This window comes from Arachis ipaensis, chromosome B9 (genome assembly GCF_059453495.1).
Source record: "Arachis ipaensis isolate K30076 ecotype BB chromosome B9, ASM5945349v1, whole genome shotgun sequence".
Taxonomy (NCBI): domain Eukaryota; kingdom Viridiplantae; phylum Streptophyta; class Magnoliopsida; order Fabales; family Fabaceae; genus Arachis; species Arachis ipaensis.
The window spans coordinates 26,541,761-26,613,849 of record NC_142444.1 but is presented as its reverse complement, the minus strand read 5'-3'; the positions used below and the strand labels follow the sequence as shown (position 1 = coordinate 26,613,849).

Genomic DNA, 72,089 nt, shown 5'->3' with positions numbered 1-72,089 from the left:
TAATATCTAATTTAGCTTATTATCATATATTATTCGTAGCTAGTGACCCGGTGAGATAAATAATAATAATAATAATAATAAGGGTTAAGTACTCTTTTCATACCTAACGTCTTCGGTCAAAATCAAAATCGTCCCCAATCTTTTTTTGTTATTAAAATTATCCTCAACGTTACAAAACGTTATAAAATCGTCCTTTTTTATTTCAATTTTATTGTTTTGACGAAATTACCCTTAACAATTAATAAAAATAATAAAAATAATTAAAAATAAAAAAAAACACCCCACCCCAACGGCCCAACCCCACATCCCACACCCCAGTATCCCACCCATCCCCAATCTCAAGTTCTGAGTTTTCTCCCCATCCCCTTCCTCCTAATCTACCCTCATCCCCAATCTCAATTTCTGAGTTCCCTCTCCATCCCCTTCCTCCTAATCTCTTCAAATCCAAGAACACTCGTTCTTCTCTCACACGGTGATGCTGCCTCTGATCCTCTCAAATCTCGATTTCGCGAGCTAGCAACGGCGGTGCCGTCGCTCTCCGACACTGCCACCACTGCTTCCACCGCCTGGACCGGTCCATCCACTATCTTCGCTCCCTCTGATTCCTCCCTCCACACATGCTTCTCTTGCTCCGTTCCCAGCCTACTCCGTGCGCTCCCACATCTCCACCACCGCGAGGTCTACGGGATCTTCACATGCAACCGCATCCTCTTCAACCATGCGCAAGATCACACAGCCCGTTGGGCGGATCAAGTTCGGGTCTACAGAGAAAGCTCTTCTTGTCAGCGTCGAGCTTCATCACCCATAGCTGCGACAGCACCAGCGCCAGCAGCAGTAGGAGAAATTTTTTTATTTTTGTCACTTCCTTCTTCTTTTCGTTCTTTCTTTTTTTATTTTTTTTATTTTTGAAGAACATAAAAAATTTCTATTATTACTGATTTTGATCTGAAGTTGCAGCTGATGATGATTGTTGAATTGTTAAATCTAAAGTTTCTATTTTTTTTTATTTTATGGTTGTTGTTGTTGAATTGGCTGAAAATGCAGAATTTGTTGTTGCTAAATCTAAAGTACTTAACTCTTGAAATTTATTTTTTTTGTTATTGTTGTTACTGAATTGGCTGAAGGGAAAAAGTTTTTTGTTTAAGCTGAAAAGAAGAATTAGGGTTTGGGGAAAGGGGAATCGAAGAGACTAGAAGAAACGGGATGGAGAGGGAACAGGGAAGAGATATCGGGGGCAGGGGCGGGGGTGGGGGGTTTGTTTTTGTTTTTGTGGTTGTTGTTGTTGTTGCTGAATTGGCTGAAGGGGGAGGGTGTTTTGTTTAAGTTTGAGAAGAAGAATTGGGATTTGGAAAAGGGGGAGTTCAAAGAGGAGTAGGAGGAAGGGATGGGGAGGGAACAGGGAATAGAGGGAGTTCAAAGAGGTAGGGGGTGGGGGTGGGGGTGGGGGTGTTTTTGTTTTTTGTTATTATTTTTTAATATTATCTTTATTATTTGTTAAGGGTAATTTGGTCAAAAAAATTGATGTAGAAAAGAACGATTTTATAACGTTTTGTAACGTTGAGGATGATTTTAATAAGGAAAAAAGATTAGAGACGATTTTGATTTTGACCCAAGACGTTGGAGATGAAAAGAGTACTTAACCCTAATAATAATAATAATAATAATAATAATAATAATAATAATAATAATAATAATAATAATAGTGGGAAGTGAGTAACTGAAGATTATACAAAAATAAACTATAGTTTCATAATATAGATTTTATTCTATATCATCATAAAATAAAAATAAAAAACAAAAAACGATGTTGTTTGGAGGTATGGTGTCACTTATGAAAAAGGAATATAGTAGTATCCCCTATTACGTTGTCCTTGGCGTATACGTTGGGTAGTGGAAAGCGACCACTGAGTCATAGGCCCCAAACTTAGAACAGGCCTGGAGCCATTTTACATTATACTAGTTTAATCTTTAATGAGATTAGAAACCTCAAAATAATTTCCTAAATTTAGAGGTATATATCAATATCAAATTTTTCTTTATTTGTTTTTTTACCTGAACTATAAAAAATAACACAGCTGAATGACTAACGCATTCGAATATATATAATTACAATCACAAAAATTATTAATTTAACATTAACTTTGACAACAAATTTATTTTTATCGGAAATACACACACCTATACTCAAAAGCAACGTACGTTTGATAAACGGAAAGGCAAGATTAAAATATTAATGGCTAAATAACTGAAACACAATATCACTAGGGGTGAATACTGATCGGGTTGATTCGAATTTAAGGTAAAATTAGATGGATGGTATTCAAGTACCTTTCACTCCACGTATTTTTCCCTACCCACACACTTGTTTGTTTTACACGCGCCTCATATAATGTATAAACGTAATTCTTATTTTGCGTGATCAACTTTTTTCAACGTAAACCTTTCTCAACGTAAACCTTTCCATATAACGTAAACCTTTTTTGCGTTCTTCTTCTTGTTCTTGTTCTTCTTCTTCTTCTTCCTGTTCTCCTTCTTCTTCTTCAACCTAATTAAATTCATTGTTCTCCTCTATCGCATTTTTCTTCTCTGCATTATGGATCTGGATTGACTTCAACGTAATTAACTTCGTCGTTCATCTTCTTCTTCGTTTTCTTCTTCAATCTGCACTTCTGAATTGAAACAATGAATAAATCAACTTTAAATCAGTTGAATGAGTGCGATTTGGATAATTCTTCCGAAACGCATCAATTTGATAAGGTTTAGATTATTGAATTTTGAATCGAATTCAATGTAATAAAATTGCTAATTTTATTTGAAGTGAATTGAATGGACTGAGGTGATCTATATTTGAGTTGAACTTAATTGAATTGATAATATGTAACTGTGAGTGTGAGTAAATGTGAGTAACTTTTCGGTTCGGTAATTACTAAAGAGTTGATTCACTATGTGCATGTGTTCGGTTCGATATGCAGAAAGGAGTCTAAAAATAATTAGACGAATATAGTGTTTAGAGTTTAGGATTCAAGGTTCAGGGTTCATGGTTTAGGGTTTAGAGTTTAGGATTTAGGAGTTCAGGGTTCAGGGTTTAGGGTTTATGGTTTGGGGGTTCAGGGTTTATGGTTTCATGGTTCAGTGTTCAGGGTTCTAGGTTTAGTGTTTAGGGTTTAGGGTTTAGTGGTTCAGGTTCAGGGTTTAGAGTTTAAGGTTTAGGGTTCAGTGTGTTTCCAACTTTCAGTTCACCCAGTGTATTAATTTTGATTCACCGTGTTTAGGGTTCAGGGTTTAGGGTTAGGGGTTTAGGGTTTAGGGGTTCAGGATTCAGGGTTTAGGGTTTAGGGTTCAGGGTTCAAGGTTTTAGGGGTTTAGGGGTTTATAGTTCAGGGTTTAGGATTTTAGGGTATAGGATTTTAGGGTTTTAGGGGTTTAAGGTTTATGGGTTCAGGGTTCAGTGTTCAGGGTTCTGGTTTAGTGTTTAGGGTTTATGGTTTAGGGTTTAGGAGTTCAGTGTGTTTCCAACTTTTGGTTCGCCCAGTGTATTAATTTCAGTTCATTGTGTTCTTTTGGAGTTCGTAATGTATTGGTAAATACAGTTATTGCAATCATTGAGAACCTGGAATAAAACAGCAACCAGACAGTTCCAACAGATATATAAATTAACATCTCAGATGAGTAATCCCTCTTGAGTCAAATATAAATATTAACATTAACATTTAGATTAATATTCACATATATACAATTGAAGTAAGAATTTTTTTATTTTTTAAACAAGTTAAACAAAATATTGTTAATTACAAACAGCCAATCATAGTATATGCTATTTACTATCTAAATCCTCATATGTGAATTTACAATAAGGGCTCGAGAGGGCAGTGAATTTACTATCATAGTATATTTTTCTTTGATGATTAAATGCTTATGATGTTTTATTCAGCACATGAATGATATTCGATTCAGTGGAGTTGGCCATTTCGGTTCATTTTTGTTCTGCACAATTTAAAACTCTTCCTCTTCACCTTCTACTGCTTCTTCACAAGGGAGAGAAAGAGGAAAAGATAAAAAAAAAATACAGCACCAATAACAACAAAAGAATGAAGCTAATGAGAAAACACGTGAAGAAGAAGAAACGCGAAAAAGAAGGATGAGAATGAGGAGGAGGAGGAAGGCGAATCTCTGTTGCTGTTTTCGTTCATTTCTGGTTGTTCCTTGCTAAATCTTCTTGCGATTCTTCTCCAGTAGTGATTTTCGCAGAGAACGTGACTGAAGTTTGAGTGATTTTGAGATAGATTCGAGGAGAAGGAGCGGTTTCATGTTTAGGAAGAAGTAACGTTTTTCATAATGAGCGCTAAGTAGCGAAGGGTTTTCGAGCGCGTGTTTTCACTCGTCATTAATGGGCGTGACTCTATTTGGACTTGGGCCAACTTGGTTACATGGTTACATGGATGTGTAGCGCGCCTCTTTAAATTTTTATTTTTTTTATTTAATTAATATATGGTTGGGTCTACGAGTTGGTTCGGGTTCCGTACTCCAGAACCGTTATCCAAACCAATTACTAGAGAGAGTCATTAATTTGGTTTGGGTTAGACCCGATTAACCATTAATTCAAGAACCAATCTAATTGATTCGATTCGAGTTCAGACGGATAATCGAATACCTGCAACCCGTACTCACCCCTAAATATCACCTAAAATATACAACAATTTAATATTGAAGTAGAGGAAACTAACATTATATCACGTTAAGTTTAATGAACACAATACAAAAACCTAGAAGTCGTATATAACGATAATAGTCAACAAACATTATAAAAATAAAAAAGCTAAATAAATAAAAAAAATTAAAAATACACTTGCAAAGAAACACTTTTTAATTTGAATTTAGAAGTAACAATGGGGTTGGACTAGGATATGGAGAACACAGGTATTTCACATCCGTGTGGTGTCAAAGTAATAGAACTCGGACCATGCGAGTCCTCTCCCCCCCCCCTTAAACGGACGGTCCGAGTTGCGATAAGCAAAACGCACGGTCCGAGTTGTGATGCTCCGGACACATGTCGCGCACCGGCTACTCCACGAACGGTGCCCTAAATCCCTACATAGACCCATGCAAGAGACCCACATCCACCATCTGAAAAATCACTTTCAACTTCATACCTCTCTTCTTCTTCTTCATTTCTCCATTGCTTCTTACTTCTTGCTGTGCATGCTAGAAGGAAAATTAAAATGCCAAAGAAACACAAAACTAGAGATGTTGATCACCCCGAACTTCATATTATACATTATCTCAGCCATCCTGATTATGTAAGTTCTTTTTTTAATTTTTTTAATATTTTATAATTATAATTATTATTGTTAGAAACTTGATTATTATTATTGTTGTTAGAAATTGAATTTAGGAATATAAACAGAATGATTATTATTATTTGTTCAACATTTGTAAGTTTTTTTTGAAATTTTTTTAATATTTTTTAATTATAATTATTATTATTATTATTATTATTATTATTATTATTATTATTATTAAGAAGTTAATTATTATTGTTGTTAGATAAACAAATACTAATTGAGTATATTTTTGTACTTCACTTAACTATTTGGTTCATCGATCAAGATAAATTATTACAAAATTCTAATCCTTTTTATAAATACGGGAAATTACGTACCTGCACTCATATATTCCGAAAACTCCGGAACATGCATGGCTTCCAAATCCAAAACTCGCATGAATGATGGCTCCTTAAACGACACTTCGTTTGCGAGTGCATTTGCCACGTCTGTCACATCTGGAGCTATAGTGTTGTCACCTTGATCTTCATCTTCGTCTGGACCAACAACATCGTAATTACTTTCGAACTCTTCTTCACTGTCACTATTGTAATCTTCTCATATAATATTCCGGTCGGCCTAAGATTATTCAAATTCAACGTACAACTCGATGAACAAGATTTGAGCCCAGTTTTCAATATACATTGAAAACATCTCTTGCATGCTCGCTTCGTCCGTTACATATTTGGTTTGAAATTGGACAAATCCACCAAACACCGGTATGGGATATCTGTATAAAATACATGATATTTTTCTTGACCTCTCAGAATCAATCTTCTCACAGATCACACCTTTGAGCTCTTCAAATGAGATTGTGAAAGGAATAACAACATCTAACGGATTTTCACAAACAAATTTTACCCCTTCAGATGTTTGTAACAAAATCTGACCAAAATAATACATTTTTAAAAGAACTTTGTCATCCATTTCTCTCAATTACTTAAACAAAAAACAGAAATTTGACTCACCAGATTTTTTGGTTTCATACCAAGCAAAAGAGAAACACAGAAAGAAGAAACCAGAAGAAGAAGTCGAACAAAAAGGAGAAGAAGACGCGAATTGATCTCTTCCACCAGTTACACACTTTTATATATCCGTCTACAAGCAAATCGTGGCTCTTTTTTTTTGTATATGGAAGTAAAAGTAGTGATATACCTTAACATTGTAATTTTTGGTGTTTTTCAAAAGTGTAGAAGATATACAAATCGGAGGGTCCGATTTCTATACTTCAAATTTTTTAATTTCTTTTAACAGAAATCCCTCAGTCCGATTTCACAAATTCCTCGGTCCGATTTTTGTACTCTCACAAATTCCTCGGTCCGATTTCTGTACTCTCACAAATCGGATGGTCTGATTTTTGTTTATCTAATTAAACGATCCCACATTTGAGAATAACACCCCATCAACCCACATTTTGAAAAAACACCGTTGCTATTCCAATATCAAAAACAAAATTCTCTCGATTAGTTTAACTTGATTCAAAAAAATTAAAATAATCAAATCGTACAGTGAGATTTCATTTTCCCATTCATATAAAAATTTCGATCTCAAAAAACACGGAGGGTTCGATTTCCTCCTTTCGAAATTCAAATTTGCCAAGTTTTAAATCGGACCATCCGATTTGCTTCAGCAAAATTTTTAAATCAAGCAACTCACAAGGTCCGTGTTTTACATTCTGACACTCACAAAAAGTTGTTCCATAAATTTGTCTTGTACCCCACCCATAAATTCATATCCGAACAGATCACACACAAGACTTCCATAACCATAAAATTGAGTCCGCAAAGAAATTGAATCAGAAATAATACATGAATTAGAGGCATAACCTTTTCAAAGAATCCATAAAGTCTTCTTTAAAACGGTAGAGTTGAAAATAAAAAAAAAAAAAAAAAACAGAAGAAAATAATGATCAACACCTTATTAATTTTTTCTAAAGAAGAAATAAAACACAAAACATACCAAAAATTAAATCGACGTTTTTAACATAGAACTTCCGCAACAGTCACTACGATTCATATTATAAACCCAAATCTCCACTGAAAAAAATCTAACCACTTTTAACAATAAATCTTAAACATTAGTCGTCAGATTATAAATGTAGAGAATTACCTCCGCAAATTATAAAACGAATACATAACTTAAAATAAATATAAAATATTATGTGAAAATGGAAGAATTAAATAGATGATTATATACGTAAAAATAAAGGCAAAAAACCATATTAGGCCACATGCAGAAATGTTTAACCAAAATATGCCAAATAGAAATTTGTTTCAGCAATAAGCCAAGAGGCATATTTATATAAATCGAACCACCAAGGTTCGAACTCTATTAGCAAGTAATTCGAACCATCTAAGTTCGAACTACTACTGGAAAAATGTAAATAATTCGAACCGGTTAGGTTCGAACCAGGTGACCATGTAATTCGAACTGGTTGAGTTCGAATTATGTGGAGATTAGTTTAGTGTAATAAATCGAACCAGGTTGGTTCGAATTATGGGGAGAGAGGTTGATTGTAGTAATTCGAACCAGGTTGGTTCGAATTACATGTATCATGGTTCGAAGCAGGTTAGTTCGAACCAGGTTGGTTCGAATTATGGGGAGAGAGGTTGATTGTAGTAATTCGAACCAGGCTGGTTCGAATTACATGTATCATGGTTCGAACCAGGTTAGTTCGAATTAGTAGGACTCAGAGCTCTATATAAACCCTGTAAACGTGATTTGCTCTCATTAGAGGACGTAAGATGGCTAGTGAGGAGGAGAGTTTTGCTGTTTTGGTACACCACAGAGGATCCATCAAGAGGAAAACTCGGTCCGGAGTGAAGTTCACAGATAAGAATCCTCTCTATATTGTGGTGAATCGAACGACAAGCTATGATGACCTGGTTAGATCTGTGCTGATGAAACTTGGCCTGGAAGGTGCGAAGCGGATTAAGAAGTTTTTCTATCGCATTCCAGTCACGATCCTGCACGATACGGTGAAGTATGATTGTCTCACGATTGGTAGTGATGAGGACCTCCAAGTCATGTTTCTTTGTCGGAGGCAGTTTTCGGAGGTCCGCACACCAGAGTTGCTGGCAAAGCTGGTTGATGTGGTATCCAGCTCAGGGGGTTCGAACCGGAATACCACCAATGTAGCCACGGCAGCTGGCTCCAGTTCCATGGCTGTTGTGGCTTCTTCCTCCGTCCCAGTTTACGAGCCAGCGGCCCAACTTGTCGCCTCTCCGTCATTTGCTGTTGATTTGAATGACAGCGTCCGCGACGAGGTAGGATCCTTTGATGTTCTGCCAAACGCTTTACACGGCGTTCCACCGATTGGTGTCGGAGACGGAGAATTGGGTGATCCTGATGAGGACGACGTTGAGCCCGAAACGATTGAGGATGATAGCGGGGACGAGGTTGTAGCGGCTGGGCCTGCATTGGCTGGCGGTGGTTCTAGCTCTGGCACACAGCAGTATCCACCATATTTTTCTTCGCTGGACCTGGACGCCATGACGCATGAGGGTGCGCTAGGGCACCCTGTTGGATTCGGAGCTAGAGATGCGGAAGGGAATGCTGGTCTCACAGAGTTCCAGGTTGGTCAGCAATTCCAGGATAAAGATGAGGCCCTGTTAAGTGTGAAGACTTACATCATCCGGCGAGGGGTACAGTACAAGGTGGTGGAGTCCGATCACCGCCGGTATGTGGGCAAGTGTTCCGAGTTCGGGAATGGGTGCACATGGTTGATTCGACTCAGTCTCCGGAAGCGCAAGGGCATTTGGGAGGTCAAACGGTACAATGGCCCTCACACTTGCCTGGCCACATCCATATCAAGTGATCACAGAAGTTTGGATCATTCTGTGATTTCGGCGTTCATTATGCCAATGGTTAGGGCTGACGCATCGGTTAGCATCAAGGTGCTCCTGAACGCCACGGCAGCGCATTTTGGTTTTAGGCCGACTTACAGGAGGGTATGGATGGCGAAGCAGAAGGCCGTTGGCCTCATCTACGGTGACTGGGATGAGTCATACAGCGAGATACCTAGGTGGGTGTTGGGTGTCCAGCTGACGATGCCTGGTACTGTTGCGGTCCTCAGGACGAGCCCGGTTCTAGTTGGAGGACAGGTGGACGAGTCTCAAGCTTATTTCCACAGACTTTTCTGGACTTTCCCTCCGTGCATCGAGGCATTCCGGCATTGCAAGCCGCTAGTCAGCATTGACGGCACACATTTATATGGTAAGTATGGGGGAACGTTGCTCATTGCGATTGCACAGGACGGGAACTCCAACATTCTACCTGTCGCATTCGCACTAGTAGAGGGTGAGAATGCGGAGTCCTAGACATTCTTTCTCTCGCACCTTCGGCAGCACGTGACCCCGCAGCCCGGGCTGCTGGTTATATCGGATAGGCACAACGGCATCAAGTCTGCGCTTGAGGCCCCGGACGGAGGTTGGTTACCGCCATCTGCGTACCGTGCATTCTGCATACGACACGTAGCGGCTAATTTCGCCCTTACCTTCAAGGGCAAAGACGCTAGGAGGCTTCTCGTGAATGCAGCGTACGCGAAGACTGAGGTTGAGTTTGATTACTGGTTTGATATACTGCGGTCTGAAGACCCGGCGATGTGTGAGTGGGCGAACTGTATTGATTACTCCTTGTGGACGCAGCATCGCGATGAGGGGAGGAGATTCGGTCACATGACGACGAATATCTCCGAGTGTGTGAACTCAATCCTCAAGGGTGTAAGAAATCTTCCTGTAGCATCCCTGGTGAAGGCAACATATGGTAGGCTGGCCGAACTCTTTGTTCGCAAGGGGCGAGAGGCTGAGGCCCAGATGGGCACCGGACAGCAGTTCAGTCAGCATTTGGTGAAGTGTATTGAGGCCAACTTGAAGACGGCCAAGTGCTTCACGGTGACGTTGTATGACCGTGATAACTCCGAGTTCACCGTAGTGGAGACCACTCCGACTGGTACTTTCTCATTGGGTACTTACCGAGTATCGCTTGCCTCCCGGACATGTGACTGTGGGTACTTTCAGGCGCTTCATTTCCCGTGTCAGCACGCACTTGCATGCTGTGCCTACGCACGTGTGAGCTGGAGCTCCTATGTTCATAGCGTCTATCAGATTAGCTCGGTGTTCAATGTCTATCGGATGGGATTCACACCTCCAATCCCGGAGGGCTTCTGGCCACCCTACGATGGGCCCACCGTGATTCCGGACCCAAACAGAAGGCGTGCGAGAGAGGGGAGGCCTAGATCCACAAGGATACGGACAAATATGGATGAGGCAGATCCAAACAGGCCAAAACGGTGTGGCCTTTGTCGCCAACCCGGACACACTAGACGTAGATGCCCACAGGTAGTAGGATCGTCTCAGACAGGGCGAAATTAGCTTCCATGATGTTATTCTTAGTGTTATTTACATTTAAGTTGTCTTGTTAGATGCATTGCTTGACCACGTATGTAACTTGTTGAGATTAATGCATTGTACTTTGGTATTTGCGAGTAGTAATGAATATGTTGTCTTTCATTACAAGTAATGCTACAGGACTCGTTGATCCTCATTTTAATAACTAAACGAAATCATTATACCTTGTCATGTATCATTTAATACAAATAGTCAACGTCCCCGAACACAAGTTACGAACAACATACATAAACAGAGCACTACATAACAAGAAAAGTACACCTAACTATCATACATGACTGAAATAGAGGAAACAAAATACATGAAATGTGACTCATCTAAACAGATGCGAACCAGTACCACAGCGACGTGCTACCCGTGCCCTCTGACCTCGACGGACAAGCGGCTCCTCATCCTCTATCTCATCCTCCTCCTCCTGCGGAGCAGGCTGTACTGGTGGCGCAACACGCAACGGGGCTGCCGACGATCCTGTGATAGACTCTGATGCAGCGGTGAAGGCGGATGTAGGGGTACCTCCAAGACGAAACTGCTGACCAGCGGATGAGGATGGAGGCTCGTTCAGATCAACATCTAAGGGGGCCTGGATCCCTGAGGTCTAGCCAGTTCTGCGGGGGGTCACGTCACCCTGCATGATGGCGGTGATCTCATCTAGGAAGCGTGGACTCCCGAAGTCCCCAACAAGCGAGTCTGACCCAACAAAGTCTGCCCACTGTGATCCTGATATGCGCCAAGGTGTACCACCCTGCTCAGCCTGATCATCCGCTGGCACACCAACGAAGTAATCTCCGAGAGGGCCCGATCCAGGTCCAGCGTCACCAGTGTCAGCCCCGTCACCGAGCCCTGTGCCATACCACTCACCTCCATGACCGCCATCGTGTGTACTAGTACCTCCATCGTGTGTGCCTCCTCCAACGTGGCCAGGCTGGTCGTCATCGTCGTCCCCATGGTCAGCACCCCTCCTCGCCCTATGATCTGGCCACCTCCACTGACGCTGGCTCCTCCGTATCCCTACACCCATCCTCCTCTCAACCCTGCGCCTGTCAGGCACGTCATCCGGAGGATCCATGTCAGGCACTCACCCCGGACCCCGCTGTGAGGACTCAACTGGTATAGGAACTGATCTCGGATCCCCCAGCTGAGTGTCCGGGGCCAAGAACCTCTTCCCATGCTGACTCCACCACTGAAGGAACTGATGAGACGGTCCAGGGTCGGCAACAACGTCGAACCTCAATACACTGTCCTGACGAGCGTCCCAGTATGCATGCCACTTCCGCATGGAAGAGGGGAACCATCGATCGCCGCCTCTCCCGTCCTTGGACATCAGAAAGTCGATGTTCAAGGCGGGACGCGGAGGGGCCTGTACCCCTCCAAACTGAGGAAGAACACGATCTATCTGATGCCACTCTATGACAGCAAAGTAGATCAGCGCGGTCACAGAGCGTCACACCGCCATGTGCCGAGGCTCCAAAACCTCCGGATGCAACACCTGAAGTACGTCGGGGCTACTGTACGGCATCCATATAAACTGCAGAACGAACCCACCCTTATCAGGGCAACTGTACGACCCAAGTGTAAAATATTTAACTAAAAGAGCATCAGTTATTAATTAGCATACTAACCTCCCTGGACTGTAACCGGTCTATCCTAAGCCTCCACGTCTGCACTCTCGGACCCTTCTCGTTACCGGAAGGGTTGTAACCTGCCCATCTGCACCATACACATGAGTTACATATACTAATATCTGTGTTTACATTATGCAATAGAGTATTAACATACACGCAATTCTGTAAGTCATATTGAAAAAGAATAGGCCCAGTATAGTACCTCGACGCCAACGGCCAGCTGAAAGTCTCATATCCTGCAGGCCTAAACTGAGGAAACCGCCAAAAGATCCAAGACTGCAGTAGCTGAAGCGGGCCCACTAACTTCACAACATGTCTGTTTGCCACTCTGCACATGCACCGGTACAACCAGGCCAGTGCTGCCGAACCCCAGCTGTACGTACCCAGCTCCTCCAGCCTCGCTACATATGGAAGCCATCTAATGTGAATCCGGTTGCCAGACTTGTCCGCAAACAGCTGCGTGCCCAGCAACATCATGATGTACGCACGGACATATCGGTGAACAGTGTCATCATCTGCATCCTCAGGGCACTCACCAAAGGTCTCCTGAAACCAGCTGCAGTTCACTGCGTACTTCTGAACCTGACTGGGAGGAGGTATAACTCCTAGCAACTCCTGGAACCAGACCCAGGGTGGACGGCCGCCATCGATGTATATATGGAACTCTGACAGGCACCCGCTCACGTAACGCCCATCGAATGGCAAACCCAGCTGGTATGCCACGTCCTGGAGTGTGATCGTGCACTCTCCAAACGGCATATGAAAAGTGTGCGTCTCGGGACGCCATCTCTCCACGAATGCACTGACGAGCGCCTCGTCTACCCGGAACCACCGGTCGTTCAGCCTTGCAAGATGGTATAGCCCTGCCATCTACAAGTATGGAACGTATCTGTCATCAAGACGCATGCCCTGCTGCCGCCTCATGCTCCTAATGCATCGCTCGGGCTGCGCATGAAAAGAACCGCATACTGAGATATATAACTACACAGGTTTTACAGTAAACCGGTTCACATAAACCGGTTTACATTAACCATTTTGCTAAATTAAACAGCATAACATTACATGAAAGATAACTAACTGGAAAACAAACCCTAAACCACACAACTAAACCGCTAGCATATACCACAATTAACGAGAGCCATTAACAAGAAACAAATTCAATAAACCGGCTTACTTAAACCACCTAGCATTAAACAACTACCCTAAACCACATATAAAAACCGCTTGCAAAAACCGCTAACAAAAACCGCTAACATAAACCACCAACATAAACCACTACCAAAAACCACTGACTTAAACCACTAACAAAAACCACTACCCTAAACCACCACCCTAAACCACTAACATAAACCACTAACTTATACCGCTAGCTTAAACCACTATCATAAACCACCTACATAATCCCCTCACCTAAACCACCTACATAAACCACTAACATAAAGTACCGTCTAACCAAGATACAAAACCACTAAGGCACAACTAACGCTTGAATCAAAAATATTTCCGTACTAACCTCGTCGTTGATGACCCCGGCTATATGAGCGACTCCGTCCAACCGATATAACCGTGCCGGATCGTCCCCCATCAGCAGAGTAGTCCGTTCAGGTCTTCCTCGGAGAGAATCTGGGTCGTTTTCTCTGAGATTTTGTGGGGTAGGGGGGAGGGAGAATGGTTCGAATGAGGGTGATTCGAACTCCTTATATAGTCGAATCACACCTAATTCGAACCAGCCTGGTTCGAATTATGAAGGAGTGCACTAGGAGTAATTCGAACCAGCCTGGTTTGAATTACATGGAATCGAGTTCAAAGCATAATTCGAACCACCCTGGTTCGAATTATGTATGAGAGAAGTTCGAACCTTATTGGTTCGAATTATTCAAAAACGTTCAACACTAAATCGAACCATGTTGGTTCGAATTATGAAGGAGTGCAATTCGAACCAGCTTGGTTCGAATTATATTAAAATACACTTTGGCTCATTGCTGAAACGAAATTGGATTTGGCGCATTTTGGTTACAAGATTCTTGCTTTGGCTCAATATGGTTTTTTGCAAATAAGATAAATCAGCCGTTTGTTGTAAAATAACTAAATAAATAAATAAATAAGGAAGAGGTAATATAAAATAAGTAAGTATAATTAGATAACAATATTCACCATAATTACTATCTCAATATAATAAAGATGATTAATATATTTACTAATATTATATATAAAGAGTAAGAGAGAGGAGTATTTAAAATACTTGTAAAATAAGAAAGAGAGAAAATATAAGAGAGAGAACGTTGCTATTATTGATGCTGTGTAAAGAGAGAGAGAGAATATTATTTGTTATTGATTCTAGTGTGTTTTCATTCACAGGCTTAAGCCTCTATTTATATGTGTACATGATGACACATTTTCAAACTACATTTAATAGAGTCATTCTTGATAAACTAAGCTTCATTGGAAATGGGCATCCACATCAGTACTTATCACAACACACCTCCTTGGATGACCATTTAAGATTATTGCCTCGTTAAAACCTTACTAAAGAAAAACCCAGTGGGAAAAAACCTTAGTGAAGGAAAAAGAGTACAATATCCTTTAGTGATGGGGACTGCCTCATTAAAAACCTTGTCAAGAAAAACCCAATGGAAAAAAACCTGACCAAGGAAAAAAGAGTACAGTCTCCCCCTCTTGCCGACATCATTTAATGTCTCGAAATCGGCGCATCCCAATCTTATGTACTAAGCTTTTAAAGGAGGATTTTGGGAGTGACTTTGTAAATAAATCTGCCAAATTATCACTTGAGCAGATCTGTTGGATATCAATTGTCCCTTGATTTTGAAGATCATGAGTGAAGAAGAATTTGGGAGAAATATGCTTTGTTCTATCACCTTTGATGTATCCACCTTTAAGTTGAGCAATGCATGCTGTATTATCTTCAAACAAGATAGTTGGAGCTATCTTATAATCAATCAGTCCACATGATGACAGAATATATTGGATCAGACTTCTAAGCCAAAAACACTCGCGACTAGCTTCATGAATCGCTAGTATTTCGGCATGATTAGAGGATGTTGCAGCAATTGTCTGTTTCGTGGACCTCCTTGATATAGCTGTACCCCCATATGTGAACAGATATCCTGTTTGAGATCTCCCTTTATATGGATCAGACAAGTATCCAGCATCTGCATAGCCAACTAATAGTGACTTGGATCCATAGGGATAAAACAATCCCATATCAACTGTCCCATGAAGATATCGAAAGATTTGCTTGATTCCACTCCAATGTCTTCTAGTTGGAGAGGAACTATACCTTGCTAGTAAATTCACAGCAAATGATATATCAGGTCGTGTATTATTAGCAAGATACATTAGCGCTTCAATGGCACTAAGATATGGTACTTCAGGACCAAGGATATCTTCATTCTTTTCTTTAGGACGGAATTGATCTTTCTCCACATCCAAAGATCTTACAATCATTAGGGTACTCAAGGAATGTGACTTATCCATATAAAATCTTTTCAAGATCTTCTCTGTGTATGTTGTTTGATGAATAAATATCCTATTTTTTATATGCTCGATCTGCAGGCCGAGACAAAATTTAGTCCTTCCAAGATCTTTCATCTCAAACTCTTCTTTTAGAGTTTTTATAATTGTTGGAATCTCTTCAGGAGTCCCAATGATATTTAAATCATCAACGTACACAGCAATTATAATGAATTCAGATGCGAATTTTTTTTTATGAAAACACATGGACAAATATCATCATTCTTGAATCCATTTTTGGCCAGATACTCAGTAAGATGATTGTACCACATTCGTCCAGATTGCTTTAGACCATATAAAGATCTTTGCAATTTGACTGAGTATAACCCTTGCGAATATTCATTGGATGGTTTAAATATCTTTAGTCCTTCAGGGACTTTCATATAGATATCCCGATCTAATGAGCCGTATAAATAGGTTGTTACCACACCCATTAAGTGCATATGTAGTTTATGATATGCAAATAAACTGACCAAATAACGCAATGTTATCGCATCCACTACAGGGGAATACGTTTCTTCATAATCTATACCGGGTCTTTGTGAAAAACCTTGTGCTACAAGTCGAGTTTTGTAGCGCACAACTTCATTTTTCTCATTTTGTTTTCTCACAAATACCCATCGGTATCCAACAGGTTTTACATCTTCAGGTGTACGGACTACAGGTCCAAAGACTTCACGTTTTGCAAGTGAGTCTAACTCAGCCTTCATGGCTTCTTTCCATTTTGGTCAATCATTCCTTTGTCGACATTCTTCGACTGATCTTGGCTCAAGATCCTTACTTTCATGCATGATATTTAATGCCACATTATATGCAAATATTTCATTGACAATTGTCTTATTTCGGTCCCATTTCTCTCCTGTAAAGACATAATTTATCGAGATCTCGTCATTTTCACAATTTTCAGGTACCTGAACGTCTTTTGGCGTTAAAATTATATCAGAATTTTGGACAACTGCAGGTGTCTCTACTATGTTTTTTTCAACAGGAATAGTATTTACCTCTTTTCGCTTTCGAGGATTTTTGTCTTTGGAACCGACAGGCCTGCCACGCTTCTGGCGTGAATTTGCTTCAGTGGCTACTTGTCCTACTGGGACATCAATTCTTATTGGGGCATTTTTCGCTGGTATATAAGATTTGGTTATCCTCTTTGTATTGGAAAATGCATCAGGCAATTCATTTGCTATTCTTTGCAAATGTATAATCTTTTAAACTTCTAGTTCACATTGCCCTGATCGAAGATCTAAATGCATCAACGATGATGCTTTCCAATTAAGTTCCTTTTCAGGAAGCTTATTCTCTCCCCCTAATATTGGAAATTTTGATTCATCAAAATGACTATCTACAAATCTGGCTTTAAATACATCTCTAGTTTGTATCTCAAGATACCTCACTATAGAGGAAGAATTATATCCAACATATATCCCTAATTTTTTTTGGAGTCCCATTTTGGTGCAATTAGGTGGTGCAATGGGAACATATATCGCACACCCAAATATTCTTAAATAGAAAACATTTGGCTGCTGGCCAAAAGCTAATTGCATAGGAGAGAACTGATGGTAACTCGTTGGCCTCAAACGAATAAGTGCTGTGGCATGTAAAATAGCATGACCCAAACCGAGGTTGAAAGATTTGTTCTCATAAGCATGGGTCTAGCAATTAATTGGAGGCGTTTAATAAGTGATTCTGCTAACCCATTTTGTGTGTGAACATAAGCTACTGGATGTTCAACACCTATTCCATTAGTCATACAATAAGTATCAAAAGCTTGGGAAGTAAATTCACCAGCATTATCAAGACGAATTGCTTTGATTGAATTTTCTGGAGATTGTGCTTTTAATCGAATAATTTGAGCCAGTAATCTCGCAAACGCCAGGTTGCAAGAAGATAATAAGCATACATGTGACCATCTCGAAGATGCGTCTATCAGGACCATAAAATATCTAAAAGATCTATATGGTGGATGAATAGGTCCACATACATCACCTTGAATCCTTTTTAGGAATTCAGGGGACTCAAATCCAATCTTTATTGGTGATGGCCTTAAAATTAACTTCCCTTGAGAACATGCAGCACAACAAAATTCACTAGATTTAAGAATCTTCTGGTTCTTTAGTGAATGTCCATGGGAGTTTTCAATAATTCTCCGCATCATGGTTGTTCCCGGATGACCCAATCGATCGTGCCAAGTTATGAATTCATTTGGGCTAGTAAACTTCTGGTTTACAGTGGCATGTGATTTAATTGCACTAATATTGGTATAATATAACCCAGATGAAAGTGAGGATAATTTTTCTAATATGACTTTCTTATTTGAATCATGAGTTATGATACATAAATACTCATGATTTCCCTCATTCATTGTCTCAATATGATATCCATTTCGGCGAATATCTTTGAAACTCAACAAGTTCCTCAGGGACTTGGTAGATAATAGTGCATTATTTATTATAAATTTTGTTCCTCCAGGAAACAAAATTATAGCTCTTCTGGAGCCTTCTATCACATTGTCTGAGCCAATAATAGTATTAACACATTCTTCTTTTGGCACCAGATGGGTAAAATATATATCACTTTTGAGAATAGTGTGCGAACTTGCACTATCCGCAAGGCATACATCTTCATTATATATCCTTGCCATTTTCTTCAAAGACAAATAATAATAAAATGAGTAATATGCATAGTTAAATTGAATACTTGATTGAAATTATTTTTCTAAGAAATACTGTACATAAAAATAATGTCATATACTGAAATTTTATTTTAAAACTTGTCACATTTAATGATTTCAAAATTTATAAACACTAATATTTCATTATTTATATACATCATATTTGAAACTCAAATACATAGAAAATAATACTTAACAATAAGTTCTTTACATTATTTATTTACATGGATACTTAACAATCTCACATATTAAACTATTCCATCATTGATCAAATGACCAATATTTCCTTCAGGATCCTCAAAGAAATCAGATACATCATAATGAGTGGTGGAATTTTCAGCATCATTTGAAACAAAATTTGTTTCCTTTCCTTTGTCATCATTTTTCAAAGATGCTTGGTAAAGATCAACTAGGTGCCTTGGGGTACGACAGGTACGTAACCAATGGCCCTTTCTACCACAACAGAAGCATTTATCCTCAGTTGATTTACTTTGCCCAGAATTTCTTTCTTTATCCCACTTCTGGTGAGATCATCTCTTTTGAATATAATTTATTTTCCTTCCATAATTTTTCTTGTTATTAAAACCTTGCCATTTACCTCTTCTGGGGTAATTTGCCGCATTTACTTCAGGAAATGGGGCGGCGCCAGCTGGACGTGCTTCATGATTCTTTAAAAGTAATTTATTGTTGCGTTCAGCAACAAGAAGGCAAGAAATTAACTCAGAATATTTTTTAAAGCCTTTTTTCTCGATACTACTGCTGCAGGAGCACATTCGAGGCATGAAAGGTTGAGAAAGTTTTCTCCAACATATTAATATCAGATATCTTTTTTCCACATAATTTCATTCGTGAGGTGATTCGAAACATTGCAGAATTATATTCATTTATAGATTTAAAATCCTGCAGACACAAGTGCGTCCATTCATATCGGGCTTAAGGAAGTATCACCATTTTTTTATGATTATACCTTTCTTCAAGGTCTTTCCAAAGATCTGCGAGATCTTTTAATGTGAGATATTCATTTTTCAATCCTTCGTCAAGATGACGACGAAGAAAAATCATGGCTTTGGCTTTATCCTTCTAGGATGCATTATTTTCAACCTTAATGGTATCTCCAAGATCCATTGAATCAAGATGGATTTTAACATCAAGTATCCATGATAAATAATTGTTTCCAAATATATCAAAAGCATTATATTTAAGATGAAAGAGATTCGACATAATAAAAATTTGTTACATGAGTCTTCCTAATAATTTGATCAGAGTCTCGTGCTGATAACGTGTTGTAAAATAACTAAATAAATAAATAAATAAATAAGGAAGAGGTAATATAAAATAAGAAAGTATAATTAGATAGCAATATTCACCACAATTACTATCTCAATATAATAGAGATGATTAATATATTTACTAATATTATATATAAAGAGTAAGAGAGAGGAGTATTTGCCAATGAGTTATAGCTCAAATAGCATAGTCTCCACATACTCAATTAAGAGGTTGTGGGTTCGAGTCTCTTATCTTTGAAAAAAAAAAAGAGAGAGGGAAAATATAAGAGAGAGAGAGAGAGAGAGAGAGAGAAAATATACGAGAGATAGAACGTTGCTATTATTGATGCTTTGTAAAGAAAGAGAGAATAGTATTTATTATTAATTGTAGTGTATTTTCATTCAGAGGCTTAAGCCTCTATTTATATGTGTACATGATGACACATTTTTAAACTACATTTAATAGAGTCATTTTTGATAAACTAAACTTTATTGAAAATGGACATCCACATCAGTACTTATCACAACACCGTTAAATAAGTATACGACAGAATAAATTATATTATATCACAAAAGACAAACATAGTTTAATCCTCATTTAAAGAAGTTAGTGAAAGTCATTAACAAAAATTGTTAATATTAAAGATAAAGAAAAAAGAGATTAACAAAAAAAATTAGGATAAAAAAATTTAAAAAAATTAGTCATTAACAAAAATTGTTAATATTAAAAACGAAGAAAAAAGAGACCTATAAAAAAATTAGGATAAAAAGAACTTAAAAAAATTAGTGAAAATCATAAAAAAAAATTGTTAATATTTAAGACAAGAAAAAAGAGACCTACAAAAAAAAATTAAAATTAAAAAAAACTTTAAAAAATTAGTGGAAGTTATCAACAAAAATTATTAATATTAAAGACGAACAAAAAAGAGACCTACGAAAAAAATTAGGATAAAAAGAACTTAAAAAAGTTAATGAAGGTCATCAACAAAAATTGTTAATATTAAAGACGAAGAAAAAAGGAACCTAAAAAAATAGGATAAGAAAAACAACCTAAAACATAAAAGCATCCCGCTTATTTAAATATAGAGCAAAAAGAAAGAGACGTGACAACATAAACATCAATTCTCCTCATTAACTATTTGTTTGTTCGTATTCCTTAAGAAAGTTCAAGGAATCTTCCTTATGAAAACTACCAAGTAAACAGCAGGATACACCAGAACAAATATAAAATCACTTATTAAATGCTCTCTAACATTTATTCATAGATAGAGTGAAAACACGGATATAAGTAAAACAAACATCATGCGTATAAATTATCCATTTTTTGTGTGCAACTCGAATTAAACTCTAAAATAGTCTTTTGAGATTGGCATTGTGTATTAAAATCATTTTTGAGATTTTAATTGCACCAATTACATTCTTGAAATCGAAAAAAGTGCACCATATTAGTCTCGGACCCATTTTTCATTAATGACATGATGACGTGAACTGTAAGTGACACGTGTTACTTCATGATTTGGCCACGTGTAATGGTATAATGATGTGGTGACCAGTGACACGTGCATGCTGACGTGAATGATTGTGCCACGTGTCACAATGTTATTTGGTCACGTGTTCGTTTGTGCCACGTGTTCATTTGTGCCACGTGTCATAACAGTATTCGTCCACGTGTCATCCATTATGTCATCGTTATACATGCACTAAATTAGTCCCTCACTGGTCACCACATCATCATACCATTACAAGTGGCCAAATCATGAAGTGACATGTGTCACATACAGTTCACGTTATCATGCCATGTCATCACGTCGTTAATGGAAAATAGGTCAGGGACTAATATGGTGCATTTTTTTTAATCTCAGGAACGTAATTGATACAATTGGAATCTTAGGAACAATTTTAATACATGACGCCAATCTCAAGAACCATTTTGGGGTTTAACTCGTACAACTCTCTACTTAAATTTAAGAGAGTATAAAATTAATCTTATACTATTATATTCATTATTTTAAGCCTAAGCAATCATATTAGCTTTGACAATAATTTATAAAATAATACTATTATTGGTGAACCCTAATGTTTTCATCGCTAAGTTAACTACCATAAACGTAAATTAAGAATTAAGAAATAACTAAGAATTAAAATCGTAACTTGTGAGAAACAATGTGCTGAAAAAACTACAAATATACAAAGTAATGCCATTCTTATTAATATGTATATCCTATTCAATTTCTATAAATAAAAAAATAAAAAATCACTAATATTTTTTAATTCTTACAAAAAAAATTTAGTTAATTTACATAAAAAAAAAGGTAAAAGAATAGAGAAAAAAATTATAAACTGTTCTTAACGAACAAATCAACCAATTAACATGTCACATTGGCACGCTCCGTTAACTCAAGAGAGACCACCGATAAAAGAACTAACCAGTCTTACAAAATTAAAAAATTAAAGATTAAGAATCGAAAAAAAAAAATTTGTTGGAACTTCGTGATCTTTTAAAAGAAATTGTCAAAAACCGAGATGGATAGCCCAATGAAATGATGGTGAAATCCATTTTGCACGTGGTCTAGATGATTTGGGCCATGCAAATTTTTGTCCAACTTTAGAGAGATGCATATTCTTGGAAATAAGATAATTTTGATATTTTTTTTAGTTACTTAGAGTATCTATTAACCCGACAGATTAAAGACTAATCCATCACAGATCTAATCTCTATTTAATAGATAATTTTGATATTTATTTATATAAAAAAAGCCATAAAAAATGTTAACACAAAAAACATCTTGCCCATATTCGAAATTCAATTCTGCTAGGTAGACAACGAGATTGTAAACAATGTGAATAACGGGATGCACCCGCAGGTCCAATGACACATTTACTTATTTTCACCTTTAACTATCCTAAATCCTAGTTTCACCACAATCATTCCATCGCCGCAGCCCCTTTGACGACGCTCATTGCTGCCTCTCCTGTGACGTCGCTCACTATTGCCGGCATGAAGCTTTTTAGCGCCGCATTCACTTGCTGTCACTGCAACGAAGCCACCTTCTCCTTTTTCGTTCTGCCACTGCCTCGACGCACCTTTGTCCAGCGTCCTCCCCAACGCCGCGTCCCTCCCCGGTGTGGTCGCTGCCACAGCCTCGAACCAGTGCCAATCATCCTCCCTACCGCGTATCTTTAATGGTCAAGTCTGACCAGGTCCATCACTGCTGATAAACCATTATTTTATGGTTTATTTTATATTGAATTGAGTGGATTTTGTCAAGTATTCTCATACTTATCCATATAAATTGCATGTTTTTAAGTTTCCTTCCTAATTTTATGCTATGATTGAAAACATGCTTCTTTGGCCTTAAAATTGCTAATTTTTAATCTTCTCTTATTACCATTAGATGTTGTTATATATGTGTTAAGTGTTTTCAGGTTTTATAGAGCAAGAATGACTTAGAGGATGGAAAGGAAGCATGCCAAAGTGGAAGGAACACAAGAAATTGAGGGTTTGAGAAGCAAGAGTGACGCGCAAGCGTGACCGACGCTCACGCGTCACTGTCTATTTTTGGCCATCCACGCGTACGCGTCCCTCCTTTCTACTGCACACCACGCGTACGCGTGGGCGACGCATCCGCATCGCATCCCTGTCTGTTATTTCTTTCTTATTTCTTCTTCTTTCTTTCTTCCTTTCTTCTTCTTCCCTCCTCCCATTTCTTTTCTTCCCTTTCTATCTTCCTCTTATCCCTCTTTTCAAAATTTCACTTTTATTTTTTTTCTCATCTTTCATTCTCCTTTGTTTATTACATTTGTAAACTTTCATCCATTGCATTTTTACTTTATACTTGTTCTTATTTTCTTTTCTATTTTTGATATCTTAATATTGTTGTTGAATTTTCTCACTCGACTGTTGAATAATTCTTGAATCATTTTGAGTACTTCTTGACTTGTTTGATATTTAGCTGACATACCGTTAGTTTATATTGCTTTCTCACTCACATGTTGTAGCTACCATGTAATTGAGAACATCACTCTTATTTGGCATTAGCCCACCCATATTTTATTTGTTTTCATATCTTTGTTTGTGGGATATTCTTCTTCCTTTTTCTCTCTTTTCAGGCTGGCCACCAAAAGGAGAACGGAAAATATTTCAAAAGAGCGAACAACAAATCCTTCCGCACAATCCTTTGAAGAAACTCATCAGTTGTAGCAGCCCAACTTTCCGTACCCACCTTGTTCATCTTTGCATGCATCGAGGACGGTGCAATCTTTAAGTGTGGGGAGGTCGATACCGACTTCCGTGGGTAACAATTCCATTTCTCAATACTAATTCTTAATTTTCTTTATTAGTGAGTTGTTGCATTGCATGATAGATTGCATATGTAGTTAGTTGCTTGCATTTAGGTACTACTTGGTTGAAGTAATAATTTCTTTTCCAAGAAACTATTTTAAGGCACTTCACTAATTTGAATTAAAATCTTTGAATTTGCTTGAAGAAATTTATTTTTGGAACATGGTTTTAGAGCTCGAACACACAAACCCAGTGAGATTTTTGAACCTATTTGATTGATTGTATCTTATCAACCAATATTTTGATTCGGTGTGTGTTGTTCTCTCTAAAATTGTGATATTTGTCTTGCTTGACTCTATATTTTCATTGTTTGATGTATGCATGCACTTATGTGATTGAGGCCTTTATTTCACTAAGCTCACGTTCCCATATGGCCTTACCCTTTCATTATCCTTTGCAAACCAATGTTGAGCCTATTTTATCCCATTTGTTCTTTATTGTGGCACATCACTGATTCTAAGTGGAAAATAATAAATGTCTTGAATTCGAGTACTTGGTTAGCTTAGACTAGTGAGAGTGTACATGAATTAAGTGTGGGGAAGTTGGGTTTGGAAATATTTGGTTTGGGAATTGGGTATTGTATATTTTTGTGAAAATGTGAAAAAGATAGTTGAGCACATATTCTACATCCAATACCTTAATCATATGCATTGAGAAAAATAAGAAAAATAAAAAAAAAGAAAGAAAAACAATAATAAAAATGGGACAAAATGCCCCCAAAGTAAATGGTGGTAGCAATGCATGAGTTGTACTCAAATTCAGATGCATGAATATGTGGAAAATATAGTTAATGGGTAGTTAGATTTTATATTCTGATTACATGAATTGTCTGAAGTTAGGTGGGAAGTTTAGGTTAATCAATGATTCAGATTTTAGTCCACTTGACCAAATACAATCATACATTGACCTAACCCCATTACAACCCTTAAAGGACCTCTTGATATGTGTATTCGTGCATTAAACTTTTGTTGATTGGTAGAAGAATAGCAAGCCTTAGAAAGCAAGATTAGTAGAGAATTGAGAGAATCGAACCTCAAACACTTGAGTGATTAGAGTGTATACACTTCCGGTGAGGGTTCGATGCTCGATTCTTTGTTCCCGGCTTTCACGAGCTCTTTTCTTGCAAGTATACTTGTACTTTATTTTGAGATTTGAATTAGTGGAATCCAGTTCATATTTGTTCTTGAAAGATTTATTTACTTTTAACCAAGTAGGTAGAAGCATTTTTGCATGTAGTTGCATTCATATAGATAGGTTGCATTTAATAAGTCCTACCATCCCTCTTCATTCTTTTGGTTCCTGTGAGCTTAGCATGAGGACATGCTAATGTTTAAGTGTGGAGAAATTGATAAACCACTATTTTATGATTTATTTTGTATTGAATTGAGTGGATTTTGTCAAGTATTCTCACACTTATCCATATAAATTGCATGTTTTTAAGTTTCCTTTCTAATTTTGTGCTATGATTGAAAATATGCTTCTTTGGCCTTAAAATTGCTAATTTGTAATCTTCTCTTATTACCATTCGATGTCGTGATATGTGTGTTAAGTGTTTTCAGATTTTATAGGGCAGGAATGACTTAGAGGATGGAAAGGAAGCATGCCAAAGTGGAAGGAACACAAGAAATTGAGAGTTTGACAAGCTGGAGCCGACGCGCACGCATGGACAACACATACGCGTGACTGGCGCAGCAGACAAATGACGCACATGCGTGGATGACGCGTACGCGTGGCCAATTCAATATCCATCAATGCGTACGCGTGACAAGCATCACATGCCTCAGTTACGAGAAAATGTTAGGGGGCGATATATGGGCTGCTTTTGACCCAGTTTCAGTCCCGAAAATGAGGACAATAGGTTGCAGAGTGAAGCTGGAAGGGGATTCACCATTCACTTTTCATTCATACATACTTTAGGTTTTAGATGTAGAATTCTAGATAGAGAAGCTCTCTCCTCTCTCTAGGTTTAGGGTTTCTTTTTCCAATTTCTCTTTAGATTTAGGTTTCAGTCTTATTTTAATTTAGTTTTCTCTTACTTTTATTTGTTCTAGCACTTGAGTTATCTACTTCCCTTATTGATCCCTTTATTTTGCTAATTTAGTTTATGAGTTCATGTGTTACTCTCAATTTTCATTAATGCAATTTATGTGTCATATTTCTTATTGTTCAATTGCTTTGTTATTGTTCTTTCTTTGCTCTGGTTAGTCTTAGAATTTCCTATGTCTTGTCAATTTTCTATGTTTTTATTTTATGCCTTCAAGTGTTTGATAAAATGTTTGGGTGGATTTTAATTTATATTTTTATGTTCTTGACTTAGATTGATTAATTAGAGAATCTTGAGTTATCAAAATTCTTTTGTTGATTGGTGATTGAAAGTTTCTAGTTGGCTTGAGCCTCACTAAAATCTAGTCTTTGATTAGGACTTGTGAACTTAAGTCGATTTTGCTCGCTTGACTTTCCTTCATTTGTTAGAGGATAACTAAGTGAAAGCAATTTATATTTACCATCACAATTGACGATGATAATGAGGATAGGACTTCTAATTCTCTTTCCTTGGTAAGAGCTTTCTTAGTTATTAGTTTATTTTCTTGCCATTTTACTTTCTTGTTTCTTATTACAAAACCCAAAAATATATTTTTTCATAGCCAATAATAAACTACACTTCCCTGCAATTCCTTTGAGAGACGACCTAAAGTTTAAATATTTCGGTTAATTTTATTGGGCTTGCTTAAGTGACAAAGAATTTAAACGTTGATTGAGGATTGCTTGTCGGTTTAGAACTATACTTGCAACGCGACATTTTTGTGAAATTCTTTACCGACAATTTTTCTCCGTCAACTGCGCCACCACCCTCCCTACCATGAGTCTCCTATGTTTTTTATCGCATTCGCACCTGTTTATTTTTTCAAACCATATATTGGAGGGAGAAGAAATTGGAGATTTTCTTTGAGTGGTGTTTAATAATGAACATCCACATCTTAATGAAAAGAACCATCTGCATACATAGTAAAATGAACATCCTGCGAAACATGTGCATGCAGAATCAAGCAAATCAATTAAAATATCAACAGTATACCCAAATAAACATCCACTTTAGAATGAAAAGAACCATTCACATACATAGTAAAATAAACATCTGACTTGGTTGATAAGAAATAAGTAACGAGACAGCAGCTGTGGGGGGCACCAGGGTCGCGATACAGCAGCGACGACGGTGGCACAGGATTGATTATGATTAAACCTAATTAATTCAAAATTATGATTAAACCTAATTAATTCAAAATTTGATTTTTAAAACTAAAATTAAATTTTCTTTTATTATGAGTAAACCTAATTAATTCAAAATTTAATTTTTAAAATTAGCATTTCTTTTTTAACCTATTATTTACGTTGTTCAGAAAAAGCGTTGTTCTCCTATACTTTTTCTTCAAAAATTTCACCCAGCAGTCCATACGGAGGCATTACCTCAAAACCCAGGCCATATTCAAATCCCCCCTCCCATTTCACTCTTAATTTATTTCTTTGTTAAAATAAAACCCTAGATGAGCCTCTGTAATTCACAGCCAAATTGTAGTCGCCCACCGTGCTCCGCCGATCTTCGCACCAAGCCTTGCTGTTGTTGAGTTTCATTCTCGAAACGTACTCCCCAGGTGGAATAGTTAATGTGTTAGTTACAACATTGCACGGGTCGATACACGCAACACCGAGTATCCGTCGTTTACAGCTAGGACTACTAGAGTATCTAATTCCATTCGCTCCTTTAGCTTTTAATTCAAAATTATGATTAAATCTAATTAATTCAAAATTTGATTTTTAAAACTAAAATTAACTTTTCTTTTATTATGATTAAACCTAATTAATTCAAAATTTAATTTTTAAAATTAACATTTCTTTTTTAACCTATTGTTTACATTGTTCAGAAAAAACGTTGTTCGCCTATATTTTTTCTTCAAAAATTTCACCCAGCAGCCCATACGGAGGCATTACATCAAAATCCAGGCCATATTCAAATCCCCTCCCCCTCACCCCCTCCCCCTCCATTTCACTCTTCATTTATTTCTTTGTAAAAATAAAATCCTACCTCAGCCTCCTCTGTAATTCACAGCCAAACTGCAGCCACCCACCGTGCTCCACCGATCTTTGCGCCAAGCCTTGCTGTTGAGTTTTATTCTTGTAAACGTACTTTCCAGGTGGAATAGTTAACGCGTTAGCTACAGCATTGCACGAGTCGATACACGCAATCCCGAGTATCCATCGTTTACGGCTAAGACTACTAGGGTATCTAATTCCATTCGTTCCCTTAGCTTTCGTCTCTTAGTGTCAGTGTCAGCCCAGCAGATGCTTTCGTCGTTGGTGTTCTTTCCAATCTTTACGCATTTCACCACTCCACCGAAAATTCCCTCTTCCCCTATGTACTCACCGTGTCCCTCTTTGCTGCTTCTCACCGCGACCTGCCATGCATGTAATCCATAATTCTAAAAACTGGACCGGATCGATTAGTCAAACCGTGAACTGGCAGCATTAACGATCCAGTTAATCATGTAAAATCGCTAATTAAAAAACCGTTAATAAACCATTGAATCAGTCTGAAAACTGATCGGTTGAAGTGAAATTGAAACCAATCGTTTTAATGAAACTACGTCGTTTTGAACTTTACCAAAAAAAAAAAAAATTATTTTTGGTTCACGCACGCGTGACCTTCCTTCCCCTTCCGTTTAGTCTTCACTCCAAACACTTAACAGCTTCTCCCCAAATCAGAAGGAAGTTGAAACATGAAACCCTAGCTTCTCCACCACCGCCTCAAGGACTGCCGCCGTCCGTCGCGCTCAGGCACTACCATCGTCGTCTGGTCGTTCGTGCTTCTTCCTCCTTCAAGAATCGCAGCTTCTTCCTCGAGCTCGGCGCGTCAGTCCCTGGTCTTCATCTGCTCCGTCGCGCGCTCAGGCACCACCGTCTTTGTCTGGTCGTCGTGCTCGAAGTCCCCAACCCACCAATTGCAGCTTCTTCCTCGAGCTCGGCGTCTTTGAGTCTGCTCTTCATTTGCTCAGCCGCAGGTTCTTCCAACCTACCACCGTCTTCTGCGTTTTTTGTTTATGCCCTGTTCAATGATTATTTGATTACTGATTATTTGAATGTTTTTGTTTTAATATTTTATTGAACGATTATTTGATTACCGATGAGCTCTGGTTCTGCTGTGTTGTGATTTTTTATTGAATGAGCTCTGGTTCTGCTGTGTTGCTGTTTTGTGTCTTCTTTATTTTTTATTGAATAGTTATTTTACTGATTATTTATTATTGAAGGTCTTGTGATAATTGATTATTGAATGTCTTTTGATTATTGATTATGATTAGTGATGTGCTGCTGGTTTTGCTGTGTTGTGTTTTCCTGTTTTGTGATTTCCAAACTAGTCATACAAAGAAACTGTTCAGCGGATTTGTTCATCTGCTCGAGTGAAATTCACACAACCGCATGCAAGTTACTACATAAGCTTATAATTATACAAATCATATACTAACTAGTTCTTAAGCATTTCTACGAATTCTACCAGCAGCATACAAGAAATAAGCATCACCAAACGCATCGATAGGTGACATGCATCTGAGTGATATCACCACTGTAAGTTATCTTAACTACTTGCCCTTTCTCTAGTCCATAGTATCTTGCAATTGCATTTGTTTGTAGAATGCGGGGTAGCTGACAACAACAAAGCTTCAAATCAGAATAATATAATAGTGTCTTGTAATGTGAACAATAATTCTGACTCTAAGATGGTCACAATAAAATTTTATGCACAAAAAACATGTAATGTGACACTGTAATGCACCATTTAAATTGGACATATTGTTTGTGCCATAAATCATATTTTTTCAATACATTTCAGGCTGATGTTGAAGAAATTGTGCTTAGACTGTGATTGATAGAAGAAGAAAATATGAACTTATAATTGATTGAATATGAATCTAAATTCAATGACTTTTCACTTAAGTAGTTGTTACGTTTATCATTTAAATTCAATGAATTGTTGATTTTATTATTTCATTTAGGTCATTGAATTGTTCTAAAAAATTTTGTTTCGTCCTTGAGCCATTGTGCTTGTTTTCATGGGATCAGAATTTTTTAGTCTTATTATTTCTTGATTGCATCTATAGGTCCTAATGGTTATGTTTGGTGGCTGGAAAGTTTGCCTATGCTTTGTATGTTGCAGCAGTGAAAGCTAAGTCGCTGCTCTTCTCTTCTGCCGCCAGTCTGCTCCGCCTCCTCGTCGCCAGTTTGCTACCTTATGCTTCTGGTTCTTCTGCAGGGTGAGAAATTCACTGAATTGCGTCTCCCTCTTGTTTCATGTGAATGTAATCATGTTTGCTTATATCATTTTGATTTTTTGACAACACATGTATAACTATTACTAACTTATTACTGCTGCTGATTTTGCAATTTCATGAGTGCTTAACATTTAAAATTTGTTTATATGATATTTGATCTTCATGTTGACTAGTGTATACTGTATAGTGTAATATGTATTTAATAATTAGAGAGAGAAATCGTAGAATTTACTTCTGACACCATATTGAAACTAGAGATGGATTGAATGAAATGATTCGTTACGAAATGAATATGACAGCTGGGTGGATAACAGAAAATAACTAACTTAACTGGTTTCTAACTAACTCCAGCTGTTGACTAACTGATCAATCAATTAACTAACTCGCTAATGTAATCCATAACATTTTGTTCATTTCATATCATGTGAAGCCATGAGCTAATATTCTATGTTCTTATCCAGAATTTGGTATTGCATTTCGAGGTTGAAGCAGTATATCCGAACGAGTAAAGAGATTTCTTGAATTCCAATGGCAGCTTCGGCAAAACCTCAAACAATTCACAATTGCACTTCTGATGGAGGATGGACAGTTGTTTTACCCCGTCGTGGCAGACAAAGAAGTAAAGCTACCAAAGTTGGAGTTTCAGAAGAAAAACAAGAACCATGGGCTCCAACGGATTCTCAGACTGATCCAAGCCGAGAAACATCAATGATGCAGAAGATGGAAAGATGTATAAATAGGGTTGGGAGCTCCGAGTTCTATAGTACTATGAGATGTCAAATCCAAACATCACTTTCTGATTATGTCCATAGGGTGTTAGGCTCAGAGACAAAGATGGAAATGGTCATTTATGGTATTGGCAGCATCGAATCGTACGAGCCCCCTCGATTGCAACTTAGCCTTGCAATATTGATGAGAAGAGATTTCAGTTGGATCGGAAACATAGAGGTGTATGATCCTGTTCTATCTCTATCTGAGTCTCGGGTTATAGAATCCCTCGGTTGTTCTGTCATGTCAGTAAATGAGCATGGGAGGCGAGAGGCACAAAAACCGACTATGTTCTTCATGCCTCATTGCGAGGCAGAGTTATATAATAACTTGTTGCAGGCAAATTGGAAACTGAATCTATTAAGAAACATGGTATTGTTTGGTAACAGCTTTGAAACATACAAGGAGCATGCTTCATTGTGTAAGAATTCACGTGTTAACTCAATGGAGCATATTTTGTCTGTTCGTAGGTTCACAACAGAGTTTAGAATCAAAACAGTTTCAGATGATTATTATAATGCATTTCATGATTCTAGTTGGCATTTTTTTAGCCCTGTCCTGGAGACTGAGCTGCAACTTTCAGATTCTTGATGGTGTATTTTTTTACCACCCGCAATAGTGATTAATTAAGATGTTGCACTTATATGTCCTTTATTTCAAATAGAATGGCACGCAAACACCCTATGCACAATATTAGAACTCTACACAATATATCAATGAAAACAACAGCAACAAATGTGATGGAAAACTGAAAATCCATACCAAAATTTCACGTCGAAAAATATTCCTCACTATGAGAGGTAAAAAAACCACAGGATGATAAAATGTTCCATTATAACCAAATCAAACATACAAAGTGTTTGAAAATATGCAATAATTGAGCATAGCAATACAGCTCTTTTGGATTATCAACTAGCCACCAACAATAGTCCAAAGACATCAAGAAGTTGAAAAAAATAGAGTTCAAGAAATATTTGTTCCTTCTCTCAACTAAACCTGTCACCTAAATAATTTTCAATTAGCAGTAGATGTAGGCTTAACTATAGTTAGTTAGTCACTTCAGCGTATACCAATCAAAATAAAAATTAGTTTAGTTTAGTTTATTAATTATTTAATGTGGCTGTAATTAATTGTAGCAGGAGCATATAAGGTATGACCACCCAGTGGCAGTGCTTGAAGTAAATTTTTGGGGAGCCAACAATAATTTAAAAAAATATATATAGCCCGAATGATATATATTAAAAATTACAATATATACTTATTAAATATTTTAATGTTTTTTTACTAGCAACAAAAAATTTAATTAAAGAACTAAGAAAATATAAAATAATATTAAATTAAATAAATAAAAAGTTATTCAACTTCTTAAAATAATAAAAAAATTATAATTAAAACTTGAAAGATTGACACTTTGGATATAATAGTATCAATAATGATTGAATATCTTAATTTTTGTGTAAAAAAATTAATTTTTAAAAAATAAAACATAAAATAATATTAAATTAAATTGATAAAAAAATTAGACAATTAAAAAAAGTCTATTAGTCGAACTTACTAAGTTTAAACTAAAAGACTATTAAGTAAATGACTAATTAATGTTATGTACAAAGCTGATTTCTCAATTAGTTTAAAAGTTATAAATGACTATTAGTATTTCCTCAACTAATTAGGGTGTGTTTGGGTTCACATTGAAGAAGAGAGAAGTCCGTTTGAGTGTCTTGAACGTCCCATTTTTATGTTTGGCAATTTGTTGGAACAACCCAGAAGCAACCCAGAAGTGCTTTTACCTTTGAACGTACGCACGTGAAGCTAAAATTTCTAGCTTCTGCCTTCACGTTGAGAAAGTTGATTACCGTTAAAGGAATTAAGTGAAAAATTTATTCCTTTTCTACCAACCCTACCCTCCATTCTCTTCTATAAAAAAGATGTAAGTAACCATAACTTTCACAGTAGTTCTTTGTTCATTTATTGTGTATATTCTTTGTTTTGAATTTTTTTTTCTATCAAAATTTTTCAAAATTTTTCAGATCTGTTTTAATCACTGCCAAGGTAAAAAATTTAATTTTTTTTTTATTATTTTTAGTACTGTCTTTCATATTTTGATTTTTATATTTTTATTGTATTTTTTATTTATACGATAAATTTTTTTATATTATTTTTTTAGTGTTCTATTATATTTTTATTGTACTTTTTTATTCATATGACAACTATTGTTGATATAAATTCTTATTTTTATTAATTTTTATGATATTTTTATTATTTTTTGTTTATATAAATTCTTTTTTTCTATTCTTTATTGTACTATATTTATGTTGTGTATAAAATTTTTAATTTTTAATTTTATTTTATTCATATGAATTTTATCTACTTTTTATTGTAATTTTTTTTGTTCATATGATACATGTTGTTGGTTGTAGTTATTATATAATTTTTTATTTTTTTTATTTTTATTGTATTTTTTACTGTATTTTATTTTAGTTTTTATTATATACTAATTATAAGTAACAAAAGAGTCATGAATAATAAAAATGTATATTCCAAAATGATATAAAGTAAAGAGTAATAACGTACTAAAAAGATTATAGAACATTTTCTTTTTGTTTAACATTATAGAATGTATAGTATGTATTCTCTTTTATAATTTTATTTTTTATTGTATTTTTTTTCAAAGATATATATTATTTTATTATTATAAAATAATAATGTTTATTTATATGATAAATATTTTTATTATAAAATGAATTACTAAGATCTATTCAAATATCTAAAGTAAAATGATAGGATAATATAAAAAATTATTTAAATTGATGTCTTTTTTAGTAATTTTTCTTCTAAAAGTGATTTTGAGTAGCATAATCCAAACAACATTTATTTTACTATAATCCATTTTAATATAAAGATTGCCAAACATAAATCACGTTAACACAAACTTACTTTTCATCAAAATCAAGTTTGCAAAATTAATTCTATGCAAACTTTCCTGTAATTCAAACACACACTTAGTCGTAAAACTCCTATTTTGAAACTGGCATTCAGAAGAAGAAAAAAAGATGTGTGCCAAATAAAATTGAACCATAAAGTCTTTAGATCGAAACGAGCACTCAGGAGAAGAAAAACCAAAAAAATGTGAATGAATGGTGTACCTAACCGATATCCTCGGCAATATCTCCCATTATCTTCGGCAACCAAAACTGCATAACCGAGAATAAATCCAGTAATTCAAATGAGGCCGAGATCTGGGGATAACGTAACTTCCAACTCAAACCGTACTCAGGGCACAGCCTATTTAATCAGGCGAACTTAACTCGCCTAAAGAGGAACACAATCTCTACCTACTACTTTATTCTTCACCCCTTATCTTCTTAAACGTTATTTTTTGTGAGCTTATTATTCTGGCAACTGACTTGAGCGTCGGAGTCCTTTTTTGCAGGGTCCACACCGAGGCTAAGGTTCACAGGAGAGCGCTTCCGAGTCGTATCTCAGTCGTTACACCGATCATACCTCGGAGGCATATTCTGGACGGAACAATTGGCGCCCACCGTGGGGCCCGATTTTTTCTTCACTTTAGAATATAACCCACACATACCTTGTGCTCTACCTTATTTTTTCAGGAACTGAAGCATGACGGACCAATCGGGCACCCATCAACAAGCTGGTCTCGACCTCGTCGCTGCGAACGCGGCACTACTGGCAGAGAATCAGCGAATGGCCGAACTATTGGCGACCTTGCAAAACAAAGGTGAAAGGAAAAATGTCGACAAGGAAGTGAACACTGATCAGCAAAACGAACACCAGTCAGAATCCAATGACAAAACAGAGGAGAAAACCCCGAAGACCGGAAGGAGACGAGCTAACCCCTTCTCTGAGGAAATCATGAGTTTCAAAATGCCTCAGAACTTCACGCTTCCTATGACACTGGTACCTTACAAAGGGATCGGAGATCCTAAGATTCATGTGACCAAATTTGAGTCCATGATGTTCCTCAATAGCGATTCCGATCCCATATTATGTCGTTCTTTCCCCACCTTTTTAGACGGTGCTGCGCTGTTGTGGTTTTCCAATTTGCCTGCAGGTTCAATAACAAGTTTCGACGACTTCTCCAAACTCTTCATCAATCAGTTCGCGGCTTCCAAGATTTATGTAAGAGACTCAGACTATCTCAGTACCATCAGACAAGGACCGCACGAGAGCCTGCGGGACTATATGACTCGCTTCACAACGGCAGCCATGGAGATCCCCGACCTTAACCCAGAAGTTCAATTACACGCCATAAAGAGTGGCCTGCGCCCAGGAAAATTTCAAGAAGCAATTGCGGTTGCAAAGCCGAGAACACTAGAGGAGTTTCGGGAGAAAGCGACCAGACAAATCGAGATAGAGGAACTACGAGAAACTCGGAAGGGTGAGAGGCAGCCGAACAAAAGAGACGAAGATAGGACAAACACCAGAGATTCAAAGAAGCCCTTCAGGCTGACACCCAAATACGACTCCTACACCAGATTCAACACCAAGAGGGAAGACATCATTAAGGAGATACTACATAACAAGTTGATAAAGCCGCCGAGCAGAGCCGGCTCATATCAGGACCAGCGCTATGTGGACAAGTCCAAATACTGCGCTTTTCACCAGAAGTTCGGCCACACAACCGACGAATGCGTGGTCGCAAAGGACCTCCTGGAAAGACTAGCGAGACAGGGACACCTAGACAAATACATCAGCGGCAAAGCAAGGGGTACCTCCGACGACCCTGATAATCGGCACCAGGAGCGAAAGCAGCCGACCTTGGATAAAACCAGAACCCTACCCCCACCAACGAGGGGGGTCATCAACTGCATCTCTGGGGGGTTCGCAAGTGGAGGCAACACTAGTTCGGCGCGAAAACGACGATACAGGGATATGCTAACACTGCAGCGAACGACCGAGATATCGACGGCCAATCCGAATATACCTAACATATATTTCAAACAAACAGACTGTCAAACCCACTCCGATAATCTGGATGACCCCGTCGTAATCTCTATCCAAGCAGGGGACCTCCTCGTTAGAAAAGCCCTCCTCGACCCCGGCAGTAGCGCCGACGTCCTTTTTTATTCAACCTTCAAGAAAATGAAACTCAGCGAACGATCCCTTCTACCCTCTTCAGGAGAGCTGGTCGGATTCTCAGGGGAACGAGTGTCAATCCTCGGCAGCATCTGGTTAAAGACGACCTTAGGCGAACATCCAATGAGCAAAACTAAGGACGTGCAGTTCCTCGTAGTAGATTGCATTAGCCCATACAATATTATTTTGGGTAGACCCTTTTTAAACTCTTTTGGCGCCATCGTTTCCACACTGCACCTATGTGTCAAATTTCAGGTACAGGAGGAGCAGATAGCCACCATACACTCCGACCACATTGAAGCTCGCCGATGTTACAATGAGAGCTTAAAGATCAGGACAGATACCCGACCAAACCCCGAACCAACCAAAGGCACATACAACATCGCCAACATATCGGGCGTTGCCGAGCTCGATCCACGAGGAGATCTCCATGACAAACCAACACCAACAGACGAACTAGAAAAGGTACAATTAGATAACAATGTTAACCATTACACTCACATCAGTTCTTCCCTCCTTTCAGGAACAAAACAAAAGATAACAAGCCTACTTCGGCGAAATGCCGACCTGTTCGCTTGGACACCAGCAGATATGCCCGGCATAGATCCAAACCTCATCTGCCACAAGCTGCAAATCAATCCGAATGCACGACCCGTCTCCCAGAAGAAAAGAAACATGGGAGACGAGAAGCGTGCAGCATGCCTTGAGGAAACACAGAAGCTCCTCCAAGCAGAATTCATAGAAGAGCTCCGATTCACTACATGGTTATCAAACGTAGTTATGGTAAGAAAGGCCTCAGGTAAGTGGCGCATGTGTGTAGATTTCACTAACCTAAACAAAGCATGCCCCAAGGATGCCTATCCACTCCCATGCATAGATAAATTGGTAGACAATGCATCAGGATATCCTATTTTAAGTTTTTTAGATGCATATTCTGGTTACAATCAAATATTAATGCATCCAAAAGATAAGGATAAAACAGCTTTCATAACTGAACTAGGAAATTACTGTTATACTGTTATGCCTTTTGGCCTCAAGAATGCAGGGGCTACCTATCAACGCCTCATGGACAAAGTCTTCAGCAAACAAATAGGGAGAAATCTAGAGGTATATGTTGACGACATGGTCGTCAAAACCCAAAAAGAAACCACCCATGATACCGACCTAGAAGAAGTGTTCGGTCAGCTGAGGAAACATAACATGCGACTCAACCCGGACAAGTGCGCTTTCGGGGTGAAGGGTGGAAAGTTCCTAGGCTTCATGCTGACGTCAAGAGGCATCGAGGCAAACCCGGAGAAGTGTGAAGCGATCATTAACATGAGACCTCCCCGAACAATAAAGGAAGTCCAGATACTAAATGGAAGGCTGGCCGCACTCTCCCGATTCCTACCAAATGTATCAACACATTCCCAACATTTCTTCAACATACTGAAGAAACAAACAAAGTTCAACTGGAACACAGAGTGTGAAACTGCTTTTCAGAAATTAAAGGCCATAATCTCGTCCCCTCCGACCTTACAAAAGCCAAATCACGAAAAGCCACTACTATTATACTTGTCAGTCTCACCAAAAGCCATCAGTTTAGTACTCGTCACAGAGATAGAGGATAAGCAGGAACCAGTCTACTTCGTCAGTAAAACATTGCAAAATGCCGAGCTCAGATATCCACCAATGGAGAAGCTGGCATATGCACTTATACTCACAGCAAGAAGATTAAGACAGTACTTCCAGAGCAACAAGGTCATCGTCAGAACAAATCAACCCTTGCGACAAATTCTCACTCGACCCGAGGTCTCAGGACGACTAACCAAATGGTCTATAGAATTATCTGAATTTGACATAGTATACGAGCCGAGGACAACGTTGAAGGCACAGTTTTTAGCAGATTTTGTAGCCGAGTTAACAGAGCAGGAGGATCACGCACACACATGGGAGCTCTATGTAGATGGAGCCTCAAACTCAGAAGGATCGGGAGCAGGAGTGTACTTGACAAACAGCTCGGACCTCCAAACAGAGCAGTCAATCAAATTCTTATTTCAAACAAGCAACAATCAAGCCGAGTACGAAGCCCTACTAGCCGGCCTCCAACTCGCACAATCCCTAAACATAACACACCTACAAATATACTGCGACTCACAACTGGTAGTACAACAGGTAACCGGGAACTTTCAGGTAAAAGACCAACTGCTAGAAAAATATCACGCGTTGGTAAGGGAACTCATATCTCATTTTACTTCCATACAAATCACACACATAGCTCGGGAACAAAACACCCGAGCAGATGCTTTATCAAAACTAGCAACAACCAGGAAAAATATGCATGATTCCGTCATATCTCAGCTAACCCTTGCAGAACCAAGTTTTGGCAAAACAATCTTTTCTATCACACAGGAACAAGACTGGCGAACACCATACAAGCAATTTCTACAAACAGGAACCATACCAACAACCATAAAAGACGAACGAACCTTTAAAAGGCGAGCAGCATCTTTCACACTGATTGGAACCGAGTTATACAAAAGAGGATTCTCCCAACCACTACTGAGATGTCTAAGCACGGACGAAGCTAAGCTGGCCATGGATGAAACCCATGAAGGAGTGTGCGGCAACCATATAGGTGGGATCAGCCTGGCATCGAAAGTCGCCAGAGCAGGCTATTATTGGCCAACAATGAAGAACGATTGTGTCGAAAAAGTGAAAAGATGTGACAGATGCCAAAAGCATGGACCATTAACTCACAACCCAGCCGAGAACCTGCACACCTCGGAGGTAAGCTGGCCGTTTTATAAATGGGGGCTTGACATTCTTGGCCCATTCCCCAAAGCTCCAGGACAGGTAAAATATTTACTTGTAGCAATTGATTATTTTTCGAAATGGATAGAAGCCATACCACTAGCTAAAATAGGAGCCGACAAAGTCCGAGCTTTTCTGTGGAAAAACATCATTTGTCGTTTCGGTATACCACATGCCATTATAACTGACAATGGTCGGCAGTTCACCGATCAAAGCTTGGCAGGATTTTTGCAGGGTTTCGAGATCAAGCATCATTTCTCATCAGTAGAACACCCACAAACAAACGGACTTGCCGAAGCAGCTAATAAGATAATTCTTATGGCACTCAAGAAAAAACTCGGCGAAGCCAAAGGAGAATGGGCAGAGCTGATCCCAGAAATACTATGGGGTTACAACACAACAACACAAACAACCACCAAGGAAACACCTTACCGACTCGTTTATGGCGCCGACGCAATGATTCCAGTCGAGGTCGCCCTAACATCGGCAAGAACAACAACAACAACCTCGGCAACAAACAATGATAAAGCCAGACAAATGGAGCTAGACACAATAGAGGAAGACAGACACAAGGCCGAGATAAGACACAAGGCAATGCAAAGCATAATAAGAAAGAAATACAACAAGAAAGTCAAACTCAGGTCCTTCGTAGAACAGGACCTCGTCCTAAGACGAACAGAGGAGGCGAGGAAACCACAAACACATGGAAAGCTCGCCGCAACATGGGAAGGTCCTTACAGAATAACAAGAGTGCTCGGCAAAGGAGCATACAAACTTCAAACACTACAAGGGAACGACGTCCCTGGAATATGGAATGTATCATCTCTACGATCATATTTTTCATAAACAGATATGGAAACGGGGAGACACTCTTTTTCCTACTCACAAGGTTTTTTCCCGAAAACAAGGATTTTTTCTTGGAGAGGTTTTAATGAGGTCCCCCACCCCATATCATTCATGTACTATAATAGTCAAACACATGTTTCCTAATCAGAATATCAACATTATCATAAATACCACGCTAAAAGTGTCAATCCCAAAACAATGTGCGCACATCTACAATCAAAATACCAAACCCCTTAAGCGGGTACAAAATACCTACCTCAAAATTCAACAAAATAAATTACAAAGCAGTTTTCTAGTCTGCTCCTTTCTCCACCGACTCACTATCACCCTGATTCTCAGGCAGAGTACCATCATCCACCAAACGACCATCACTCACAATTTTTGTCACGTCCAATAAATTCACATCAGCATCCGGGGCGACGACACCAATCTGAGCAACCGCCCGATCAAAACCCAGAGTAAAAGCAGTCAAAACCTCCTCTTCAAGCTCGGCAACTCTCGCTTTCAACCCCACAAGCTCGGCAACATTCGCCTCTAAATCACCCTTCAGCTTAACAACTTCGACTTCAGATGCCTTCTTCACATTCCTTACCTCAGCCCTTAACTTCTCAATCCTCGAGTCCCTCTCCTGCAACGAATCTTTAAGCTTCTTCACAGCAGCCAGATTATCTGCATCCAATATGGCATCTAGTTCAGAGGTACGGCCAATCGACAGCAAACGAGCACCCATAACCTACAACAATAGATCTAATCAACCAATACTCAAAAACACTAAAACGGACAAGCTAAGATAAAGTCAAACCTGCAGATAACGTGCGACTCCTATCTTCCCAGCATCATGGATCGTCTTCACATCAGCATCAACCTGCGCGAACTCATCAGCCACCGCCATGAAGGGAAATGAGGCCGACCATATCGAATTACTCGGGCCATCCTTATAACCATGAAGGACAAGTTGGCTCTGGTAGGAAGCCTCAATCTCCTCCGCCGTAAACACAGCGTTATCTTCCTTTGCCCCAGTCAGATCAACCACCTTTGCAGCCCCTCCACCCCTCTTTCTCTTAAGAGGAGCTTCCTGACCAACAGAACCCCCACCCTCTTTTCCTACATTCGTCGACGAACCTTCTTTTTCCTTCTTCCTAGCCTTCGAAACGAAAGCCTTCAAATTAGCAGTAGTTAGGGTTGAAGCCTTTTCACCTGACAAAAACAAACCAAACCAAATCAAATAAACTGCTGAAAATATTATACACGGCTAACTTTTACAAAAAACATACCCAAATATTCTTCTAACGCCTCCCTATCCCCCTCAAGCCTCAGTAGAGACTGAATAGACAACAGCTCGGAAGATGACATGGCAGACATCAGGAAACCAATGACATAGTCCTCACTTTTTACCCTCTCCTCACACTCTAAAACCTGCCGAGGCTCAGGGGACCAGTAAATCGGAAATCTTTCTTCCATCATAGCATCAAGATAAAACGGATAGCACTCCTCACATATCTGAACTTTCACAAAAAACTCTTTAAAGTCTTTAAAAGAAGACTTGTACAAACTGAAGATAGCCCGTCCAGGGTGACTACTCAAGTTCACCCAACCTCCCTTCCAAACACCTTTCGCTTGAAATAGCGAAAAGAAAACCCCCAGAGACGGATAACACCCTAGATACTCCATCAGACATTCAAATGCACGGACAAATGCCCACGAATTAGGGTGGAGCTGTGTGGGAGCGCAATTGAGCAATGATAATATGCCACATTCGAAGTCAGTAAAGGGAAAGCGAACACCTAATTCCGTCAACAAACAGGTATACATGTAAAAGTACGACCAATCACTCCTCTTCTCACACACCCTATCACTCTTCTCGCAGGGCAAGAACCTAACCCTCAAGCTATCCCCACCCCTAACCCACCGCGCATTATTCAACTGAGACAACATATCATAACCACTGAAAACTGAAGCCCGGGCCTTGACATCACTGTCAACCCAGCCGTAAGGATCATTTTCATCAACCTCAACCCCCTTCTTACCCATGCCAACAAACTGCCAACAGTAACGCTACAGACAAAAGAAAGACGAAAAGAAGTTACCTTTCTTACTCATGTTGACACTCAAAAGCCAAACTTGCAGGAGCCTAACGGATACGGAGACAAGGAGTTACTTCGACACGTTACTCCACGTAACCTTCCCACTTCCCCATTAAACATAACTGGCGTTTCCCAAACTTCCCGCCTTCAACAAAAAATAAATAAAAAACAATACAAAACATAAAGCCCATTCACTCAGGCCCAAAGCAACTTAGCATGAGCAACACGTTAAGCTTGGGGGCTACCCAGGCAATACATCTACACAAAAAACACCAACATTGCCGAGGATATAGAAAAGCCCAACATGTTCCTCATGCCGAGCTTGGGGGCTGTGTACCTAACCGATATCCTCGGCAATATCTCCCATTATCTTCGGCAACCAAAACTGCATAACCGAGAATAAATCCAGTAATTCAAATGAGGCCGAGATCTGGGGATAACGTAACTTCCAACTCAAACCGTACTCAGGGCACAGCCTATTTAATCAGGCGAACTTAACTCGCCTAAAGAGGAACACAATCTCTACCTACTACTTTATTCTTCACCCCTTATCTTCTTAAACGTTATTTTTTGTGAGCTTATTATTCTGGCAACTGACTTGAGCGTCGGAGTCCTTTTTTGCAGGGTCCACACCGAGGCTAAGGTTCACAGGAGAGCGCTTCCGAGTCGTATCTCAGTCGTTACACCGATCATACCTCGGAGGCATATTCTGGACGGAACAAATGGGTTATGTGAGTGTTGAACTTGTAACTTAGTTTTCAATAAAAGCTTTCAACCAAATGAGCTAATCATTATCTATATAATGGAATTACTCATTCTTTTAAAAATTATTTGGGGCCATGACCCCCCATTGCCTATGAAAAGCTCCACCAATGTGAGCACCTAATTAACAGTTCAGTTTTTCACTCTAATTTTTTAGAAATGAGAAGATTCCATTTTTCTGTCAACGTTTACTCTTCAACTTTTTTCTTTAGTTCATTAAAACCTTTAACATCACCGTTTGAACAAGATCAGGACATGAGATTTTCTTTAAAACCATTCAATCAAGGAGTCTTTGGTGAAGTTCTTTCACGTTGGATTTCATACTCTGCAATAACCATCAAATAGACCCAAATATTCTTTGTCATTGTCGGTAGGAATGCATTTTAACCTTTTCCTCGTTTCTCAATACACACAATTTGGTCTTGGTCTTCAAAGTATAAACCACAATTTTCTGGAAACGTGATCAATGAATGTTAAAGGGTCAATGCTAGTGTGCTGAAGGCTTAAATATTCAGCATGTGCTATAATGAGGTGGAATTACTCGATGGAGGAAATGGTTGGTGCTCCACGCGTAGACAGGAAGTTGACTTCTTGTAGTTTGTGCCATAGTTATTAGAATCGAACTTATAATTAATTTGGTTATATGACCGAATCACCGGATCGCTGGTTTAATTGATGAGTTACTGATTCACTCGATTAACCTAATCATAACTAAAAAAAATATATGAATAAAATTAAAATAATGTCTTAAAATTAAAATATAAGTCTTTACAAACATTAATAATTGTACTAATTAGCTAATCTGTTAATGGTGATTAGGTGGTTGGGTTGGACTTTTTTGTTGCAATGGGTTCTTTTGGCCATAAAAGTGGATTTTAGGTTTATTGAACTAATTTTATGAAGATTTCACTTGTTGGATTTTTGTGGATCCTATCAAAAAGAAGGTTGAGAACCAAAAAAACAAAAAAAATGGTTTGAAAATTGAATGTATAAATAGCGGCTGAAAATTTGAGACGTGTAATGTATTTAATGTTTGAAATGTGCATGGTAGATTTTGATATGCCATTAAGTGTTAAGAAAACAAATAAGAGACAAATAACTAATGGTAAGGTATAGACTACCTTGTCATGAATATTTAGAAGAAAAGAAATTTCATTGCATTACTACCATGAAAAACATTTGATAGTATGAATCGTAGTAATGTTACGATAAAGCAAGAATTGTGTATATTTATTGTGTTTTTGATAAAAAAAAAAAAAAAAAAAAAGAGCATTTTTGCTATCTTTTTAATGAAAAATAAAGTTAATAATGTGAGAACATATAATAAGAGATGAGATATAGTTATTTTGAATTGTGCATAGAAGGTAAAATGTCGAAAAAGGAAATAAATTTGCATTTATGAAGGTGTCCCGCGAGGTCGTCATTCATTGTCGAATACTCGTCTGCTCGACTTGCTCTTGCTCCTCTACCACCTTAAAAATCCTTCTATCCATCAGAGCCCATCTTTATACCAAAAAAGCGCAACCCCAACAAAAGGACCAACCCAATTGTAACCAAAATTAAAAATTACTACATACTAATTGTGCCATTCTGCAACATAATTACACCTTCTCCATCCGACAACTTACTGCAACCCCTGCTTCAACTCAGTTGCTGTTTCCTCTTCCAGCAGCAACGCCTCCACGCGTCGGATTTCCCGCATAGCTAACTCATTTCAGCACTTGCTTAAAAAATCAAACTTCAGCACCATGGCACAGAACAGTCTTCATTGGGCCACAAACATCACAATGCACCAAATCAAGTATTTCTAACTTCCTTGAAGGTTGGTGCAATGGTGACTCTTGAAAGAGACTGTAAGTAAGAACATTTATGCAAATATGTATTTTTTAACACTAGACATTGACAATATAACATGTTTAGCTAACTCAGTCATGACCTTTCGCACTCAGATGACATAACGTTTTGATTGTTCGTGTATATGTTGAAATTCATTTGAAAAAAAACTTATAAATTTTTTTTGGCAGAGCACGATAAATAAATTCAAAATAAGACCAACATAACATAAATTTTTATAGACTTGGCTCGTGATTTACATAGTAGGGAAAAAAAAAACCTAAGAGATAGCTCTTTCTCTTGAAACGGAGTGACCATTGAGATGCATAGAAGCACACCCAATGTTAGGAATTTTGTTTCGTCTAAGCGAGAAGGGATTGATCCCTGCCTTGTGAGAAGCAACAACTCCAATGGCCTCCCAATAATTTGAGACTTGCAGCTGAAAGAAGAAACAACAATTTCATTAACCAACACAGTTTCATTTCATTGCACATGGTATAAGCATCACCTCTAAAAGGAAAAGACAATTTGGTTTGAGAAAACATTTTTTGTTTCCATTTTTATTCTTCCTTGTTTTTCGAATTTTGAAAGAAGGGGGGGGGGGAATAAAAGCAGTGAAAATAATAAAAGTGCTTTTATTTTCATTTTTCCTTCATAAATCTTATAAATAAGACACTAAAAATAAAAATACAAACCAAACCAAACACTTTAAAGAATTCTTTTTGGTTTAATATTCGTAATCCTCACAATTTAATGTAATGTTCATTGAGCATTATTGTTAAGTAGTAAGTACATTAATAAAGGTATTGTATTATTGATTTTGGATTTCTAATTAGCATGCAAATAACCAAAGTAACTGATATTATGAACATGAGGTAGTATTATATTATTTACTAGTTTATCCATATATATCATTTGTCTAGCATTTCCACCATTTTTTTTAACTCAAAAAGATTGCAAATATTTCAGCAAATTCATTTCTTGAGAATATTAATTCAAGTGGATAAAGTATTAGATGCACAAAACAAAAGAAAAAACTGTACCGTTTCAAAACCAAGTTTATCTGCAGTATCATTGAGAACAGTATCATTTTCTTCCACTGTAATCATCAGAGGCTGCAAGAAAAAATACTGTCATGTCGAAACAACATTGTAACAGAAATTGCTGGTTAGACAACTTTGAGCAAAAGAAAGATAAAAAAGTTATCAGGCAATAATCGTTGTTTCTTGTAAATAAAATTCATTGCTTTTTTCCGAAAACCAAATGCTTATATGTAGGGGTGCACATGGGCCGGGTGAAGCCGGGTTTGATGTGACCCAGACCCGGCCCGAAGTATACACCGGGTCTATTTATTAGACCCGAACCCGGTTTTAGACCCGATGAAACCAATACACTTTCGGGCCATAATTATACCGGGTGAAAACCAGGTCGTTAACATTACATTACGTTGATACCTTCTTGTAAGCTAGCATGTAAAAATATCCAAATTTCCAAGACTCCAACCATTGGTTAACATGGTAAAATTCACTTAGAAAAATATAACAAAAACTAACCATTCTTCAAAATTAAAGCATAACCACAATCAATACTAAAGTATAACCACAATCAATACTAATATTGTCTAATAATACCAAATATTTAAATCAATACAAATAACATAATCTTATGTATTAGTCTAAAGTCTTATGCATTCTAAACATAAAACATTAACTTATAGTCTTATAATGATTAATAACACAAAATATTAAGGTTTACAATACTTAAATTCCACATAAGAATAATCATGATCCATCACTAATAACACAAAATATTAATTGTGTATGATGACCGGGCCACCGGGCCGACTTCGGGTGACCCGAGCTATGGCCCAGACCCGACCCGAAATAATGACCGGGTCTATTTTTGAGACCCGTACCCGACCCTAAACCCGATGAAATCACACCAAATTAGTCCCTAAAGTGTTCGGGACCGGACCGGGCCTTCGGGCCGAGCCGGGTCTGTGCACCCCTACTTATATGTTTGAAATTATACCTTATTTTTTTCACTTCTTGCAAAAGCCAGAGTTCCATCACCTCCACAAGCATCTCTGGGAAGGATCACAGAATCGACATCGCTCACAGATATGAAATTCCTCTCCGTAGATTCAGAGGGGTTAACCAAGTATTGAGGAGCATTACTTAAGCCAGCAAGTACACATGGCAAGAAGGTGTAGCCAATCTATTAGACATGGATAAGTTATCTACCCAACCAAAATGCAAAGAAACGAGAAATAATTTTTACTGCAATAACACATTAATAAACCAAGTTCGCGCCAACTAGATAAATAAAATTTTGCAATTGTATCCACTCAACAATTTCCATAGTCAATCCATACAGGTTGCATCTAAATGATTTCAATTATAAGAGCAAACACTTAAAATGCTCCTCTCAATTTTGCTCCAAACAAATTAGACCTTAACAAAAGGAAATGAAATTTTCACTACTAAACTAAAAATCATATTCTCCTAACCAGGTAAGGGAAATAGTTTAGTGAACACAACATATAGATGTCAACAACATAAGACGTGTTTGGATCTAATTTAGATGCTAATGGTCTATGCAACTAACTTAAGACACTAATACTTAATTAGTTAATTACAACAATATCTATTTGCTAAGGTATGCAAAAATCAGCATGAATCAATGAAACGGGTGGAAATATATTGATCATAAATTGCTAGAAAATTTTTCCAAATTGTACAAACCTGCAAACATGGCATCAATGAACACAATGGCTAACTGAGATGTTTCTAAGATCCTACCTTCTGAAACACTGTAGCCTTTTCATCACAATCCAGAATGTGCACATGAATGATATGGTGGATATTTCAATAAAGAAGAATACAGGTGTAAATACAAAAGTCAATATGCTAGTCTCATCCTTTTGAATTCCCATGCAGGAAATAGGTTACATGCTGCAGTAGAATAACAGCTAACTTTAGTGGAAAGTCCCTAGATCACCACATTCATAGGATATATTGATTTTGACAAAATATGCATACATATTTTTATGGAAGTTGTTATCATGACACAATATCCACAGAATGCATAAGAAAAAAGAAAATATGGCATTTAGACCAAACTAGTTTTTACCAGGATCACTTTTATTTTTTTTTATTTTTTTGTTTACTTCTTCTACCTGATGCTTATTAAATTAATTTTGAAAAAGAAAATGAAGCTACGTTAAGCAAAATTCAAATTTGATAAACTCTACTTGGACCACCAAAGGTAGATGGTTGCATACTTGCAATCAGTTACCAAATTCTAGTGTCATTGAACCGCCAAAAATAAAGTTGTTTGCTATCCAGAGTTTACCAACCTCCTCTGCTGCTGATTTTGGACTAAGAGACAAACTCATGGTAAGTGGAGACATAGCAGGAGCATGAGCACAGGGAATTTTGAACTCCTTTACCACTAGATGGCTTATAACTGCCTCAACTCCTGCCAAAAGGTCTACTCCCTGTGAAGTTCAGGTGGAGGAAGAAAATGTAAGTAAGCAAGGAATGAATGGGATAAGAATCGTTCCTGGAACACTTAACATACTCCAGCAGCAAAGGTATTAAAGAAAAAATTTCAGATCATCTAAAGATTGAAAATCTTTTAGCATAAAAATCAATCAAATGCAAATAGCAAAGAACCGATGACAATGATAAAAATGGAGAACTTAGAACAATGGCCCTAGAAAGTTAAAGAGTGAGATATCCTATGATTTTCTTTTAATCAAATTATATTCTTCGATATCTAGTGAAGTGTTATTTCATTTCAGTAATCATTAGCACCGTACCATTCCCAGCCGATAGTCATCTACATCATCAGTATCATCATCTGGAAAACGCCCAACAACAGCAATGGCATTCACTTTTGACCTATTCACTAAATTCCGTACAGCTCTAATCAAAGAATCAGGGTGCCTAATCCTCCCTGTTGATTTTCCAGTTTCTGGATCAATCCACTTCTCCACCTGTATAATTTGCCGAATCAAGTACTAGAATCTCATAGGAAGACAACTATAAAGCTGACTTTGGTTATGCATTTTAAATTGTTGCAAGATCATAATCTTAGATGCTATAGACATGCATGAAGAATTCTTTTAATCCAACTTCAAAACAACAAATTCCATGAGGTGAGAACAAAATAAATACAACTATAAGAATATTATCTTGAAAATAGAGAGTAATAGAGAGATAAACAGCAGAGAAGACATTTATTTGAAAAATATATTACCATGACCTACCATTGTTAGGTCCAACTATAATATTTTTTTTTCTTTAGAATCTTTTTAGTGCACAATATGACTTTTATGAAATGTTTACACTTAACAACTTAACTTCAATTTGCAATTTTCATAACATACTTTATCAATATGTAGGATACAAGAAGAAAATTTCACCAATTATAATGCAACACAAGTGATTATGGCAAAGGCAAATTTGACAAATGGAGTATATGTGTGGGACATCATGAGCTTTATATAACTTCAGTGACATCAAATTTCTAATTATCAAATGAATCATTGCAATTCTATTAAAGAATCGAATCATTAGTTCTGCAGTCAGTTACTGTAGACAAAGGTCTGTATGTTGCACAGAGAAAATTGTCTGAAAAAGCATGGTGGTTTACATTTTATAGGAAAATGTATGAAATTGAATACCTCAAGTGGAGTGTCAGTGACAATATATTCTATGATGGGTAATCCAAGTGATGCCCTAGCAGCATCAGCTACTTGTAAATGGCGAAGTCGAAGGTCCTCCTCTATTCCAGCATCAAGAACTATTCCCACCTATTTAACACCCAAAATAAATAAACAAAGGAAAAAAAATAGTGTGATGAAGAGAGAACCATTAAAGTTTGCAACATTACATGAGATACACTCGTCATGATAGCCATGAGGGTGTATAATTGAGAGGAGTGGTAGGAGAGTTAAAGGTGCAAATTTGGGCCGTATATCCATGCACAGATGGGCAGGGTACTAGAAGATCACAAGACCACTTAAGAAAGTCACATAACTTTATCTTCTAATCTTGACCATTCGTGCAAAGTGCGAGGGTCCAAATTTCATGCTTTCACTCTCCTATAAGACCACTCCTTTCGCTAGATACTTCTCATTAGAGCCATACTCTATTTTGGTGAACAGGTTGTAAAGCCCACAACCCTTCTGCAAAGCGGTCAAGCGCATAACCTTCAACGTATAATGTATTTGTCATGGGCCAGTATAGCATTGCTGCATTAAGAACCTGCAGAATTTAAAAAATCAAACAACCAAGAAAATCAACTGCCCATTTCTTCATGATAATCATTTATCATATAACTGAACAACATAGTAACATGCAACCATCCCATTTTGTGATATTCATGCTTAAATTACATAAAAACAATATAGGATTTATATCATCCATGCTGGTTCAATATGTTAACACAAACAAGCAATACCAGTACTTCACTGTTTTGCCTTTTTAATGATAAGATCTTTCTTAGAAAAATGTATCGAAAACTCTTAACGATATACGATAGGTTGAGTTAAGTAGCGAAAGGTATAATATATATACATGTATTTCTTTGTAGATCCCAGAACAATGTGGTGATCTACAAAGATACAAATATGGCAGGAAGTTCAAGATTCCTCCCAGCCTCTCCTCCCTGTAATTCTACTACTAACTACACACCTTTCCCTCGAAGTCTCCTTGTATTTCACTCTAGCACCTTCTCTTCTTTTATCTAAAGACCATTCTGTTGTTCATATATCAGAATTTACAAAAAACTTGTAATGAGATCAGCTTTAAAATAAATAATTAATAAATAGCAAATGATCACATATTGAAGAAAAACTAGAAACAACAATCTTTTATAGAACTTAAAAATACCGATAATTAATCAATTCATACTTCATAGTATATATTAATGATCAGTTATTTATGCGCCAATCAAAGATATAAAGAATGTGTTCAAAAGGATTATGAACTATTATACTAACTAGAAAACAAAATTTAAAAGAAAAACAAGTGCATTTGAATGCCAAGAATCCATGTACAGCCAGAGATTGAAGAAAGAATGGCCAAAAGTCCTACTAACGTGCCTACTAAGTTTCCTCACCCAAATGTCTCTACTCCGCAGCTCGTAATATTTGTCCTAGAGCAATGCTACATGACCAACAAAATTTATCACATTTTGGCCAACATTCTATACCCTAAGTACTAAATTATAAACCCTAAACAATAGACCCTAAATTCTAATAATATAAAAATAAAGTGTTGGCTAAAAGTGCTAGGTAACATTGATAAAAAGCGTTGTCCCTAACATTTCTCAATGTCTTAGAGACAGAATCCAAATACAGCCTCAAAGAGTTAAAAAGGAGCAGCGATGAGTGATAAGAAAGTAGCAGCAGCATTAATACATATACATACATACATACATTTGGATGAGTGATAAGACAATCAACGACGGTGGAGAGAGCACGAGCAACGGGCAAAGCATCTCCAGCGTAACCACCAATAGCAGCTCCAATCCCTGTAGGCACTATCATCACGCTCGTGTACTGCCTTTTAAACTGCACACACACAAAAGGTCACACCTAAGGAAAACAATTTTGCTTATCCCTGAAATTTGTTTGATGGAGTGACAACTAACCTTGAAGGAATGGGAGCAGCAGGAAATGGTTGGTTTGGAGCGTTGAGTGAGGAAGCGGCGAAAGAAAGGAGTCGGAGACATGAGCGCTGCGGCCATTGATGTGCCTGTTAATCCACCTTTGAAATATAACGAATATAAGAATAAGGTGACGTCTGTGGTGGCCAGACTAAAACAATGGCTAAGGTGGCCAAGGAACACGTGGCACTTTTGAAGAGAGTAGACCAGAGGAGTTGATTGGGTCAAACACGGCGAGAGATTGCTAACAGAGAAACACGGCGAGGAGAGATCAAACGACCGCGACTCCGACAAGAGGAACGCGAGTCCACAACGGAGTTGAGGTGCGCCGGCAAAAAAAGGCCGTCAGCATGGCTCACATTAACCTGAGCGACGCCAATGGGAGAATTGAAGTGGGATGAAAAGGTTAGGCTAGTCCGGCGGCTACGGTACCGTATGGCCGACGGAGAGTACCTGGGCGATGGAGAACGTGGGTTTCGGTAGTTGATAGGGTTCAGTGTGGGCCAGGAAACACCTATATGACAGGCGATACGGACACGACACGACACGGATATGCCGAGACGTTCTTTTTTATAAAAAATTGAATATGATATGTTTAGGATACGTTGTGAATTAAAATTTAAATAATATATTAAATTAATAAAATATCATATTGTAAATATAAAAGGAAATATAGTTGCATTAAAAAGTCTAAAAATTATGCAATTATTAAAAAAATAAAAAATTTTAATCTACTCTTGCCATCTCGCTAATAGAAAATGTATCAATTTTTTCTCCTCCAAGTCCATTATCCGCAAATACCACCGCTTCTATGTTTGGTACATTTAAAGATAAATACGAAACCTCACTCAGATCTGGACTATTGTCATCAACTCTGCTTCTATTAATTATTTTATTTTTAAATTTAAATTTTGATTTGTTTTTATTTTAAAATTTAAAAAAAAATCAGTTAATTGGACCATAAAACCACAAAATCGGGTCGGATTCGTTCGGATTCGTGACAGCTTCACCAAAATTCTGCACCGCAAAAAGACACGCCACGCTCATTTGAAGTATTCGTCGAGTGTCAGTGTCGGATTCGTGTCCGACACGGATACACCGGCACCATAGGAGAATCCGTGCTTCATAGAGTGTGGGTCTGTCATTAGTTTTTTCTGACGTATGGACAATGAGTGTGTATTTTGAAATTGGTTTCAAACTTCCTTTGCTAGCAAAGGAATACCAAACAAAAGGATGAAAACTCTGGTTCAAGGGAATATGGGGAAAAGAAAACATTAGAAAGGAAAATGGGTGGAAAATTAAATTTTCTTCCGTTTGGATCACCAAAGAAAATTAAGACTTTATTTGGTTGGAAGGAAAAAAAATAAAAAAGAAAGAAATAGAAAGGAAAGAAAAGAAAGAAAATAAATTGAGTAGAATTTTATTTTCCTTAAATATGTTTGAATAAAAAAAATGAGAAAGAAGGAAATAGTATATAATGTTATGAAAAGATAATTTTATCTTTAAATATTTTAAAATATATTAAAAAATAGAGGATAATATTGAAATATTGATACAAAATACATTTTTCTTCTATTTTCCATCCATTGTCGGAGGGAAAAAATTTTTAATGGGTCCCACCCATTTTTTACACTATTCATTATTTTTCTTTGACTTTTTCATTTAACCAAACAAAAGAAAATAATCCTTCCAATTTTTTTCCTTTCAATTTCTTTCCTCCCATTTTCCCCTCAAACAAACACACCCTAAGAGAAAATGAAAAAAGTGAAGTGATGTATAGTTTTTTTTTTTTTCTCTTATGAGATGAAAACGGATGAAAAAGGAACAAATAATGACACAATGACATATTTAAAAAATAGATTCTCTGCAGTGAAAAAACACTTGAGAGATTAAAGTGTGATATTTCACTTTTAATTCTCTAAGTAGGACCAAAATTAAATAGGAGAGAGAAAGCAAATTAAACACTAGATAGCATCCAGTTTTTTTTTCACTGGAGAGAATCCACTCCCGACATATTTGTTCTAAACCAAAATTTTCCATTTTACTTTTTTTTAAATTTGAAACTGTCATCAGCCTCATCGAAGTCTCATCGTCGTTGTCCACAACGCCATCGCGACATCATCATCACTGTCACAGGTCTATCGCAACTACATCTCTTTCTTCTCAATACAAAAGTGTGTTTTTCGATCATTTTCATCGTTTCTCTCAAATTAGATAATTTCTTTAAATCGATGCTTTGTTTCTTCAACTGAAATTGTAGAGGTTTTCTATCCATTTTCTGGTTTTTGTAATTATGGATTCTTTTTTAATTTGAGTTTGTTTAGATGGATCATTGTAGGAAGTGGTAATGCAAGCACGTTTTTATTTTTTGGAATGCAACTTTTCCGATTCCTTTGAGTTGGTTCATTGTTTTTGACGTGTGTGAGAGAGGTCTATGTTAAGTTCAATTCATGTTGTAACTGTTTTTGGGTGTAAAAAATAAATTCCCTCAATGATGTGAAATATGGCAAATTGATAACGGTTGTGTACAATGTTGCAGTAGTTGTTCCATGATTGAATTAATTGATAATACATACTAATGATTACTTGAGATGATGCTCGACTATTTGTTATATATGATGCAATAAATTGATGATAATATATGTGAATTGTTTGAGTAATTTGTGGTTAGATTGCTATAGTAATGCAGAAATTTTTTATTTTATATGAATATGCTTAAATGTGAAAGTGACCAAAAATGATAATTTATTAATCCTGAGTATTTGGGGCTGATTTAATCTTTTCAATAAGTCACAATAGGTGAAAGAAAGTTAGAATGGAAGGTTAGAGTGAATGAAAAGTTAGGAATCAATTTTTGACCTCTCAAAATTCAAGATTACATGTTGTAGTCTTGTAGAATTATGCAGTTTTAGACAATAATTTGTGAACAAAACTAAGAACAATCTAGCCACTCAAAATGAGTGAAATTATTTTTCTATGAAACTTTGAAATGTCTAAATTATTCTTTTAAAATTTTAGAATTTTTCGATGTGTGGTTTGAGAGATATGATTTTTAAAAAATAGTCATTTTCTGGATAAACAATGCTATCCGAATTTTGGAACAGCAACTTCAAGACCACATATCTCGAGACTCTGAAACTCTTTGGAGGTGCAACCAAAGAGGGGTGAAATATTACTCTATCACTTTTGCAACTTCTTATTATTAAATGCTATATCAGTTTTGCCATTTTAATTTAATCATAAATTATTGCAGAATTTGCACTTTTTTTTTAAATTGGTTTAATTACTCTGTTGGTTCTTATAATTTCACGAAATTTTCAATTAGGTCCTATATTTTTTTTCCTTTTAATTGAGTCCCTAGACATTTTTTATTTTCAATTTGGTCCCTATTAACGTTAAACGTCAAAAAAACGTTAATGAATTATGAAATTACTTGTATAACCTGTCTTCCACCTATAAACACTTCATATTCCTGATTTCTCTTCTTATCCAATTTTCCTTCTTCCTAGTTTTTCTCTTTCACAATATAGCCCAAAGCTTTTTCATAATACAACCCAACATTCAATGCAACTAAAGCTTTCTCATAATACAGCCCAACCTACAGCATCCAATTAACTTTTTCATCAACCTAACATCATTGTACCATTTTATCATTTTATAAAACTCACTTGCACAAGAACAATTGATGAACAACGAAATTCAATCAACTTGAGGATCTTCACCCTCTGTTCGTTACAGTGAACACACATTCAACAACTTCTGTATATGATACTTACCAAAAGGATTCATCAACAGTTCCATAAAATGAGCAATGATCATATTGGGGTAGCAAATGAGAAAATTTTTGTGACAGTCAAATAAAGAAGTAAATGATCACTTTTTCATTCAACCATGAAAGTACCAAAAATAATATAAATCATTATTGAAACTTGCCATGAGACAGAAAATTCACAAATTCCTAAGGAAAAAACCATATTCCCTTGTTAGAAGCATGAAAGTACCAAAAACTTCACATTTCTCTATGTAAAAACCCAACATCTGCAAAATTCATCATGTATTATACAATCCACCAACCCAAAAACTAAGAGTTTTACATAGCTTCAGCCATTGTTACTTATAACACCACTTAATATGTATAATCACTGTTCATACCATGTAGGGGTCTCTTTATTGTATTCAGTCAATAAGATAGAAAGATAAAATAGACAACTTTTCACTTTGAGCTGATGAGTTCACTGCAAATTTTCTTGGTAAAAATAAATAAATAGAAACACATGAATCATGCATTGATACATAGATAAAAAAGAAGAATAATAATTTAAAGGTATGACATCAACAAATAATCTGAATTTGAACCTAAAATTTTAAATCCAAACCATCAACTGCGTCTAAAACTAATGCCTACAGAAGCGTTTTGAAAGATTGACATGAACCCTTTTTTACTAAAAAGCATGCCCATAACATCCAAATATAATTTAGAAGTTCAGAAGTTCAATCAAAGCAAAAACAGCAAAACCAAAAACTGAACGGGCCTGCCTAGAGATCTTGGAACAAACACTAGGCGAGGCGTGGCGCGGTGACGTCGCCCGGTGAGGCACGGCGAGAGAGCGCAACGGAAGCCACGGACAAACAACGCGGAGCAGAGCACAGCAGATGCACGGACAGCGCAGAATAGTGCAGCACAGACCAAGGACGACGGACCACGACGGACGCTTACGCCGCCAAGGACAACGATGACGACGCAGATGGACGGCGGAGGAGAAACACCACTGACTTCAGAGAAGCTAGGGTTCTTTGATTTTGGGACAAAATGTCAAGGGTAGTTTTGGTATTTTGAAAAAATGAAAGTGATTTAATTAGTTAGTTTAGCCTATATGAGAATATTCGATTTTTTAACAGAATATTTTGTTATTCTAAATGGTTTTATCTAAATTGAAAAAAAAAAATCATTTAAGGACTTAATTGAAAAGAAGAAAAATATAGAAATTTAAATAAAAATTTGGTAAAATTATAAGAATTTACAGAGTAATTAAATCTTTAAAATTTAAGAAAAAATAAATTACAAAATAAATTTTTAACATCATTATTACATTTTAATTATTAAAAAAATTACTAAAATGGTTTGATTTTCAGATCCCTCTTTATAAATTAATTTAAAGTTTATTGTTTGTGAAATACGATGAAAAACAGGTAACATGAAATTTTTTTTTTTCTTTATGAATCAATATCTTTTAAAGAAAAAAAGTTGATAATAAAATAATAAAATAAAAAATTAATTATTCTTAAATTAAGAATAAAATATATATTTTATAAAAGTTATAAAATTAATGATAATTAATTTTTTATTTTATTATTTTATTAATTTTTTATTTTAAAATATTTAAGTTTTTTTTATATATAAAACATTTATTATTTCCAAAAAAATTACAACGGAAGGTGAATTAGTATTTTTTGTAATTAAATCCAAATTTACTTATAATTAATATAAAAAAATTTTTGTACTAACATGCTTTTTTTTTTGTAAGTTTTTCAATTCAGATCTTAAAGAATCAGTTTAGTTTTTTTAAATTTCATGATTAAAGGAATCTATTAATCTAATCCTAAAATGAATAAACATTTCTTTATTTTTTTTGTTTTCTCTTTACATTGCCCTCTCCACCTTAGTTTTTAACTTTTTATTTTTAATTCATTTCTAAAAATCAAATTTTATTTTTGTCCAACTTATTTTTTAGATATTTTACCATTTTTTAAAATAACTATTTTTCTCTACTCACACTTTAGCTAGCCCATGTCAAATCTTTTTTTTTAGGTGAATGCTATGGTGCCTATTACTTTGTACCTAAGTTACTAAAAAAGGTAAGTAAATAATATTTAATAAATTTTACATGATTTACATTTTATTTTAAACATTTTTTTTACTTTAAAAGGAAAGTTAGGCAATTTAGGCACCATATCAAAGATACCATAGAACTCACCTTTTTTTAAGTCAAAATTCTCTCTGTCCTTGCAGTAAACCTCAAAAATTTACTGGCCAGTCAACCTCAGCATGTTATTGGCCAGTCAAACATCAGCACACTTAGCCACCTAAAATCATGCCACCAAAAAATCCACCTAAGAATAATAATTAATTAGTTATACATGGATTATCAAAAGTAAAAATAATATAAGCAAACATGAGTATGAGGCAGAGACAGTTTAGTAAATTTCTCACCTTGCGAAAGCACCAGAAGCAGAAGAGAGCGAACCGGCAAAAGAGTAGTGGAGATAGGGAGGCAAAGCAGACCATCGGCAGAGTAAAAGAGAAGAATAAATTTGCATTATCAAAAGAGAGTAGCATTATCAAAATTAGAGTGACATTATCATGTTTCTTAATTATATAAAAGAAAGAATAAATTACAAAAATTTAATTTATCTTTTTCACACAAAAAAAAGATATAATAATAAAAATATAATTATAAAAAATAATAAAAAATAATAAAAATATAAGTTATATTTTTTATTAATATTTTTTTTAATTAAAAAGGACATAAAATATACTCAATTAATTTTTTTGATATAATATTTATGTTCATATTTTATTTATTAAATATAATTTTATTTTTTTATTTCTATCTCAATGTCTCATATAAGAAAATAAAATATAACCTAATAGATACTAAGATTTTTGTTTCTTCTAGAGGTTTTTTTAATGGAATTTTGATTTTGTTAGCCATTTGTGGTAATTTATTTGTGCTATATAATATTTATGGTAATTTTTTCAACAACACTTTTACTCTTATCTCAAACTATAACCCTAATTCTACTTTAATATGTAACATTAACTCAAGTCCCAAATTTAAAATTACTTTTAAGTTAGACAAGAACCGTGTTATATTCACCACTTCTAAATGTAGTCTAAAACTAATTTCAAATTCTAACTCTAATTTCAATCTCAACCCCAAAATTAACCCCAACCCAAATTTAAAGTTGACTCCCAAGCCTAAGAGCAATCCAAACTTAATTCAAAACCCAATCCCAACCCTAATCTCAAGCCCAATTCCAAGGAGAACACCAAGCTTGTTGCAACTATTAACACCAAGTCTAATCCAAAATTCAATTTCGTTTTAGAACTTAAAAATTATTAAACTACTCTTCTACCTTAACCCATGACAACAATAAAGAAGTCTCGTGACCCACAAATTCAGATAGTTAATTTTAGAAACATAAAAAATTAGACCAAGGGTAACCACAAATTTAGGCTATAGTGACTATTCTATGAATGATAGTTATTTCCTGTTAGAATAGGGATAACCAAGACTAATGTTGAATTTTTACTTGGATGGATGTAATAGAGCTTAGTTTGATTCTGAGCTAAATTGAAAAATTGATTATTCATTATGGGAGGAGGTTGAAAAAGAAGTAGGGTGATTTCTCACCGGAAAGATAATAGTTTATGTATCCTCTTCAAGGAGGATACCAAGACTCTTAAGACATCAATTATATTTTATATATGTAATCAAGCTATTAGATACATGTATCTAACATACTTGAACAATGGCCAACTATAGTTTTCGTCTTTTCTTATATGTCTATTTCATCATGAAATCCTTAGTAAGTAGTGCTAATGATGCTAATAAGAATCTTCACATTGTATACATGGGATCACTTCCAAAGCATAATTATTCTTCAACACCCCACCATCTTAGTAAGCTGCAACAAACTACTAATGATAACGATGTAACAAATCACATGGTTAAAAGTTATTATAAGAGCTTTAATGGTTTTGCTGCAATGATCACTAACCAAGAAAGAGAGAAGCTGTAAAAGATGGAAGGAGTGGTTTCTGTTTTTTCAAGCAGAACACTGAAACTACAAACTACAAGGTCTTGGGGCTTCATGGGGTTCAAAGAATCGATACATAAAAACAAAACTGGTGAGAGTGATGTTATAATCGGAGTTATAGACACCAAAATCTGGCCAGAGTCAGAGAGCTTCAACTATCATGGTTTCGGTCTAATTCTCAAAAAGTGGAAAGGTGCATGCAAAGGTGGTAAAAATTTCATATGCAACAAAAAAAATAATCGGTGCAAGACACTATCTAAAAGGTCAACCTTCAGTAAGAGACATTGTTAGTCATGAAACTCACACAGCATCAATTGCAGCAGGGAATGAAGTAGTGGGAGCAAGCTTTTATGGAATCGCCGAAGGAGTTTCAAGAGGAGGTGTCCCATCAGCAAGAATTGCTGCTTATAGTGTGTGTAGTGAACGAGAGTGCAGAGCTGATGCCATATTGGTTGCTTTTGATGATGCCATTGCCGATGGTGTGGATCTTATCACAATTTCAATTAGAGCATATGAGCAAATGACCTTTGATGAAGACATCATTGCAATATCTTTTCAAGCAATAGAAAAAGGGATCCTAGGACACACTAAAAGCTGTTACAAAAAAATTTGAATATAGCAAGATATACGAGTGTTGGTAACTAATTCTAGAGTAAAAATTTGGATGTTGGTTTGAGAGTTCTAACACATGACAATGAGTCAAGAGAAATATGTTTTTATGTATAAAGGACCAATAAAATTGTTGATGTTTATTATGAGTTTGAAGTGTCAACACTAAAAATTTTATCATTGAAAGAAGTTGTGGTATGTGTTGATCATGAATAAAGGTTCGTGAGGGAGACTTAAAGAGCAAGCCAAGTACAACCTACAATCCTAACCCTGTGCCAACACTTCTCAGAATACTAAAATTATTTCCAACAACACTTTCACTCCTACCTCAAACTATAAGCCTAATTCTATTTTAATATGTAACATCAACTTAAGTCCCAAATTTAAAACTACTTTTAAGTTAGACAATAACCGTATTATATTCACCACTTCTAAATGTAGCCTGAAACTAATTTCAAATTCTAACCCTAATTCCAATCCCAACCCTAAAATTAAAGTTGACTCCCAAGCCTAAGAGCAACCAAGCTTAATTCAAAGCCCAATCCCAACCCTAATCTCAAGCCCAATTCCAAGGAGAACACCAAGCTTGCTGTAACTATTAACACTAAGTCTAATCCAAAATCCAATTTTGTTTTAGAACTTAAAAATTATTAAACTACTCTTCTACCTTAATCCATGACAACAATAAAGAAGTCTTGTGACCCACAAATTCAGATAGTCATTTTTAGAAACATAAAAAATTAGACCAGCGGTAACCACAAATTCAGGCCATAGTGACTATTCTATGAATGATAGTTATTTCCTGTTAGAACAGGGATAACCAAGGCTGATGTTGAATTTTTACTTGGATGGATGTAATAGAGATTGGTTTGATTCTGAGCTAAATTGAAAAATTGATTATTCATTTTGGGAGGAGGTTGAAAAAGAAGTAGGGTGATTTCTCACCGGAAAGATGATAGCCTATGCATCATTTTCAAGGAGGATACCAAGACTCTTAAGACATCGATTATATTTTATATATGTAATCAAGCCATTGGATACATGTATCTAACATACTTGAACAATGGCCAACTATAGTTTTCTTCTTTTCTTATATGCCTATTTCTTCATGAAATTCTTAGTAAGTAGTGCTAATGATGCTAATAAGAATCTTCACATTGTTTACATGGGATCACTCCCAAAGCATAATTATTCTCCAACATCCCACCATCTTAGTATGATACAACAAACTACTAATGATAACGATGCAACAAATCACATGGTTAGAAGTTATTATAAGAGCTTTAATAGTTTTGCTGCAATGATCACTAGCCAAGAAAGAGAGAAGCTGAAAAAGATGGAAGGAGTGGTTTCTGTTTTTTCAAGTAGAACACTGAAACTACAAACTACAAGGTCTTGGGACTTCATGGGGTTCAAATAATCGACACATACTCACATAGAAACAAAATTGGTGAGAGTGATGTTATAATCGGAGTTATAGACACTGAAATCTGGCCAGAGTCAGAGAGCTTCAACGATCATGGTTTCGGTCTAATTCCCAAAAAGTGGAAAGGTGCATGCAAAGGTGGTAAAAACTTCATATGCAAAAAAAAATAATCGGTGCAAGACACTATCTAAAAGGTCAACCTTCAGCAAGAGACATTGTTGGGCATGGAACTCACACAGCATCAATTGCAGCAGGGAATAAAGTAGTGGGAGAAAGCTTCTATGGAATTGCCGAAGGAGTTGCAAGAGGAGGTATCCCATCAGCAAGAATTGCTGCTTACAGTATGTGTAGTAAACGAGAGTGCAGAGCTGATGTCATATTGGTTGCTTTTGATGATGCCATTGCCGATGGTGTGGATCTTATCACAATTTTAATTGGGACAGATGAGCAAATGACCTTCGATGAATACATCATAGCAATTGGATCTTTTCAAACAATGGAAAAAAGGGATCTTCACTATAAACGCTGCAGGTAATAATGGTCCCAACACTGTAACATTTAATGTATCACCTTGGTTGTTGCAGCTACCACTATGGATCGTAGAATCATTGATAACGTTTTGCTTGGCAATGGATTAATGCTTTCGGGGAAGTCAATAAATGGGTTTGCATCAAATGGGACAAAGATTCTATTGATCCATGTAAAGTTTGCTTCAAGTCCAAAATGTCCATCAGACAAAGATACCGAATTTTGTTTTTGTTTGGACCCCAAACGCATAAAGGGAAAAATCGTCTTGTGTAGAACTTCATTTGGTTATTCAGCGGGTCTTGCATCGGGAGCATTTGGCTCAATTTCAATCTCTTACGAATATGAAGCTCAAGTAGTTTCTTATCCTGCATTAGGCATAGATCCAGAGGCTTATGATGTTGCTTTGTCTTATGCAAATTCCACTACCACCCCTTGTGCTGAAATATTGAGTAGTACAGACTTTATAAATAATACTGCTCTAATTATTGCTGAATTCTCTTCTGTAGGACCCAATATGCAAATCAGAGAAATTATGAAGCCAGACATTAGTGCTCCTGGTATAGAAATTTTGGCTGCTTACTCACCTCTTGCACCACCTTCTCAGGATAAAACAGATAAAAGATCTGTGAAATACAACATACTCTCTGGAACCTCAATGTCATGCCCCCATGTTGCTGGTGCAGCTACATATGTTAAGACTTTTCGTCCTGATTGATCTCTGGCAGCTATAAAGTCTTCTCTTATAACCACTGCAAAACTAATGAATAGAAGTGAACTCGCAGAATTCTCCTATGGATCAGGGTTTTTGGACTCAGTCAGAGCCATAAATCCTGGTCTAGTTTTTATGTTTTCAAAAATGACTATATGAATTTGTGGACCACGAAACTTCTTTGTTGTTGTCATGGGCTAAGGTAGAAGAGTAGTTTAATAAAAATAACCCCTCCCAAAATTAGACACAAACCAACTACCAAGTCCAAGAAGAATACCATTTTATAATCTAAACACAATCTAATCTAAAAGAATATCACATCTCAAGCTATTAGACCTTGCACAAGATTTGTTACTAAAGGCAAAAATTTAGCAAGAACAATGACCTAATGATAATTCCAGTAATGATGATAGTTTAAAAGATAGTTCCTACAAGTTAGGACAAAAATACAAGTCTAGTGAAAGCTAAAATTTAAGAAATTCTCTGCGTCAATCTTTGCAAAGGAAAAAAAGATACCGGAAGGTGAGGATGCTTGGGTTGAGGAGGTTTTAGATACAGAGGTGGATTAGGGATTTTAGAAGTCATAGGGCAAGGTATAATGTATGAAACATTAGACCCAGATGACGAGTCTAATGGTGCTAACTCTTATCACTAAGAAAAGATGAAAACTCCTTCTAATTTTGAGAATGAAGAAGAATATAATGATTTTTCAATTTTTAGAGATGATGTAAGGTTTGGTGAGTTTCAACTTCAGGTGGGAATAAAAGTTAACACTAAATATGAATTTAGAGAGGCTATGAGAGAGTTTAAATAATTCAAGAGGGTAAGAGAATGAGATTAAAAAAGAATGATATCATTAGGTGTTATATTATTTGCAAATTTAAATAGTATAATTTAATAGTATATGCCTCAAGGGAACATGAAGATTTTTATTGGCAAATGAATATATTTAATGATGATTATACATGTCTAAGAAAAAACTCCAATAAGGCTACAAATAGGGCTTGATTGGCTAGTGAGTTAGTTAAAAAGATTAGGAGGTACCATAATTTCAAATAATGTATAGTTGTTTACTTCAAACCAAAATGTGATCTAATTCTAAATAGAAATTCAATTTCAAAAACTTTGACAAATGTTAAAAATGTTGTGTATGGGATGAGAAAGTTCAATATGCCATAGTAAGGGACTACCGTAAAACTTTATTAAACAATGTTTTGGAAGATGGGTTCAACCGTTCGGTTCTTCAGGAGGCCAGGAAAGACGAAGTCACGAAGAAGAATGGAGGAGAGTAGCAAGGTGAAGCTGAGATTGAAGGAGACAAGAATGGGGGAGAGTCTCAGTCTCTCTGAACTTTGAAGGAAAAGAGAATGGGGGAGTAATGCTAGGGTTTCATTTGGGGATGGGGTCTCTTTTCTTTTTAATTTTTTCAATTTGAACCGGTATGGGTTTTAAAATCCGACCGGTTCACCGATTTTCTACCAAATCGATTCTCACTGGTTTTCTTTCTTATTCGGTCGTATGCATCATCTAAAGTCTCAGATTGGTCATATGGCCGATTTACCAATTTTTGGTTCGTCTGTTTCGTTCGATTTTGACAACTATGCTTGAGATTGTGAGAGCCAGTAAACAAGAAATTAGAGAGCTCGAGCTTTGGTGCATGAAATTGTGAACTCTGGTAGAGGCTCCAAAGGCTTGGTGCTCTAATCTCAATTCATAATTTGTCACAACTTCGATACAACTAACCAGCAAGTGCACTGGGTCGTCCAAGTAATAAACCTTACGTGAGTAAGGGTCAATCCCACGGAGATTGTTGGTATGAAGCAAGCTATGGTCACCTTGTAAATCTCAGTCAGGCGGATATAAAATAGTTATGGAGTTTTCGAAAATAACTAATAAACTAAGGATAGAAACACTTATGTAATTCACTGGTGAGAATTTCAGATAAACATGTAGAGATGCTTTCGTTCCTCTGAACCTCTGCTTTCCTGCTGTCTTCATCCAATCAGTCTTACTCCTTTCTGTGGCTGGCTTTATGCAAGGGCATCACCGTTGTCAGTGGCTACATCCCCTCCTCTTGTGAAAATGGTCCAAGATGCCCTGTCACGGCACGGCTAATCATCTAAGGTTCCCGATCATGCTGGAATAGGATTCACCCTCCTTTTGCGTCTGTCACTACGCCTAGCACTCGCGAGTTTGAAGCTCGTCACAGTCATTCAATCCCAGAATCCTACTCGGAATACCACATACAAGGTTTAGACTTTCCGGATTCTCATGAATGCCGCCATCAATCTAGCTTACACCACGAAGATTCTGATTAAGAGATCTAAGAGATACTCATTCAATCTGAGGTAGAACGGAAGTGGTTGTCAGGCACGCGTTCATAGGGAATGATGATGATTGTCACGTTCATCACATTCAGGTTGAAGTGCAAATGAATATCTTAGAAGCGGAATAAGTTGGATTGAATAGAAAAACAGTAGTACTTTGCATTAATCTTTGAGGAACAGCAGAGCTCCACACCTTAATCTATGGAGTGTAGAAACTCTACCGTTGAAAATACATAAGTGAAAGGTCCAGGCATGGCCGAATGGCCAGCCCCCAAACGTGATCAATATGATCCAAAGATGATTCAAAGATGTCTAATACAATAGTAAAAGGTTCTATTTATAATAAACTAGCTACTAGGGTTTACAGAAGTAAGTAATTGATGCATAAATCCACTTCCGGGACCCACTTGGTATGTGCTTGGGCTGAGCTTGAAGTCTACACGTAGAGAGGTCATTCTTGGAGTTGAACGCCAGCTTTTGTGCCATTTTGGGCGTTGAACTCCACTTTGCAACTTGTTTCTGGCGCTGGACGCCAGAATTGGGCAGAGAGCTGGCGTTGAATGCCAATTTGCGTCATCTAAACTTGAACGAAGTATGGACTATTATATATTTCTGGAAAGCCCTGGATGTCTACTTTCTAACACAATTGGAAGCGCGCCATTTTGAGTTCTGTAGCTCCAGAAAATCCATTTTGAGTGCAGGGAGGTCAGAATCCAACAGCATCAGTAGTCCTTCTTCAACCTCTGAATCAGATTTTTGCTCAAGTCCCTCAATTTCAGCCAGAAAATACCTGAAATCACAGAAAAACACATAAACTCATAGTAAAGTCCAGAAATGTGAATTTAACATAAAAACTAATGAAAACATCCCTAAAAGTAACTAGATCCTACTAAAAACATACTAAAAACAATTCCAAAAAGCGTATAAATTATCTGCTCATCACAACACCAAAATTTAATTGTTGCTTGTCCCCAAGCAACTGAAAATCAAATAGGATAAAAAGAAGAGAATATACTATAAATTCCAAACTATCAATGAAACATAGCTCCAATCAGATGAGCGGGACTTGTAGCTTTTTGCCTCTTGAATAGTTTTGGCATCTCACTTTATCCATTGAAGTTCAGAATGATTGGCATCTATAGGAACTCAGAGTTCAGATAGTGTTATTGATTCTCCTAGTTCAGTATGATGATTCTTGAACACAGCTATTTTATGAGTCTTGGCCGTGGCCCTAAGCACTTTGTTTTCCAGTATTACCACTGGATACATAAATGCCACAGACACATAATTGGGTGAACCTTTTCAGATTGTGACTCAGCTTTGCTAAAGTCACCAATTAGAGGTGTCCAGGGTTCTTAAGCACACTCTTTTTTTGCTTTGGACCTTGACTTTAACCGCTCAGTCTCAAGTTTTCACTTGACACCTACACGCCACAAGCACATGGTTAGGGACAGCTCGGTTTAGCCGCTTAGACCAGGATTTTATTCCTTTAGGCCCTCCTATCCACTGATGCTCAAAGCCTTGGGATCATTTTTATTTGCCCTTGCCTTTTGGTTTTAAGGGTTATTGGCATTTTGCTCTTGCCTCTTGGTTTTAAGAGCTTTTGGCTTTTTCTGCTTGCGTTTTCTTTCTATTTTTTTTCGCCTATTTTTTTTTTCTGCAAGCTTTGTTCTTTGCTGCTTTTTCTTGCTTCAAAAATCATTTTTATGATTTTTCAGATTATCAAATAACATGTCTCCTAGTCATTATTCTTTCAAGAGCCAACATATTTAACATTCATAAACAACAACTTCAAAAGACATATGCACTGTTCAAGCATTCATTCAGAAAACAAGAAGCATTGTCACCACATCAATATAATTAAACTAAATTCAAGGATAAATTCGAAACTCATGTACTTCTTGTTCTTTTTGAATTAAAACATTTTTCATTTTAAGAGAGGTGATGATGGATTCATAGGACATTCATAACTTTAAGACAAAGTTACTAACTACTAATGATCATGTAATGAAGACACAAACATAGATAAGCACTTAACATAGAAAACGAAAAACAGAGAAAGTAAGAACAAGGAATGAGTCCACCTTAGTGATGGTGGCGTTTCCTTCTTGAGGAACCAATGATGTCCTTGAGCTCTTCTATGTCTCTTCCTTGTCTTTGTTGCTCCTCCCTCATTGCTTTTTGATCTTCTCTTATTTCATGAAGGATGATGGAGTGCTCTTGATGTTCCACCCTTAGTTGTCCCATGTTGGAACTTAATTCTCCTAGGGAGGTGTTGATTTGCTCCCAAAAATTCTGTGGAGGGAAGTGCATCCCTTGAGGAATCTCAGGGATTTCTTGATGATGAGCTTCTCTATGCTCTCTTGATTGCTCCATCTTTTTCTTAGTGATGGGCTTGTCCTCTTCAATGAGGATATCTCCCTCTATGTCAATCCCAGCCGAATTGCATAGGTGGCAAATGAGGTGGGGAAAGGCTAACCTTGCCATAGTGGAGGACTTGTCAGCCACCTTGTAGAGTTCTTGAGGTATAATCTCATGAACTTCCACCTCTTCTCCAATCATGATGCTATGGATCATGATGGCCCGGTCTATAGTAACTTCAGACCGGTTGCTAGTGGGAATGATTGAGCATTGAATGAACTCCAACCATCCTCTAGCTACAGGCTTAAGGTCCAGTCTTCTTAGTTGAACCGGTTGGCCTTTTGAGTCAATCTTCCATTGAGCTCCTTCTACACATATGTCCATGAGGACTTGGTCCAACCTTTGATCAAAGTTGACTCTCCTTGTGTAGGGGCGTGCGTTCTCTTCCATGTTTGGCAAGTTGAACGCCAACCTCACATTTTCCGAACTAAAATCTAAGTATTTCCCCCAAACCATGGTGAGGTAATTCTTTGGGTTCGGGTTCTTACTTTGATCATGGTTCCTAGTGATTCATGCATTAGCATAGAACTCTTGAACCATTAGGATGCCTACTTGTTGGATGGGGTTTGTTAGAACTTCCCAACCTCTTCTTTGAATTTCATGTCGGATCTCCGGATACTCATTTCTCTTGAGTTTAAAAGGGACCTCGGGGATCACCTTCTTCTTGGCCACAACATCATAGAAGTGGTCTTGATGAGCTTTGGAGATGAACCTTTCCATCTCCCATGACTCGGAGGTAGAAGCTTTTGTCTTCCCTTTCCCTTTTCTAGAGGATTCTCCGGTCTTAGGTGCCATCAATGGTAATGGAAAAACAAAAAGCTTATGCTTTTACCACACCAAACTTAGAATTTTGCTCGTCCTCGAGCAAGAGAAGAAAGAATAGATGAAGAAGAAGAAGAAAATATGGAGAGGAGGGGGGAGGTGTGTTTCGGCCAAGAAGAGGAAGAGAGGGTTGTGTTGTGTGAAAATGAGGAAGAATGGAGGGCTTTATATAGGGAAGGAAGGGGGGTAAGTTTCGGCCATTTAGGGTGGGGTTGGGTGGGAAATTGATTTTGAATTTTGAAGGTAGGTGGAGTTTATGAGGTAGGTTTATGGGGAAGAGTGGATGGATGTGAGTGGTGAAGAGGTGATGGGGAAGAAGTGAGTGGAGGTAGGTGGGGATCCTGTGGGGTCCACAGATCCTGAGGTGATCCTGCGGGGTCCACAGATCCTGAGGTGTTCAAGGATTTACAACCTTGCACCAAATTGGGCATGCAAAATGCCTTTGCACACAACTCTGGGCGTTTAGCGCCAGATTAGTGCTTGTTCTGGGCGTTGAACGCCCATTTGTAGCCCATTTATGGCGTTGAACGCCAGAACCATGCTTGTTCTGGGTGTTCAGCGCCAGCTCTTCTCCAAGGTGCATTTCTGGCATTCAAACATCCAGATGCTGCCCATTTCTGGCGTTCAGCGCCAGAACCATGCTCTGTTCTGGCGTTGAACGCCCAAAACATGCTTCTTACTGGCGTTTAAACGCCAGTAAGGTCTTCCTCCAGGGTGTAATTTTTCTTCTGCTGTTTTTGATTCCGTTTTCAATTTTTATATTTATTTTGTGACTCCACATGATCATGAACCTAATAAAACATGAAAAACAATGAAAATTAGATAAATAAACATTAGGTTGCCTCCCAACAAGCGCTTCTTTAATGTCAATAGCTTGACAGTGGGCTCTCATGGAGTCTCACAGATGTGCAGAGCTTTGTTGAGACCTCCCAACACCAAACTTAGAGTTTGGATGTGGGGGTTTGACACCAAACTTAGAGTTTGGTTGTGGCCTCCCAACACCAAATTTAGAGTTTGACTGTAGGGGCTTTGGTTGACTCTGCTTTGAGAGAAGCTTTTTCTGCTTCCTCTCCATGGATGCAGAGAGAGATCCTTGAGTTGTAAACACAAGGTTGTCCTTATTTAATTGAAGGATCAATTCTCCTCTGTCCACATCAATCACAGCTCTTGCTGTGGCTAGGAAAGGTCTTCCTAGGATGATGGATTCATCCTCTTCCTTTCCAGTATCCAGGACTATGAAATCAGCAGGGATGTAAAGGCCTTCAACCTTTACTAACATGTCCTCTACTTGTCCATAAGCCTATTTTCTTGAATTGTCTGCCATCTCTAATGAGATTTTAGCAGCTTGCACCCCAAAGATTCCCAGTTTCTCTATTACAGAGAGGGGCATGAGGTTTATTCCTGAACCAAGGTCACACAGAGCCTTAAAGATCATGGTGCCTATGGTACAAGGTATTATGAACTTTCCAGGATCCTGTCTCTTCGGAGGCAATGTCAGTTGATCCAGATCACTTAGTTTATTGGTGAACAAGGGATGTTCATCTTCCCAAGTTTCAATACCAAATAATTTGGCATTTAGCTTCATGATTGCACCAAAGAACTTGGCAGCTTGCTCTTCAGTAACATCCTTATTCTCTTCAGAAGAGGAATACTCATCAGAGCTCATGAATGGTATAAGGAGGTTCAATGGAATCTATATGTTCTCTAGATGAGCCTCAGATTCCTTAGGTTCCTCAGAGGGAAGCTCCTTATTGATCATTGGACGTCCCAGGAGGTCTTCTTCCTTGGGATTCACGTCTTTCTCCTCTCTTGTGGGTTCGGCCATGGTAATTAATTCAATGGCCTTGCACTCTCCTTTTGGATTTTCTTCTGTATTGCTTGGGAGAGTACTAGGAGGGATTTCAGTGATCCTGTTACTCAGCTGGCCCACTTGTGCTTCCAAATTTCTAATGGAAGATCTTGTTTCATTCATAAAACTCACAGTGGCCTTAGATAGATCAGAGACTAAATTTGCTAAGCTAGATGGATTCTGCTCAAAATTCTCTGTCTATTGCTGAGTGGATGATGGAAAAGGCTTGCTATTGCTAAACCTGTTTCTTCCACCATTATTAAAGCATTGTTAAGGCTTTTGATCCTTCCATGAGAGATTTGGGTGATTTCTCCATGATGGATTGTAGGTGTTTCCATATGGTTCACCCATGTATTTTAACTCTGCTATTGCAGGGTTCTCAGGATCATAAGCTTCTTCCTCAGAAGATGCCTCTTGAGTACTGTTGGATGCAGCTTGCATTCTATTTAGACTCTGAGAAATCATATTGACTTGCTGAGTCAATATTTTATTCTGAGCCAATATGGCATTCAGAGTATCAATTTCAAGAACTCCCTTCTTCATAGGCATCCCATTACTCACAGGATTCCTCTCAGAAGTGTACATGAACTGGTTATTAGCAACCATGTCAATGAGTTCTTGAGCTTCTGCAGGCGTTTTCTTTAAGTGAATGGATCCACCTGCAGAGGTATCCAATGACATTTTTGATAGCTCAAATAAACCATCATAGAATATATCCAGGATGGTCCATTCTGAAAGCATGTCAGAAGGACACTTTTTGGTCAGCTGCTTGTATCTTTCCCAAGCTTCATAGAGGGATTCACCTTCTTTCTGTCTGAAGGTTTGAACATCAGCTCTAAGCTTGCTCAGCTTTTGAGGAGGAAAGAACTTGGCTAAGAAAGCCGTGACCAGCTTATCCCAAGAGTTCAGGCTGTCCTTGGGTTGAGAGTCTAACCATATTCTAGCTCTGTCTCTTACAGCAAAAGGAAAAAGCATGAGCCTGTAGACTTCAGGATCTACTCCATTAGTCTTAACAGTATCACAGATCTGCAAGAATTCAGTTAAGAACTGAAAGGGATCTTCAGATGGAAGTCCATGAAACTTGCAGTTCTACTGCATCAGAGAAACTAGCTGAGGTTTCAGCTCAAAGTTGTTTGCTCCAATGGTAGGAATGGAGATACTTCTTCCATGTAAATTGGAATTAGGTGCAGTAAAGTCACCAAGCATTCTCCTTGCATTATTGTTGTTGGGTTCGGCTGCCATCTCCTTTACTTGTTCGAAATTTTTAATAAGGTTGTCTCTGAATTGTTGTAATTTAGCTTCTCTTAGTTTCCTCTTCAGAGTCCTTTCAGGTTCTGGATCAGCTTCAACAAGAATGCCTTTTTCTTTGTCCCTGCTCATAAGAAAGAGAAGAGAAAAAGAAAAGAAGAGTAATCCTCTATGTCATAGTAAAGAGGTTCCTTATTGTTAGTAGAAGAAGAAAAGGAATAGGGGTGAAGAAAAATGAAGAATCCAAACACAAGGGTAAGGATAGAAGCAGTGATGTGAGATGAAGAGAAGTGTTAGTAGATGAATAAATAAGTAGAAGGGGATGAGAGGAGGAGAGAATTTTCGAAAATAATTTTTGAAAAAGAGTTAGTGATTTTCGAAAATAGTTTTTGAAAAAGGTTAGTAGTTTTTCGAAAATTCAAATAAAAAATAAAATAATTAGTCTAATTAAAAAGAAATTTTGAAAAAGAGGGAAGATTTTTTCGAAAATTAGAGAGAGAGAGTTAGTTAGGTAGTTTTGAAAAAGGTAAGAAACAAACAAAAAGTTAGTTAGTTAGTTGAAACAAATTTTGAAAAGATAAGAAGTTAGGAAGTTAGAAAAGATATTTTGCAATCATTTTTTTTTTGAAAAAGGTAAGATAAGAAGATATTTTTGAAAAGATATGATAGAAATTAGTTTTTGAAAAAGATTTGATTTTTAAAATCTCAATTAATGACTTGATTCACAAGAAATCACAAGATATGATTCTAGAACTTAAAGTTTGAATCTTTCTTAACAAGTAAGTAATAAACTTGAAATTTTTGAATCAAAACATTAATTGATGATGTTATTTTCGAAAATATGATGTAAAATTAAGAAAAAGATTTTTGAAATTTTCGAAAATAACTAAGAAAAATGAAAAAGATTTGATTTTTGAAAAAGATTTTGAAAAAGATAAGATTTTTAAATTGAAAATTTGATTTGACTCATAAAAACAACTGGATT

The 72,089-nt window shown here is 37.0% G+C and overlaps 4 protein-coding genes, 1 non-coding gene and 1 pseudogene across 11 annotated transcripts; 4 read left to right on the top strand and 2 right to left on the bottom strand.

Moving 5' to 3' along the window:
* Window positions 1–10,135: 10,135 nt before the first annotated feature.
* Window positions 10,136–10,693, top strand: LOC148544083 (uncharacterized). Its single transcript, XM_088498858.1, has one exon. It carries the CDS (start codon window positions 10,136–10,138, stop codon window positions 10,691–10,693), a length of 558 nt encoding a protein of 185 aa, XP_088354984.1.
* An 18,069-nt stretch (window positions 10,694–28,762) lies between these two features.
* SRR1 (sensitivity to red light reduced protein (SRR1)) lies at window positions 28,763–31,894 on the top strand. 7 transcript variants are annotated; one of them, XM_016320829.2, is made up of 4 exons: window positions 28,866–29,217; window positions 29,715–29,779; window positions 30,313–30,465; window positions 30,945–31,894. In XM_016320829.2, the coding sequence occupies exon 4, from the start codon at window positions 31,012–31,014 to the stop codon at window positions 31,840–31,842; it is 831 nt and encodes a 276-aa protein (XP_016176315.1). In that variant the 5' UTR covers window positions 28,866–29,217; window positions 29,715–29,779; window positions 30,313–30,465; window positions 30,945–31,011; the 3' UTR covers window positions 31,843–31,894. The 7 variants fall into 7 exon arrangements, with proteins under 7 accessions (XP_016176311.1, XP_016176315.1, XP_088356013.1 ...); XM_088499887.1 differs by having other exon boundaries at window positions 28,872–29,217; window positions 29,712–29,779; window positions 30,976–31,894; XM_016320826.2 differs by having other exon boundaries at window positions 28,888–29,217; window positions 29,572–29,779.
* An 8,385-nt stretch (window positions 31,895–40,279) lies between these two features.
* On the bottom strand, window positions 40,280–42,087 carry LOC148544082 (uncharacterized). The gene is made up of 3 exons (XM_088497852.1): window positions 42,075–42,087; window positions 40,790–41,184; window positions 40,280–40,720 (listed from the first exon to the last, which is right to left on the bottom strand). Exons 1-3 carry the CDS (start codon window positions 42,085–42,087, stop codon window positions 40,280–40,282), a joined length of 849 nt encoding a protein of 282 aa, XP_088353978.1.
* Window positions 42,088–44,699: 2,612 nt separating this feature from the next.
* On the bottom strand, window positions 44,700–51,887 carry LOC107619222 (uncharacterized). The gene is made up of 9 exons (XM_016321470.3): window positions 51,330–51,887; window positions 51,115–51,249; window positions 49,823–49,939; window positions 49,357–49,485; window positions 48,490–48,666; window positions 48,025–48,165; window positions 46,698–46,883; window positions 45,710–45,781; window positions 44,700–45,105 (listed from the first exon to the last, which is right to left on the bottom strand). The coding sequence occupies exons 1-9, from the start codon at window positions 51,423–51,425 to the stop codon at window positions 44,947–44,949; spliced, it is 1,212 nt and encodes a 403-aa protein (XP_016176956.1). The 5' UTR covers window positions 51,426–51,887; the 3' UTR covers window positions 44,700–44,946.
* A 9,034-nt stretch (window positions 51,888–60,921) lies between these two features.
* Window positions 60,922–62,596, top strand: LOC110267237 (subtilisin-like protease SBT4.6 pseudogene; annotated as a pseudogene).
* A 7,995-nt stretch (window positions 62,597–70,591) lies between these two features.
* LOC148544081 (small nucleolar RNA R71) lies at window positions 70,592–70,699 on the top strand. Its single transcript, XR_015900987.1, has one exon. It is a non-coding gene; the product is annotated as a small nucleolar RNA R71 (small nucleolar RNA).
* Window positions 70,700–72,089: the final 1,390 nt, after the last annotated feature.

What these genes read in the sequence shown, in the direction of transcription:
- LOC148544083 (XM_088498858.1), top strand. Translation starts at nt 10,136, where the DNA reads ATGGGCACCGGACAGCAGTTCAGTCAGCATTTGGTGAAGTGTATTGAG.
- SRR1 (XM_016320825.2), top strand. Translation starts at nt 31,012, where the DNA reads ATGGCAGCTTCGGCAAAACCTCAAACAATTCACAATTGCACTTCTGAT.
- LOC148544082 (XM_088497852.1), bottom strand. An exon ending in GAGTCGCACGTTATCTGCAG is followed by an intron (nt 40,721 to 40,789) that starts GTTTGACTTTAT and finishes CTATTGTTGTAG; the next exon opens with GTTATGGGTGCTCGTTTGCT.
- LOC107619222 (XM_016321470.3), bottom strand. Translation starts at nt 51,425, where the DNA reads ATGGCCGCAGCGCTCATGTCTCCGACTCCTTTCTTTCGCCGCTTCCTC. An exon ending in CAAAATCAGCAGCAGAGGAG is followed by an intron (nt 46,884 to 48,024) that starts GTTGGTAAACTC and finishes CATGTCTAATAG; the next exon opens with ATTGGCTACACCTTCTTGCC. An exon ending in ATAAACTTGGTTTTGAAACG is followed by an intron (nt 45,106 to 45,709) that starts GTACAGTTTTTT and finishes TTCTTCTTTCAG; the next exon opens with CTGCAAGTCTCAAATTATTG.